A 72089-nucleotide genomic window follows, 5' to 3' on the forward strand; every position below is an offset into this window, starting at 1 on the left:
TTAACATCCTTACCACGCCTTGTTTGTAACGACCGAAACACGCTGTAAACTTTTTTTGAGGGCTCACCCAAATTGTCGCAACTTGATGCGATGTGTCCGTACTCCCTACATTTGAAGCAATTGTAGCATCGCGTCTTCCTCGCATCTCCAGATCGACCGGGTTCCTTGTTCCTCTCGGTTTCGGACAGCTTCGCCACCGGCTTTACCCTGTTACTCTTCGGCTCCTCAAATTTCGTCCTCATCTCCATATCTCTTTTTATCGCTTCGTAGCGCCTGAAACGCTCTTTTAATTGCTCGATATTCCTGGCTCCGTATAGCACAGTCTTGTTCGCGACCTCGTCGGAATGCCTTGAATAATGTAGTCTATCAAGGATTGCGTATCAACCCTTCCTTGTTTTGCAATCCCGCACATGTGATACATATATTGTTGCAGACTCTCATCTGCTTTCTTCTTTCTATGGGATAACTCGCCATGTATCTGTTGGTCGCTTACTACATTTTCAAACTCATTCCTCAACGCCTTTTTTAGCTTTGCCCAGGACTTCGCGCATCGTTTTTTGTCGTACGAAGGCCTGAGCGGAGCCTGCGAGTAATTTCTTAGCATAGGCCACCATGTGGGCGTCTGACCAACCCCACACTTCTGCCATTTCCTCGAAGTCTTCCACCCACTGATTTACCCTCAGCAGATCATCCCCGCTGAATTTCTCTAATGAGTCTTCCACGTCTTTAAGACTCAACATCGAACCGACGCATACCTTCTGCTGCTACTCATCGCGGTCCTGATACACCGCTCGCGTGCCTCTCCTGTATTCTCGCGCGCCTTGTTTATCGTCCTCGCCTTCACTTTCGTCGGAGCTCTCTTCTTCCGACGATACATCGTCTTCTTCTAGGGCCGCCTGTAGCCGCGCGCGTAGTTCGGATTTTCTTCCCGTTACCTTCAACCCCAAGCTAACGAGACGCGCTCTCAGCTCTTTCGTCCTCAGCTTCTCGAGGTCTTCCTCTCCCTCTTGACTGCGTTCGGCTCTCTGCTTGCTTCTTAGATCTCGCTGGTTTGTTGGTTCTTCGCCACGCTTCGAATCCTTAGGAGTAGATCGACCAGGTTTGCACGCTCTGTTCAACCTGGCAACCAGCACTGATCTCGCACCGGATATAGGCAGATTCATCTGTGCGAGCTTACTCCTCAGCTCCTCCAGCGTCAAATCCTCTTCACCCGACAATCGTTCGTCTTCAACGTTTGCCATTTTATTCTATTCTTTTCTACTCCCGCAGAAATAGCTCCGTTAAATCGTATCGTTTCTCTGTCTTATTCAATCCCGGACGAGCCCCCACTTGTAATATCGGAATATATTAATAATGGATTGAAAATACAGATATTAGTTAGACAGAGAAACGATGTTTGATTAACAGGAAAACTAAATGCAACGCTCGTATTTACAACAAATAACTTGACAACTATTTGGTAACTCTCTCTCTCTCTCTCTCTCTCTCTCTCTCTCACTAGCAACTCTAACACTCGACAACACTCGCAACTCAATTCTAACGACTCTATGCTTCGACGTCTCGATCAACTCTGATTCTCGCAACACGCACACTTTTCGATTCGCCTTGGATAGCGAAACCGTCCTTCTTCTAACGCGTTTTTAATACGCGATGGCGCTATCACTTTCTAAAAGCGTCGTCTTTACATTTCCGATGGCCACGGGCACATCCGACTGCCAGATATACAATGTGTTATAAGAGTATCATTACCATACTTTTCATGAAAAGAGCAATTTTTCTTGATAACTATACTCTGTAACATAGATTGAAGTCGCTGATTTGATCCCTCTGATATCGTTGTCTTATGAGAGTCTCGTCTGGTCTTGATTGGTTCTGTTGACTCTTATCGTTGTGAAAAATCGATTCGTTGTGTACCTTTTTTGTATAGAGAATTATTTTGTGGTAGAATATAATGTTGTAATATTTGTGGTCTTTACTTTACTAATTTTGTCACTGAGCCGCTCTTTGGTTAGTTGAGCGATTCATATTCCGCATATATTCCGTACTTGCTTCGCTTGGTACTTTTATAATTTTCGCAGTTACAATAAAAAATTTAATTCTTAACAGATTAAAGATTTAACCTCTTGCTTTATAGTGTACAATAATTTTTTTTTTTTTTTTTTTTGTATAGGTTATGTGATCCATAGTTTGAGTGAGTAGTACATATATATATATATATATATATATATATATATATATATATATATATATATATATTTAAGATTAATATTTTATCAGTTTCTGTTCGTAACAACATCGAAGTAGTCAATAAGTTTGAAGAGTATAATTAAGGAAGTTATGAAGCAAGAGGTTAAGAACAAATTCTGAAAGAGGTTATGTACAACTCAGTAGTACTGCTTTACATTACTTTGCGAATTACTTTTCAAGCATAAAAATAGTTTAACAGCCACTTATAGTTACTTCCTTACCATTACATTCATTAAATTCGTTTGATTTTGTAAACAAAATAACCACGCTGACCAGTCTCTTATTTAAAATAGAATTATTTTGTCATATATCCAACAGTTTACTTTCTCTTCGCTTTGTCTCGTATTACGACTTTATAACGGTGTTTCTTTAAACTTTAAACGATCGTAATAAATGTATTTACGGACGATGACTGATATCTGGTCTGTCTTAAAGTTGCAACTAATTAGTACCCCGTTACTTTGGACGTTATGAAATGTTGTATAACCAAAGACTTATCTTCTCTTTTGGTAGTTGCATAAGAGAAGACTGAGCCGTTGAAACGCTCGAATAGATTAGCTGATTCGCTTAACGTATTTTTACTTCCGACGAGCTAAACACAAGAGCAGAAAGCACATAAGGAATAATACAGAAACGTCAAACGTATACAGAAATATATTTCGTAAAAGCATTAGTACGTAACATGTCTTTATAATTCTATTTATGTATAGTAAAATGGCTTGTATCCATTTTCATGAATTATAACTGACATTTCAAAGCATTCATGTAGATATGTAACTCTCGTTAATTAATAATTTAACAATGCGTCATGAAACGTATCATTTTCGTTTCTTCCTTTGTTTCGTTATACACAGGAACGAATTTGTAAATAAAGATGTATAATCAACGATAACATATGACAGCGAGTATAATAACTGTCAGCAAAGGAAGAGGTCGGTAAAATGATTGTGGTTGATTTCAGTGTATCGGTAAATAAGCTTTGACAGACGTTGCCGGGGGACTCGGTGTCGGTGAAACCGCGTCGATGAAATGATTGTCAGTAATTTAAAGATAACCCAATTTATTGATCTGTCTCCCCTTCATGGCGTTGTACGTCTCTCTATAAAACATATTCTACCTCGGAGGGCTGAAAAATTTAACTTGGTCTCACTGGACTGGACTGTAAGTAAGAAAATTGAAATGCAAAATCCACGTGTGAGCGCAACGGTTTAGATGGAAAGTTCGATAGGACAATTATGTATATTAGCCTGAAAGAAAGCTCGTGGCTTCGCACGCAACACGTAATTTCCCTCTCTGAAATAATCCTATTACAACGATACGATTTAAAATTTTCCTTAACAGACCTCGCAATGTAATTCTTCATCTACAATTTTTTATTCGGCCTGAAACAAGAGACTTTCGAAGCCTTATAGAGTCTCGCGAATCTAAAAGTCAGGTTTCAACGTATTTTCGCGTCTTATTCTATAATACTGAAGACATTAAAGGTGTTAACGATTATTGTCTCACTATGTACGTACATCAAACGAGTACTTACGTAAGAGACGAATGGAAATGGAAACAGCCGAGAATAATTGAAGATAATTTGAATACGTTCCAGGCTATAATACAATTTCTCGTGAACCGTAATTGATTCGCAGAAGGGAATTGCTGCTTCTCACGACTAGCAAAGTGTTTCGCAAAAAAAGAAAAAAAAGAAAAATGGTATCGGAAGGATAGAAAAAAAGCGGTGGCCTACATCAAGCAATCTTCATGCCGATAATGCATTTATTATTCAGTTCGTTCATTTTCTATCGCGTAACAGACACTGGGATAACTGACAGAACGAGCGTATAAATCTTGCATCTCTCAACCTGACTTCTCCCAATTCGCATACTTCCATCCTTCGTATAAGTGACAATGAATCAGAAGAGTTTCATAGCAATATTGAACAACATACAGTCAACTACAACACCATTAGATACATCCACCATACAGTCAACTACAACACCATTAGATAACAGCAATACAATAGATTATAATTTTCTACGTGTCATTGATTCATCATCATCATTTTCCATTTTTTTAGCATATGTAAAAACGTATCTGACGTAATCTTACCTCGCTCTTTGAGTAAAAAAATCCATTCAAATGAAACAAAGGGAAAAGAAATAAGAAAACAAACACTCACATATGAATCTTCATTACATAACTGTATGTACTCCTCGAGGTATAATTACTCAGACACGTTACAGCGTACCTTTTTCGTTCCCTGATGGCTGATGTTGATCGTTGACGTTTATAGTGAAAGAATTTCGTCAACGGCGCCATCTGGATCCTTGTTGAAAAATTAAAATAGCCGCAACAGCACCATTAAGCTCATCACCCAGAGTAGCTCTTGTTGCTGAGTCGTGGAGGAATTCTTATCATCAACGACATAAACTATACCAGTTCTGGTAACGTTCTTCAGATGGTCCAGGCACTCGAACTCGCAATATCGCTCTCCAACACGGAATTTCTTGCATGTCTGTAGTAAAAAGAAATCGATCAATTGTACAGATCAATCGTCACTCGACTGCTCGAGAATTCAGATCATCCAGAGAATAGAATAGAGACGTGGAAAAATGTAGTGCGATCATCGCAGTGGGAGGAAATAGGGGGATAGGGACCAAATGAATGAACGAGATGTTAAGGACAACTGACGATAAGTTCTTCTTTTGTCGGGAATTGCATGTTTGTGAATGGTTTGTGGGTGGTTAGGTGGAGAGAATTGAAGAGTTTGGAGGTGACTGGAAGAGTGTTTTGGGCAAGGTAGATTGCAGAATGGTTGCGGTAGCATTGTGTTAATTATGGGTTTGTACATGTAATCTTTGTATGTATCACTACATACAACCTAACGTATATTTTTAATAATACATCAGAGTTTTAGTTATTTCATAGCTATGAATTTTATACTCTATAATCTTGACGTTTTATTTCACAGAAGCGTTTGAATATCCATAAAAATTAAATGAACCAATGTATTCATTATCTTATAGAGAAGATATATTATTTTTAATTATGTTCCAATTATTTATCATGATCCTGATTTCCTTATTCTGAAAATTTGAAAGGAAGTTTTGTAGTTTGATACTTTCAGCGACAAAGGGTCAATATTGCTTTAGTATATTTCGTCACATATACATGTATATCTATATGTCGGAGATGAAAGGACACCGGAACCTTTGGATAGCCCCGCAACATTGCAATCTAAAGTCTACTATAACTGTAACTAAACTATTGTAGTTATTCAATCCGATTGTAATTGTTCGAGATTAGTGACGGTGAGCTTTGGCTCGAGGTGACAGTCTGTCGCCCAACGTAGCCGCGGTCAAGGGATGAACGCTTTGCCTAACAAAGGTATGGAGTAATTCTATAGCTCTCCTTAAAAGAAATATTCGTGGCGACACGCGACAGTAAACATTCCCACGGTTTCTGTCCCGTGGCTCGCCACACGCAGACCCTATTCTTCGAGTAAGATGATTGCCAGATGTCGATGCGTCTCCGCAGTACATGTTCGGCTAGCCCGAGGGCCCGTTATAAATCTTAAGGTTTAGTTAACTAAAGTCCTTCAAACAGACAAACAGTCTTTGTCCCAACTACGGGAAGATAGGGGAGACATATTTTTCAACGAGCGACGTCTCCCACTAGCAACTTTCCCTCGAGGGCGGCTACCATCTTTTTCTAACCACCGATATGGAGATTGACCAATTAGCAGCAACGTCAATTTCCCTTACTTCCTAAACGAAGGCTTTCCTCGACGAATCCGATGATCTCGTGTCCTTAGACACACCCCATTATAGTTTTCCTCTGTGGCATCATCGGGACGGGACGGGCATTCTTTTACGCGCTCCCGTCGACCAAAGAGTAACGTCTTTACGCTCAGCAATTATTTTTACGAATCAGACTTAGATTCAGCGAGAACGCCCATCTGTCATCCCGTTGGCCGCGGATTCGTTATCGAACCGGAGACCATTGTCACTAGTGTCGCGGACGTCTCACCGCCGTGGTAGATTGTCAAACCTGTGTTATTCATACCTGTGTCAATAAATCGTATCTTCGTTACACCGCAACGATGGCTACCTTCAATGAAGACTCCTCAAACACCGACAACCCTATCCCCAATGTCATTCCGACATATATATCCACCGAAAATGCGCTCTTGTAGACAAACGCTCGATTCGCGTCATAGCTTTTAAAGCTTGTCGCATCTCAATCCGTTGGAAAAAGTTTTTCCTGTAGCATATTTTATTTTTACGAACCAACAAGGTCTTTGTTTATTTCCTTCTGCTTTTGCTCCAATTTCCCCATTGTTTTTTCAAGGATAGTATTTCAGAGCCACTAGTCAAGTTTATTGTAACAATAAACGTACGTTTCGGAAACATTTTGTGCTGTGAAACAGAATACACTAAAGTTTGAAGGTCACATCGATTTTCGAAAGTTTATAAATGGAGGTGTATGACAGTATCACCAGCTGTTGCTGTCCAAGTAACTCCAACATCGAAATACTACAACGATTCCAATCGAAAACGCTAAGAGCCTTAATAGACGCACCTTGGTATGTTACCAACGAAACCATCCATCGCGACCTCAAGATACCTACAGTCAAAGAGGAAATAGCAAAATATAGCGACAGATATAGCAAAAGAGTCAACAAACACCGAAACCCCCTAATCACTGGACTACTCGATACGACGGACCAGATTCGATTTCTTTTTACTACAGACATGCAAAAAATTTCGTCTTGTCTTACTTCCTCAACAACTTTTAGATCTGATAGAAAAAAGAAACATACGAAGTAATAAGTAATGCTTACTAATAAATTCAACAAATACAGAGGAAGATGGCTAAATCGATAAATTAACGAGACTAAAAATTAATTACATCATGGATCTCTCGCTTTTAATTTTAAGCTGTAAATTACCGATATCGGTGACTGCCATATTCTCTTGAGTTTCCAAATCGTAAAGAATCTTTCCCCAGGGATTGGTCAACTGTGTATGTCCCCATGCGACGTAACTTGCTTAAGGAACACGAGCCGGTGATATGCAGGCAACGTATAATTGATTATCATTCGCTCTGAAACGCTGAAGTAATGACCAGTGCAGTGGTCCAGTGGTCATATTGAATGCCGCTGGATATATCAGCATTTGGCAACCTAACCCAGAGAAGCAGGAAATATGAAGCCACCGAATACCAATTAACTTCGTAGTTGCACGGTTCACATTCCATCATTTCTGAATATGCGAGGACAGTCCTCTTATTGTGCTTTTAATTCTTTTATTTGTTTCATTTTCAGCAAATATACTGGTTTTTTAAATTAAGCTTCTTTTTATACAGAGTTACAGATTATATTAATTTTATATAGAATATATTTAAGAAAGATATTTAATTTTTTGCTAGTTAAGTATTGATCGATTAAGTTACTGTACCTTTGTTCCGATAAATGCGTGCCATTTCCTCGAATCTAATATCATAGCAAATGCCAATACCTATTTTGCAGCCCTTCACATCGAACGTCGTTAGGGAGTTACCAGGACTGAGTGAATCACTCTCTCGAAAAGTAATCTTATTAGGAATGTCGATGTCGAATAGATGTACCTAATAACATAAAAATGTGGTCGCTAATTCTATTGCTGCAACTTTTGTAATTTAATATCAAAGTTACCAACTCCTAAACTTTAATTATTTTTTATTTAATAACTGACAGCGTTTTTATCACTTTCTTTTGTTAAAAAATCTTATCATTTAATAATGTTTAAAAAGGAGAAAAAATAAGTATAATAATATTTTAAGTATGTGAAAAATTTATACAACAACAAACACATTACAACAAAAATGGGCGTTTCCCGTATCATAACGTATTTTATAAACCGTAAATTATAGAATTGGTTATAGTATACGTATGTACATATGTATATTCCTAAATTATTCCTAGATAGAGTCACTTTCTTCACCCCAATATTTTCAAATTCAAAGCCATAAAGGAATATATTACTTACCTTTCGGTGTTTTGCTATCAAAGTTCCATCGGGACCCCAAATAGTACAGGTATTGTACAATTTAGCGCCCTCTATTTCAGGCATCGTACCACCAACTACATAGATGTTGTTTTCTTTAGCTGCGTTCGATGAAGCAACGCTCGTTTCACCATCAGGAATACTCTCGGCGTATTTTGGAAAGTACTCTGCATTGCAATATTTCAATTAATGAAGAATAACTGTCTTTTGTTCCAACCATAAATTAAATTGAAATGTTTGTCAGTTTTTTATTTTTTAAATTATTAAAATAACTAAGTTTTATATTTCGACTTAATTAAATATGCAATTACTTAGCTAATAGTATATATAATAAATTGTTTCTACAGGTTCAAAATGAAAAATGAATATTTAGAAATATTTAATTACGACAATGCTATTTGTGTTAGCATCAGTGGCTTGTTACTCAACGACTTTGCTAGTACTTTTTGAAACATAAAGTTAGTTTTCAATTAACACTTATACTAGAGGCGGAATTATAAATGCAAAATAATTGATAATACTAATTTATAAGTACCTAATTATTAGTATCTTAAAAAATATATTTATACAAAAATCACGATAATCATGAAAATGGGGAAATCCTATATTCTCGAATCAATTCACAATTTATTTTGTATATTAATTAGATTCCGCGCTCATCAGTACGTACTCACTGGCGACATCGAGAAAATGTATCGGCAATTCCTCGTACGACCAGAGGATCGGAAATATCAAAGGATATTATGGCGCAGCGCGAGTGGAGAAACAGAAACATATGAGCTTAACACCGTAATACTCTTATCATAGAAATAGAAGCAGTCCTCAATTCATATAGATATACATGTATATGTGACGAAATATACTAAAGCAATATTGACCCTTTGTCGCTGAAAGTATCAAACTACAAAACTTCCTTTCAAATTTTCAGAATAAGGAAATCAGGATCATGATAAATAATTGGAACATAATTAAAAATAATATATCTTCTCTATAAGATAATGAATACATTGGTTCATTTAATTTTTATGGATATTCAAACGCTTCTGTGAAATAAAACGTCAAGATTATAGAGTATAAAATTCATAGCTATGAAATAACTAAAACTCTGATGTATTATTAAAAATATACGTTAGGTTGTATGTAGTGATACATACAAAGATTACATGTACAAACCCATAATTAACACAATGCTACCGCAACCATTCTGCAATCTACCTTGCCCAAAACACTCTTCCAGTCACCTCCAAACTCTTCAATTCTCTCCACCTAACCACCCACAAACCATTCACAAACATGCAATTCCCGACAAAAGAAGAACTTATCGTCAGTTGTCCTTAACATCTCGTTCATTCATTTGGTCCCTATCCCCCTATTTCCTCCCACTGCGATGATCGCACTACATTTTTCCACGTCTCTATTCTATTCTCTGGATGACCTGAATTCTCGAGCAGTCGAGTGACGATTGATCTGTACAATTGATCGATTTCTTTTTACTACAGCCATGCAGAAAATTTCGCCTTGGAAAAGAATGTTGTGATTTCGAATGTCTGGATCACCTGAAGAACGTTACCGGAACTGGTAAAGTTTATGTCGTTGATGATAATAATTCCTCCACGACTCAGCAACAAAAGCTACTCTGGGTGATGAGCTTAATGGTGCTGTTGCGGCTAGTTTAATTTTTCAACAGGGATCCAGATGGCGCCGTTGACGAAATTCTTTCACTATAAACGTCAACGATCAACATCAGCCATCAGGGAACGAAGAAGGTACGCTGTAACGTGTCTGAGTAATTATACCTCGAGGAGTACATACAGTTATGTAATGAAGATTCGTATGTGAGTGTTTGTTTTCTTATTTCTTTTCCCTTTGTTTCATTTGAATGGATTTTTGTACTCAAAGAGCGAGGTAAGATTACGTCAGATACGTTTTTACATATGCTAAAAAAATGGAAAATGATGATGATGAATCAATGACACGTAGAAAATAATAATCTATTGTATTGCTGTTATCTAATGGTGTTGTAGTTGACTGTATGGTGGATGTATCTAATGGTGCTGTAGTTGACTGTATGTTGTTCAATATTGCTATGAAGCTCTTCTGATTTATTGTCACTTATACGAAGGATGGAAGTATACGAAATTGATAAAATTATTAATAATATTTACGAAGAGAAAGTAAACTGTTGGATATATGACAAAATAATTCTATTTTAAATAAGAGGCTGGTCAGCGTGGTTATTTAGTTTACAAAATCAAACGAATTTAATGAATGTAATGGTAAGGAAGTAACTATAAGTGGCTGTTAAACTATTTTTATGCTTGAAAAGTAATTCGCAAAGTAATGTAAAGCAGTACTACTGAGTTGTACATAACCTCTTTCAGAATTTGTTCTTAACCTCTTGCTTCATAGCTTCCTTAATTATACTCCTCAAACTTATTGACTACTTCGATGTTGTTACGAACAGAAACTGATAAAATATTAATCTTAAATATAGATTGAAATGAAAGCTTGTCACGTAAATATGTGTGTGTGTGTGTGTGTGTGTGTGTGTGTGTGTGTGTGTGTGTGTGTGTGTGTGTGTGTGTGTGTGTGTGTGTGTGTACTGCTTACTCAAACTATGGATCACATAACCTATACAAAAAAAAAAAAAAAAAAAATTATTGTACACTATAAAGCAAGAGGTTAAATCTTTAATCTGTTAAGAATTAAATTTTTTATTGTAACTGCGAAAATTATAAAAGTACCAAGCGAAGCAAGTACGGAATATAGGGATATAGGAAGCGATGGGGAACAGCAAGTAACTCCAACATCGAAATACTACAACGATTCCAATCGAAAACGCTAAGAGCCTTAATAGACGCACCTTGGTATGTTACCAACGAAACCATCCATCGCGACCTCAAGATACCTACAGTCAAAGAGGAAATAGCAAAATATAGCGACAGATATAGCAAAAGAGTCAAGAAACACCGAAACCCCCTAATCACTGGACTACTCGATACGACGGACCAGATTCGCAGGCTGAAGAGGCACTACCCGCTAGACCTAAACGTTAGATTCATTTAATTATCCAAATTAAGCTAATGCACTTACTTATAATACTTATAAATTATACCTATCTATAATAAGTATTAACTTATTGTAAATAAACAGCCATGTCACTGCGCCACGCCAGAAAAATTACTGAAAATTCTCAACGCGAGAATTGATTGTAATTCCAACAAATAAATAAAAAAAAAAAAAAGCTGTTGCTGTCCCCAAGCGCCAAAATACGTTCTGACTACTATTTTATGTATCTCACAGAAGTATGTCTTCATTCATCATCTCCCATGCCATCCACCAACGTGTTCTTAACATGTTATCTCCTAGTAAAATATTGATATTGAGTCAGATATCCAACTGAATAATCTTTTCGGTGTCTACTATAAGACATTTAAAACCAAGGCTCGTACACACGTGTGCTTATACGTCAGATGTAATACTTAACACGAAACCTGCTTATATTAATATTAAATTTATGCATAGTAGGATGTTCGACCTTTGTAAAAATGAAATTATAATACATACAGTTTCACCGTGGAAAAGTGAATCTTTCTAGCATGTCCACGCAAATGCAGCGGAGGGGAGGACTGTGCATGCACCAAACAACTTTACGTTCGTAATTTTTCACACAAATGTACAACTGTAGGGAAATAATTATCTCTGATTTTTCGGATGTTAGGAATCGACAATATCGCATAACGGAATGCTGTGTTCTACGTATTCTATTTTTGTTACGAAAGTGGTACAAACGAAGTCCACGTAAGAATAGTACAACAAAATCGGTTGAGGTTAGGTTATCGTGCAGATATCGCGGCTTTTGCATTGGAAATCACGCAACTGCCAGTCTCGTCGTTCCTTGTAAACGAAAGAAAGGTATTGTAATCGGTCGGAATTAACATAAAACTCGTCGCATGCGACCATATGGCCTGAATGTTGAATAAACGAGAGTAGAGCGCGAGCTATGTGATTCTAACCGTTTAGGCGGAAACTAATGATTGTAACCAGAGCCGAGATATATGCCAATATTACTTTGCTCGACAAAGCGTATAAGATGAGGAGAGAATCGCGATAAGGTAGAACAAGAGACAGATATTCTCTACGTAAAGCAAGTCTGTCAACTAGATTGAAATCCTATAGCTATAACTACAGTGAATCCATATTCTGGCGAATTGTCTTTTCACAAATGAAGCTTCTGAAGAACGGAATTGATACAATAACTACTGTTCATTCATAACTACTGTTGTAAGAATCTATATATTTGTCTATCTATATCTATATATATCGATCTATATATATTTGTCAGAATGTCATTTTATCAAAAAACCCATCCTCTGTAATCATAGTTTAACGAAGCATAATTAATAGAAGAGGTAGAGCGTTAAGTGGAGATGATTTAATCACAGTTAAGTAGATAAATCTCTATATTAGTCTCTTTAATTAAAATGTCCTACGTTTTATTTGCGTCATTTTTTTTCTTCATCCAATTTAAAATGTTTAAATAACAATAGCCTATACAATATAATTTTATGTAAAAAAATTGATTATACCATGTTTATTACAGATATTTAACATTTTTGTGTACATACAAAATTTAGATTATACCTCGCTTGAGAACAAAAATTCTATTTGTTTTCCTAACATGTACTAATAATTATTGATCAAACTAGAAAAAGCTGGAGGAGATTACTTAGGAAGATTACTTAGCATCTTATATTCCTGGCAAGAGAAAATGAAAAATTCGTTTCTTCTCTTTGCTTCCCTGTTCCTTCTTTCCTCCTTTTTCCCTTTTTACATCGCGTTGTTTTACATCGCAATTTACATTTATTTGTAAAGTTTGAATCTTCTCGATATTGAAGATGTTGAAGCTGCAAGTATGTATTTCATTTTAATCCATTCGAGACCGAGATTTAATTGTAAGACGATACCTAGGTGTCGGTACGATCTGAATGTTTAGTTAGAATGATTCTGTGTTTTACTCTCTCCAGGGTATCCTTTTCATACTTTGATTTTAAATCGATGACAATCTTAAATAGTATGCCTCATATTTTTAAAATATAAAATTATATACTATGTTATTCTATAATGTATTATGTACAGTCATATATATATATATATAATAATTCTATATTGAAAAAAATATGAAATTAACATGATATATACATTACTACATAAGTTATATATAAAATATGTATACTATACCCTTGCCTACTGACTGATATGAATTTCTTTCGGTCTCGAATGCGTTAAAAGAGAGCGCAAAGAAGGCGAAATTACTTATTGTAATTAGTAAAACGACCTGAGAGGCAGACAGATACAAGAAAGAAGGAATATTATATTAGCGGCATTATCATGTTTTTGCTCTCTTTAAGTCTTTCATCGAGACAGACAATCTACAGGTATTAATCGACCAATTTCTCCAAGCTGATAACTTCGAATTGATGTTTATATATAAGAAGTGTTATGTGTTAATCTGTCTAAATGTTTAAAAGGTGTTATAAATTAAATGTTGTTAAACGATACGTAATTGCCTTTTGATCGTAAATTTTACTATCAAGGGGTCTTTTATGTATGCGTAATCATTGTGAATTATAACAATTTATGTGATCGATATTAAAGGTGTTTAAAAGCATGTAGTTTTTTTCTATATTACTATTCTCCTATATTATTATCCTATATTATTATAGCATTCCTATATTATTATAATATCCAATTACATGTTGATACACAAGATATACAGATTATTATTTATAACGTTTTGGTTTTCTTAATTGAGTCATTCATTTAGTACAAATGATAAGAAATTAGTAATAATTCACAAAAAAAGGATATCGTAGTAGAAATATTATAAAAAAACATTTTCTGTTTTAGTGTAGAGTTACTCCTTCTTACAGACAGTGTCGTACAAATCTGTACGTCTCTGAGAAAATGTAGGTATCTGAGCCCTTACTTCCTCAACAACTTTTAGATCTGATAGAAAAAAGAAACATACGAAGTAATAAGTAATGCTTACTAATAAATTCAACAAATACAGAGGAAGATGGCTAAATCGATAAATTAACGAGACTAAAAATTAATTACATCATGGATCTCTCGCTTTTAATTTTAAGCTGTAAATTACCGATATCGGTGACTGCCATATTCTCTTGAGTTTCCAAATCGTAAAGAATCTTTCCCCAGGGATTGGTCAACTGTGTATGTCCCCATGCGACGTAACTTGCTTAAGGAACACGAGCCGGTGATATGCAGGCAACGTATAATTGATTATCATTCGCTCTGAAACGCTGAAGTAATGACCAGTGCAGTGGTCCAGTGGTCATATTGAATGCCGCTGGATATATCAGCATTTGGCAACCTAACCCAGAGAAGCAGGAAATATGAAGCCACCGAATACCAATTAACTTCGTAGTTGCACGGTTCACATTCCATCATTTCTGAATATGCGAGGACAGTCCTCTTATTGTGCTTTTAATTCTTTTATTTGTTTCATTTTCAGCAAATATACTGGTTTTTTTAAATTAAGCTTCTTTTTATACAGAGTTACAGATTATATTAATTTTATATAGAATATATTTAAGAAAGATATTTAATTTTTTGCTAGTTAAGTATTGATCGATTAAGTTACTGTACCTTTGTTCCGATAAATGCGTGCCATTTCCTCGAATCTAATATCATAGCAAATGCCAATACCTATTTTGCAGCCCTTCACATCGAACGTCGTTAGGGAGTTACCAGGACTGAGTGAATCACTCTCTCGAAAAGTAATCTTATTAGGAATGTCGATGTCGAATAGATGTACCTAATAACATAAAAATGTAGTCGCTAATTCTATTGCTGCAACTTTTGTAATTTAATATCAAAGTTACCAACTCCTAAACTTTAATTATTTTTTATTTAATAACTGACAGCGTTTTTATCACTTTCTTTTATTAAAAAATCTTATCATTTAATAATGTTTAAAAAGGAGAAAAAATAAGTATTTTCGTATGTGAAAAATTTATATTACACATTACAACAAAAATGGGCGTTTTCCGTATCATAACGTATTTTATAAACCGTAAATTATAGAATTGGTTATAGTATACGTATGTACATATGTATATTCCTAAATTATTCCTAGATAGAGTCACTTTCTTCACCCCAATATTTTCAAATTCAAAGCCATAAAGGAATATATTACTTACCTTTCGGTGTTTTGCTATCAAAGTTCCATCGGGACCCCAAATAGTACAGGTATTGTACAATTTATCGCCCTCTATTTCAGGCATCGTACCACCAACTACATAGATGTTGTTTTCTTTAGCTGCGTTCGATGAAGCAACGCTCGTTTCACCATCAGGAATACTCTCGGCGTATTTTGGAAAGTACTCTGCATTGCAATATTTCAATTAATGAAGAATAACTGTCTTTTGTTCCAACCATAAATTAAATTGAAATGTTTGTCAGTTTTTTATTTTTTAAATTATTAAAATAACTAAGTTTTATATTTCGACTTAATTAAATATGCAATTACTTAGCTAATAGTATATATAATAAATTGTTTCTACAGGTTCAAAATGAAAAATGAATATTTAGAAATATTTAATTACGACAATGCTATTTGTGTTAGCATCAGTGGCTTGTTACTCAACGACTTTGCTAGTACTTTTTGAAACATAAAGTTAGTTTTCAATTAACACTTATACTAGAGGCGGAATTATAAATGCAAAATAATTGATAATACTAATTTATAAGTACCTAATTATTAGTATCTTAAAAAATATATTTATACAAAAATCACGATAATCATGAAAATGGGGAAATCCTATATTCTCGAATCAATTCACAATTTATTTTGTATATTAATTAGATTCCGCGCTCATCAGTACGTACTCACTGGCGACATCGAGAAAATGTATCGGCAATTCCTCGTACGACCAGAGGATCGGAAATATCAAAGGATATTATGGCGCAGCGCGAGTGGAGAAACAGAAACATATGAGCTTAACACCGTAATACTCTTATCATAGAAATAGAAGCAGTCCTCAATTCCCGCCCGCTAACTCCTATCTCCACCGATCCAAATGATCTCCTAGCCCTCACTCCCGGACATTTCCTCATTGGCGATTCATTAATGTGCTTACGTGATCGAGATTTCAGAGACATTCCATCGAACCGACTCTCCAAATGGCAGCATATCCAACAGCTTAAACAACATTTTTGGAACCGCTGGCATAAGGAGTATTTGAACGAGCTAACCAACCGCAATAAATGGAGCAAGGGTGGACACAGCATCCAAAAGGGCACAATCGTCATCCTCAGAGAGGACAACGTTCCCTCCATGCATTGGCTTCTGGGCCGAGTTATCAAGGTTCATCCAGGCGCCGATGGTGTCATCCGGACAGCTACAGTTCAGACGGCAAAGAGCATTTTGGATCGGGGCGTCAAAAGGCTTGTCCCACTGCCAATTCAACCCGATCTCGAGAAACCCGAACAACTAGCCATCGAGACGAAATAAGATGGGAACCTCAACCACACCTCGCTAGTTTGATCGGTACCCTCTCAACGGGGGGAGAATGTTACGCCATGCGGCTTACCATAGGTCATATTCTTAACTATCGATCGCGGCACTATAATGTCGCAGACGGATCGTCGCGTCTGCCCGGCAAACAAACATTGTAGTGGCAAGCGCATGGTTCATTAAGCAGGGCGACTTCCAGAAACGTCGACTCGTGGCCCGTATTTTACCTCGCTGTAAAAGAATGTGGCGTGATCCGAACGTAGTGGGGGTCGCCTTCCAGAAAAAACGAAAAAAATCGAAAGGCGTTCAGAACTTTTCGAGAAGTCGAACCGTCAACACATGTGGTATGTCGCGCATTACTTATCAACCAAAACGCAGTTACATTTTTTTTGTTCCATTTATATCTTTCTAGTTAATAAGTTGTTGAAATAAACATTAATTTATTTGTGTTAATTCTGTGGAATTTCATTGAACTACCCTTATTATCATAATCGAAATAAGGGGATCGATCAGTTCGTGGCGTCGATTATTTAATCGTAATGGGAACTTACAACTCTCGTTGACGTGCTATCTCGCGATCGCGTCTCTCCGCGAACGGTCGAAACAAAATGATTCACTAAAAACTGTCCTGAATTCCTAAGAATTTATTTACCGAAAAACTGACAAAGTGTTTATTTAAAAAATGAGGTTGAAGGTAGTCCTTTTCTTTCATTTCATTCATTTTCATTTTCTTTCTTAAGTATGGCTAACACAATATCTAATCAATTAAAATTTTATATTTTCACGTGAAAAGTTTCTTTAGATAATTATTATCAACATGATGACTCACTCTTACGGATTAATACGTGTCTGTAGGGCAATCCGGTGGACTTGATCGGCTTTTTACTTCGAAAGTTGAGTAATCGGTGTCGCTTTCTTACGCATCTTTGAACTGTATAAATGTTTTAAAATTGTTTGATCCAGAATGTACCACACCGGACAATCAAGAAGGCAGGTGCCTTGACTACAGAAAATGTAAACCTCTGCAAGAAATATGGCAGATACAGTACCGTACAGCCACCGATTTTTATAGACGATCAGTGTGCAGATACCAGGGCAATGTTACGATCGTTTGCTGTCCGAACGATCCAAACAAAGAGAAGAGAGAAATTTTAATAAAAACTGTGTATAAGTATAAGGCTTTGCGACCACCATACTGTGGTTTTAGCAACGTCTCTCATACCAGGGTGGTCGATGGTAAACCAGCTGAACTTGGTACGTTTTATGTCTTTCTTTCCGATTAATAATAAGCCATTTACTGCAAAGAATGAACTTTAAAGGCATTAAACAGCACATCAATGTACATTTCAATTAGACTAAATAATAATGCTATGATTTTATCGGTAGTAACTTTACTTATTAACTTGAATTATTTCTTTCTTTTACTTCATGTTAGGAAGAGTATCTTTTTGCTTGAAATAAAAAATTGATATAGGAGTAATAATATGGATAGAGATCAAAAACTGTTAGGGCAGAAATTACACGTTTGAACTTTATAGTTCAGTATAGTTCAAATAGAAATTATATAGAATTATTTAATAATTTGTATTCCACTGGAATAAAAATTTAATTTCTGTCTTTATCAAATCTCTATTTCAGAGTATTTGTACGTATGTACTTATCGTCTGCTGTATGATCGAATATCGAATAGGTAATAATCGTTGTTACCCGTTATGTGAGAAAAAATTATGTATATTCACAACTATGACTATTGCATTTTAGGCGCTTGGCCATGGATCGCTGCATTAGGTTTTCGTAATCCCCGAAACCCAGACAAACCACTATGGAAGTGCGGAGGTTCCCTGATATCGGCTAGGCATGTTTTGACCGCAGCACATTGTGCACATATGGATGGAATAGAAAACATACACAATCATAATATTGTCATTCTTAGATTGGTGGAGGAGGTGCCATTTTCGAGTAAGTCCTCAAATATATATATATATATATGCTATTGAGTATTACTGAAGTATCATATCCTGAAATTTCTTACTGTACACATATATTGTGTCATAAAGCGTGTATAATTCTTTCTCATACTTTTGGTCATTCGTTTCCTGCATTTTCATTTATTTTTTTATTTTTCAGGGTACGTATATCCCATTTGTACAAAAGAGCCCCTACGAAAGAGCAACTTCGTCGGCTATAACCCCCTTGTTGCTGGATGGGGAGCATTAAGATATAGTAAGTGATATCAATTTTATAATAAAATTAAATAGTTCCAGTCTTAAATATCTTTCTTATTTTCTTCGTAGGACGACCACGACGTAATGCATTAATGGAAGTACAAATGCCAGTGATTAAGAACGCCGAATGCAAAATAGCTTATTCCAAATTTCCTAATGCACCTGATATCACTGATGGTATAATATGCGCCGAACATGCTCAGGGTGGAGAGGATTCTTGTACGGTAATTAAGTTACAGAGTTACTACAAACTATACGGTATCTGAAGACACGTCGATTCGAATTAACATCAAATCGACGTCTTAAACATTAAAAATAATAGATAAACACAATTTAATAGTTTTGCCCACTTCTCACACCTCGTTATGGTATTTAATCTAATTTCCTTCTAATCTTAGTTTTGCTCAAAATACATATAACATGTACGTTATAAATTGGAGTATTTCAATACACAAATCAATAGAAGATTATTACTGTATATAAGTATAATTTCAATACAATTCGATCGATATATTTCAGTATCTTTGATTAAAAATTTAACGATCCTTTCAGGCTGACCGCGGCGGACCACTGCTGATACAACATGAATTAACCTCGTATTTAATAGGTATTGTGTCTTATGCTTATAAGTGCGGCACAGCTGGGTATCCCAGCGTTTACACTAGGGTCACATCGTACCTTGACTTCATTCTCCAAGCGATGCAATAATATGATATTACTGTTCCATAAATATCATTGTGTAAAAAACGTAAAGTTGGATTTTCTTATTGTGGAGATAAGAAACAGCTCAAATTTACATTGTTTTGTACGTTACAAATTATAGGCTTAAAATGTACGAAATGTAACTTTGAAACGACACTAATTTTTTACGCACGATAAACCTCCACGACTTAGGTATGTAAAGATGATAAACGTGTATTAATTCTATTAATTTGGTAATAATAAACCAACTTTCTGAGAAGTTCTGTAAATTTCGTTTCTGTTGTATCAAGAGAATAATGGAATATTCCACATAGATCGTATACTTCTTGTACGTACGTACAAAATTTTCCGGCTAATCTAAAACACTTCATAAGATAGAGAGCTTCTGGAAATTCGGACACAGAGAGTGCATAAAATACAAGATAAGTCTCGTGTCTTTCAAAATTATTTTTTATTCGCTAAAAACGTCCTGTGTACTCATGCAATCACATGCAACCTCGAAACTTCACTTATTTTTTATCACTTTCCAATTCAATACACAGTTTCAGCATTTTTGACTATATGTAAGAGAAATTTCCATTCAGCCAAAGGTGTACTTACAGATTATAGATTCCTATACGACTCTCAGTAAAAATTTATCCGCACTCCAGATAGTTAAAACTTCTGTCGACCGTATTGATCCATCTGCACTCTTCGTATGACGTCAATATCTGTTCAGTGCTGCTGCGCAGGTTTCTTTGTGTTACGTCAATTCGTTTGTGACCGTTGCGCGAGTAATGGCGCTTTGCAATGGTGATTTGCAGGAAAACAGTGCAGGATGCTGTGATTCGTTTCTTGTGGTCGGAGGTTATGTTTGATGCCTATATTTATCAAAGATTTAATGCACATTATGGAGAAAGTGTTTTGTCACGAAGTGTGTTTGAATGGGCACAAAAGTTCAAAGAAGATCGCACGAGTGTTATGAAAAAACAGCTGGACGCCCGTCCACATCCACGATGACAACATTGAACGTGCTCATGAACTTATGCTCTATGGAATAGACGAGTGACACTGGATAATGTGGCAAATCATTTGCAAATCAGCCACGGCTCTGCTTATGCAATAGTGCACGACAGATTTGGATTTTAAAAAGTTTGTGCGAGATGGATGCCGAAAAAGCTGATGAAAAGGTGAAGACGACGATGCATTCGTGGTTCGCAGCTCAGCCCAAAACATTTTTTAATGAGAAAATACAAAGGTCCTTCGGCAAATGGACAAAGTGTATACAGAAATCGAGTGATTATGTCAAAAAATGATGTATGTCTTTTTTGACAATTGCTTAAAATAAATTCTACACCGACAGAGCGGGTAACTTTTTACTCACCCTCGTAAGACACTTAAATTTCCAATCTATTATGATGAATAAAAGAGCTTATACTATTAAATCTAATTGTATTTTGTTGCATGAGAGTACACGTGTATGTGATGTACATTACCTTTATATCCCCTTGAACGCTTCAATATTGCGCATATATACTATATTTTGTACAGCTTCTATAAAATTTCGTATGTTTGTTTAGGCTGTTAATCTAGAGGCTGGAGTACAAAGAAGTGGCACAATGATGTGGGCTGATGACATTTATAATTATCAAGGAATCACCCCTACATTCGCTCAGGTATATATCGTTGACTATAACGTATTTAACATATATGATTGTTAGAATATTAATAATTAATTTTTAATTCTATCAGAATTTTAATGAAACTGTCCCTTGGGAAGGAAGAACTGATACCTTGATATCACGGTTTGTACATCCTATATATACGACAAATTTTAGAACATTATATAACGAAGAACCAGATCGTCGTGGCCATGTGATGTGAATAAAAGGACTTGAATTTGATGATATTTTTATAATGTTAGATAACATAACTAAGTATCTTCACAGTAAGATAGGATGACATGGTTTACATGATCTTAATGTTGTTCACTCGAGTGATGATATTATAAGGAAAAGCGTAATATCACAGGTAGGATGATTCATAATTTAGAACTACTAACTCATGTATGTATTAAAAATTAAAGAAATATATTAAATTTTATAGGATATTTATGTTTAGTAACCAGTAATTCAGAGATTGGTATTCATGGTTACTATAACGAGGCTGTAGAAACGCACCCTTTCTTCTTTGCAAATGGTCCTGTATTTATGTCTAAGCCGAAACTGGAACCTCTGAATAATTTAGATTTATTCTTGTTATTTTCTAAAATACTTATCTACAGTATACCATAAGGAATGATACCGTATCGCACCTAATCAAGTGCCTTAAGAAACATCAACAGGATATCACAGTAAGTAATCCCTTATCGACAGATATGTAAGTAAAAGTTATGTGTCATTGTTATACACAATTATGTGTTAGTGTTATACACAGTTATTTATCATTTTCTATTAATTCAGTTGTAGCCACTACAATATCTATGACACTGGTAGTAATTATAAGAACAATAATGATGTTCTATAAGAGGAAATGATGATTAGGAACAAAAACTTACAGGTAAGTCAAAGTATATGTTATTTGCCATTTGAAAAGAAAGTTACTAACTTGGAATTTTTTGATAAATAATAATTGTGCAAAATATATTGGATTTCAAATTTGTCAAAAATTGATATTTAAGAAGCATTGTAATAATATAACATTAATATTTTGATTTTTCAGAAGATATCATGCGGTGGATGGATAATATGCAAAAAATATTAAGCAGTATATGAATTTTCCTATTGCGTAGAGATAACAAAATGAATTTTAAAAAATGTCGACACGGTAATAAGAAATAGCATCATGACAAAGAATATATAAAGACAGTTTCATTTTTTATAAATAAAAATTTGTTGTTCCAGATTTTGAAATACAGTGAAACGTTTAATTAGTATCTTAATATCTTTAAATAATTATTATTTTAGAATCAATTGTAATTGTATCATACGTACTTTTGAATTCGTGCAAGAACATATGTAATTTTGAAGTAGTTATTATTAGGAAACTGTTAGACGCGAACAGTATGCGAAAAGTTAGTATGCAGTGTAATAATTATCAATCAAAACACAAGAATTAAATTCTTGAGGAAAAAATTTCCGGAATTTCTTATTTACATGATTATAAAGAAATCCATAATAAAAAGGAGCTGCTTTCTAATACTTCTCTTCCTTGTAATGCCTACGTTAACAATAACGAGGTTCGACTTTTTGTTTTTAGAGGGATACTGGAAAATTTGAAAGTACAGTACCATTGGGAAGAAAATCACGATATTGAAAACGATATTTGCAAGTAAATTTCCAAAAAATCTGTTTTCAAATTTTCGCTTTCTATTTCACATTAAAAGAAAGGGAGGGCTGCCTTCTTTTTCTGCAAGACAAAACAAACATTCTGAATCTCGTATCAATGAATGATGTCAATAAGTTATTTTTCTTTTCAGATTGAACAATATTCCAGATTTATTCATAATTTCATACTACGCGAAGAATAGACTTTCATAGGTATATAAAGGAAATATTAAGTATAGGAAAACTCTTTTTCGTTGTAGGTGACATATGCTTCACGGTTGAACACATGTATTTTTGAACACATATAAATGAAAAAGTACTCTTATGGAGAAAAAGAATTGATACCTTCGATTGACATTAGATAATGTATATAAACTTATGAACAATCACTATCACTATCAGTTTGTATTTTAGGTGCACACGCAGATTTGTTGGAGTTCTTATAAAATGTACTTCCTGTACGAACGTTTTATTCTTCCAAATTTTACGATACTATGTCTCATATGATAACTATATGGATTAAACGTAATATAAATGATCCGAAAATAGACTCGAACGACATTAATTGTCTTTCTATTTATACCAATATCGAAAATACAAGTAAAGCTGGAGCAATAGTATGCAAGAATGGACTATTTATTATTTTAAACCAAATCATAGCATATTCAGAATGCACAGTATTATCATGAAATGTAAATGAATCAGTTGTAAACGAACGATTTTACTGTAAAATCGTTGCCGCCTTTTTTTCATCTGAAATATAGCAGCAATGAGTACATTCTTTTAATATATAATAAAACGAGATATCTTTATAAAGTTACATATGTCATCACTGGTAACTGTTATCTCGTATGACGCCAAATATACCGTTAGTATGGAATGATATTTTTATGAAGATATACTTTAATGATAGATTTTATGAATGAAACGTTATATAAGAAAAATTATCTCTTGTTATTCTATGAAGTGTAGTAGCTAATGAAGATTAATTTTACGAAGTATTAGAGCAAAAGAGAATTAAAAAATTAAAAAGATCTAAATAAGATTGTTCGTGTGGCTTAATTATCTCAATTCTGGTACACCACTTGTTACATTCTAACTAATTAGCGCTAAACAATAACTTGCAAATATTAAAGATATTAACACCTAAAGGTTTTCAGGAAATTTTATAATATTTGATTATTGTATATCTAGTCATTGATTGATAAAATTTCTTGTATAAGCATAGATCGAGGTTGACGTCATACGCAGATTGCATATCATTGACAGGTATCGTTTTAATTTATTTTATGGCTAGAATCGTTTGAATATTATACGAATAATTATTTCCATTCGAACGATTAATAAATCACGTACCTATAAAAGATATATTACGAAAAAGAGGTGACGAAACAAAAAAATATTGGAAATTCCGTTGTCATTAGATCAATTACTTTTGCAATGATTTTTATTTCCATGTAATTACATATGAAATGGGTAATTCATTAACATCTCCTCGAATCGAATATAATTCGTTACACTTCACAACGATTCAAATAATGGACGGGAAATATATAATAACTTTCCTGTCCTTGCGTTAAAATAGTACTGTACAAATCAGATGATACAACCTAACCCCAACCTAACCCCAAAAAACCCAATTACATCCACATTGCATGACAGCACACTTGCAATGGATTTTTGTGATTTCAATGTCACAGACAATGACACAACTAATCAGAACACGTTCGAGGCTATAGACATTGAAATTACCGCGTGTTTAATACGTTTAAAGCATAAATCTAAATTTCACGCGATTATTTCTTTGTACATTGTGAAACTCTTAAATTATCTTAATCGAATAAATAATCCTAATGTAATAAAACATCTTGAAATAGACCTAGATATCTGAAACAGAAACTCGAAGGATAAGAAATCCTAAAAGGTACTAATCCTAAAATAACAAACTCCTAAATAATAAACAAGTGATAAAACCTGTTATAAATAATAAACCTTACCTGGAATAATCAAATCCTAACTAATCGAAAATAAAATAAGGCAAGCAATTCTTAATCTTTCAAGTAATTTTTCCGAAAACACAGAAAGATAGAGAAATTAAAAAGACGCAGCACAAATTGCAGCACAATGAAAGTTTCGGAGCGATGAATACGATCGTATTAAACTAAATAATTTTCAAAAGTGAAATTACACTGAAACGTATATCGATGATATTTGTCATTTCTACGATCTGTTTCGCTTGATCGTGCTTCTTTTCTGATGTAAATTCAATTTATAATACGAACTAAGTTTCCTTTATTATTATTAGTCCTGCGTCTTTTTAATTCGTCACTTCTTTTATTTCAGAACAATGACGGGCTCCAAGATGCTGTTCGGATGTTTGGCGTTAATTGCTTTTCTGCATCCATTAGTTCACGTTTGTACTTCGAGTAGTACAGCTCAAGGTTTGTACTTCGAGTTGTCTTTTTCCATGCACTTCAAATTCCAATACGATCTGGTCACGTGGCCTTCGTACAATTTCGAAATTTTACCTGTTTGGTAATCGTCAATGAAAAAAGAAGTTATGCGTGACCTCAACACATTGAAACAATTTTTATGATTTTTTATTTGCCGGTTGGTCAGCAAGTTAATGGAAAAATTTCACTTAACTATTCGCGTTAATCTCTTCGGTTTAACTTTTGGGAAATGCTTCGTTAGCTTCGGGAATATTCCAACGATTCGTTTTACGTACAAAATAAGCATGATAAATATTACATCACGGTAATGTAATATCGGAATATATTAAAGGTGTAATTTTGTTCGATTAATTATAATTTATTAATAATGGATTGAAAATACAGATATTAGTTAGACAGAGAAACGATGTTTGATTAACAGGAAAACTAAATGCAACGCTCGTATTTACAACAAATAACTTGACAACTATTTGGTAACTCTCTCTCTCTCTCTCTCTCTCTCTCTCTCTCTCTCTCTCTCTCTCACTAGCAACTCTAACACTCGACAACACTCGCAACTCAATTCTAACGACTCTATGCTTCGACGTCTCGATCAACTCTGATTCTCGCAACACGCACACTTTTCGATTCGCCTTGAATAGCGAAACCGTCCTTCTTCTAACGTTGTCTATTGTTTCCCTCATACCTATGTAAGAACTACCAACTACGTGCCTTTAGTCACGTAGGCACTCTTAAATGTAAACGAACCACAGAAACACGACGTACACGGTTTTTCTATTTTCAGCCGATCTCCAATCAAAGCTATTCTACGATATTACAATCGGCCTTTCCTGACAATCACATCTGCCCTCAGATGTGCTCATCATCGCCGCTCGCACTTACATCACTATCGTCAGCATTCCACCATTTCATGTGATCGGCTGCCGTGGAAGTTGTACGTGGCCCTTCGTGCTCCCCCTCTCGCTGCACTATGCATCGGTCATTTCGCAGGACTTTTATCACCCGATACGGTCCAAGAAACTTCGGATGCAGCTTTAGCCCGGGACCCCTCTGCATCCTCTCGATTGCCACTAGATCTCCCGTCCTGTATGCTGTCGCCTTCTTGCGTCTCCTGTTATACGCCCGCTTGTTTCGGATTTGGATCTCCTCAATCCGTCTCTTTGCGTCCGCACGCAGCTGATCTCGTTCCTCTTGGAACACCGCGGCCTGTTCGTCCTCGATGCTACTGCTCCTCTTTCGCTCTTCCTCTATCTTCCTCTCCGTTGTTTGTTTACCCATTTCACTCTTGTCAGGGGCTTTGATCGTCGTGGCAGCATCGTGACATTTTCGTAGGCTCGGTTCGTACATGGAAGACGTTAACAACTTACCATCTACCGAGACTATGATCTCTTCTTTTTCGAAGGTCTTCACGTTCATCGTGTCCTCGACAATCCCATCGTCGTCCTCGTCATCCACATCCTCTGTATATCGATATTATTGGAGGGATTCCGCACGTGCGACTTCCCTTGTCTTTTCGTTCGCCTTGCATTCACTCTCTTCGAGTCTATCCGAAAACTTGAAACAACCCTCACATCCGCAACGCTATCCTTCTCAGTAAATTCGCAAATATCATCAACAACATCCTGTTGCTGTTGTTTAGCCAGATTCTTCCTCCTCGTGATGTTCGCTAAGTCCTCCTGCTGGCCGCAAGAATCCGACGAGGACACCATCTCGTGGTCCACTTTACCAATCACCACGTGTCTTGCCACTATTCTCCGTTCCTCCGACACTTGCTGCACAGCTGCCCGATACTTCTTCAAAACTTCTGCTAACTCTTCTTTATTTTCTTCCAATTGCGACAGTAGCTCAGTTCGTTCGCGACTAGCTACATTAACACGATCTTCTGCTTCGGAACGTTGCCGCAGTACTTCCTGCAACGAAGCCTGCGTCTCATTCGGTTCTTGCTCCAGTGCCTGTTTCGCTTTAACTGCAACTGCTCTAGCGCATTCTGCATCTTCTAACTGGTTCTTCAGCTGTCGTAAAGCTGCTTTACCCGTCGAGTCACCTTTCGATCTCTCCAGCATCGTTTGAGCGTCTCTTAGCAATGCTTTGGTTCTCTTCAAATCTCTTTTTAGCCTATGTTGCATGTCCTTAACGTGTGACAAATCTATCTCACTCGCCTGTGTCTCTACATCTATCTTGAGGACTTCCGGACACTCATCGGGATTTTCGTCCTTTATTCTACTAATAAAAGATTCTCCCCCTTTTATACTTATTTCAACAGTGTCCAAAAAGTCTGCGCCAATAATAAGCGAATGTTGCATCACTGTGTCTGGAACTACGTGTATGGTTATACAGTACGACTCATTGTCTATAATAATGTTCGTGGAAAATTTCCCGAGCGTAAAATTCCTTCCGGAACCGACACCGCCAAATCCAACGATTTCCCGACTTAATCTGGGCGCTCCGATTTTCACATGCTGATCTGCTCGCATTAGAGTCAGCTCACTACCGGTGTCTATCAACGCGCTCAATTTGAAATTTTCCATCTTAACATCCTTACCACGCCTTGTTTGTAACGACCGAAACACGCTGTAAACTTTTTTTGAGGGCTCACCCAAATTGTCGCAACTTGATGCGATGTGTCCGTACTCCCTACATTTGAAGCAATTGTAGCATCGCGTCTTCCTCGCATCTCCAGATCGACCGGGTTCCTTGTTCCTCTCGGTTTCGGACAGCTTCGCCACCGGCTTTACCCTGTTACTCTTCGGCTCCTCAAATTTCGTCCTCATCTCCATATCTCTTTTTATCGCTTCGTAGCGCCTGAAACGCTCTTTTAATTGCTCGATATTCCTGGCTCCGTATAGCACAGTCTTGTTCGCGACCTCGTCGGGAATGCCTTGAATAATGTAGTCTATCAAGGATTGCGTATCAACCCTTCCTTGTTTTGCAATCCCGCACATGTGATACATATATTGTTGCAGACTCTCATCTGCTTTCTTCTTTCTATGGGATAACTCGCCATGTATCTGTTGGTCGCTTACTACATTTTCAAACTCATTCCTCAACGCCTTTTTTAGCTTTGCCCAGGACTTCGCGCATCGTTTTTGTCGTACGAAGGCCTGAGCGGAGCCTGCGAGTAATTTCTTAGCATAGGCCACCATGTGGGCGTCTGACCAACCCCACACTTCTGCCATTTCCTCGAAGTCTTCCACCCACTGATTTACCCTCAGCAGATCATCCCCGCTGAATTTCTCTAATGAGTCTTCCACGTCTTTAAGACTCAACATCGAACCGACGCATACCTTCTGCTGCTACTCATCGCGGTCCTGATACACCGCTCGCGTGCCTCTCCTGTATTCTCGCGCGCCTTGTTTATCGTCCTCGCCTTCACTTTCGTCGGAGCTCTCTTCTTCCGACGATACATCGTCTTCTTCTAGGGCCGCCTGTAGCCGCGCGCGTAGTTCGGATTTTCTTCCCGTTACCTTCAACCCCAAGCTAACGAGACGCGCTCTCAGCTCTTTCGTCCTCAGCTTCTCGAGGTCTTCCTCTCCCTCTTGACTGCGTTCGGCTCTCTGCTTGCTTCTTAGATCTCGCTGGTTTGTTGGTTCTTCGCCACGCTTCGAATCCTTAGGAGTAGATCGACCAGGTTTGCACGCTCTGTTCAACCTGGCAACCAGCACTGATCTCGCACCGGATATAGGCAGATTCATCTGTGCGAGCTTACTCCTCAGCTCCTCCAGCGTCAAATCCTCTTCACCCGACAATCGTTCGTCTTCAACGTTTGCCATTTTATTCTATTCTTTTCTACTCCCGCAGAAATAGCTCCGTTAAATCGTATCGTTTCTCTGTCTTATTCAATCCCGGACGAGCCCCCACTTGTAATATCGGAATATATTAATAATGGATTGAAAATACAGATATTAGTTAGACAGAGAAACGATGTTTGATTAACAGGAAAACTAAATGCAACGCTCGTATTTACAACAAATAACTTGACAACTATTTGGTAACTCTCTCTCTCTCTCTCTCTCTCTCTCTCTCTCTCTCTCTCACTAGCAACTCTAACACTCGACAACACTCGCAACTCAATTCTAACGACTCTATGCTTCGACGTCTCGATCAACTCTGATTCTCGCAACACGCACACTTTTCGATTCGCCTTGGATAGCGAAACCGTCCTTCTTCTAACGCGTTTTTAATACGCGATGGCGCTATCACTTTCTAAAAGCGTCGTCTTTACATTTCCGATGGCCACGGGCACATCCGACTGCCAGATATACAATGTGTTATAAGAGTATCATTACCATACTTTTCATGAAAAGAGCAATTTTTCTTGATAACTATACTCTGTAACATAGATTGAAGTCGCTGATTTGATCCCTCTGATATCGTTGTCTTATGAGAGTCTCGTCTGGTCTTGATTGGTTCTGTTGACTCTTATCGTTGTGAAAAATCGATTCGTTGTGTACCTTTTTTGTATAGAGAATTATTTTGTGGTAGAATATAATGTTGTAATATTTGTGGTCTTTACTTTACTAATTTTGTCACTGAGCCGCTCTTTGGTTAGTTGAGCGATTCATATTCCGCATATATTCCGTACTTGCTTCGCTTGGTACTTTTATAATTTTCGCAGTTACAATAAAAAATTTAATTCTTAACAGATTAAAGATTTAACCTCTTGCTTTATAGTGTACAATAATTTTTTTTTTTTTTTTTTTTTGTATAGGTTATGTGATCCATAGTTTGAGTGAGTAGTACATATATATATATATATATATATATATATATATATATATATATATATATATATATATTTAAGATTAATATTTTATCAGTTTCTGTTCGTAACAACATCGAAGTAGTCAATAAGTTTGAAGAGTATAATTAAGGAAGTTATGAAGCAAGAGGTTAAGAACAAATTCTGAAAGAGGTTATGTACAACTCAGTAGTACTGCTTTACATTACTTTGCGAATTACTTTTCAAGCATAAAAATAGTTTAACAGCCACTTATAGTTACTTCCTTACCATTACATTCATTAAATTCGTTTGATTTTGTAAACAAAATAACCACGCTGACCAGTCTCTTATTTAAAATAGAATTATTTTGTCATATATCCAACAGTTTACTTTCTCTTCGCTTTGTCTCGTATTACGACTTTATAACGGTGTTTCTTTAAACTTTAAACGATCGTAATAAATGTATTTACGGACGATGACTGATATCTGGTCTGTCTTAAAGTTGCAACTAATTAGTACCCCGTTACTTTGGACGTTATGAAATGTTGTATAACCAAAGACTTATCTTCTCTTTTGGTAGTTGCATAAGAGAAGACTGAGCCGTTGAAACGCTCGAATAGATTAGCTGATTCGCTTAACGTATTTTTACTTCCGACGAGCTAAACACAAGAGCAGAAAGCACATAAGGAATAATACAGAAACGTCAAACGTATACAGAAATATATTTCGTAAAAGCATTAGTACGTAACATGTCTTTATAATTCTATTTATGTATAGTAAAATGGCTTGTATCCATTTTCATGAATTATAACTGACATTTCAAAGCATTCATGTAGATATGTAACTCTCGTTAATTAATAATTTAACAATGCGTCATGAAACGTATCATTTTCGTTTCTTCCTTTGTTTCGTTATACACAGGAACGAATTTGTAAATAAAGATGTATAATCAACGATAACATATGACAGCGAGTATAATAACTGTCAGCAAAGGAAGAGGTCGGTAAAATGATTGTGGTTGATTTCAGTGTATCGGTAAATAAGCTTTGACAGACGTTGCCGGGGGACTCGGTGTCGGTGAAACCGCGTCGATGAAATGATTGTCAGTAATTTAAAGATAACCCAATTTATTGATCTGTCTCCCCTTCATGGCGTTGTACGTCTCTCTATAAAACATATTCTACCTCGGAGGGCTGAAAAATTTAACTTGGTCTCACTGGACTGGACTGTAAGTAAGAAAATTGAAATGCAAAATCCACGTGTGAGCGCAACGGTTTAGATGGAAAGTTCGATAGGACAATTATGTATATTAGCCTGAAAGAAAGCTCGTGGCTTCGCACGCAACACGTAATTTCCCTCTCTGAAATAATCCTATTACAACGATACGATTTAAAATTTTCCTTAACAGACCTCGCAATGTAATTCTTCATCTACAATTTTTTATTCGGCCTGAAACAAGAGACTTTCGAAGCCTTATAGAGTCTCGCGAATCTAAAAGTCAGGTTTCAACGTATTTTCGCGTCTTATTCTATAATACTGAAGACATTAAAGGTGTTAACGATTATTGTCTCACTATGTACGTACATCAAACGAGTACTTACGTAAGAGACGAATGGAAATGGAAACAGCCGAGAATAATTGAAGATAATTTGAATACGTTCCAGGCTATAATACAATTTCTCGTGAACCGTAATTGATTCGCAGAAGGGAATTGCTGCTTCTCACGACTAGCAAAGTGTTTCGCAAAAAAAGAAAAAAAAGAAAAATGGTATCGGAAGGATAGAAAAAAAGCGGTGGCCTACATCAAGCAATCTTCATGCCGATAATGCATTTATTATTCAGTTCGTTCATTTTCTATCGCGTAACAGACACTGGGATAACTGACAGAACGAGCGTATAAATCTTGCATCTCTCAACCTGACTTCTCCCAATTCGCATACTTCCATCCTTCGTATAAGTGACAATGAATCAGAAGAGTTTCATAGCAATATTGAACAACATACAGTCAACTACAACACCATTAGATACATCCACCATACAGTCAACTACAACACCATTAGATAACAGCAATACAATAGATTATAATTTTCTACGTGTCATTGATTCATCATCATCATTTTCCATTTTTTTAGCATATGTAAAAACGTATCTGACGTAATCTTACCTCGCTCTTTGAGTAAAAAAATCCATTCAAATGAAACAAAGGGAAAAGAAATAAGAAAACAAACACTCACATATGAATCTTCATTACATAACTGTATGTACTCCTCGAGGTATAATTACTCAGACACGTTACAGCGTACCTTTTTCGTTCCCTGATGGCTGATGTTGATCGTTGACGTTTATAGTGAAAGAATTTCGTCAACGGCGCCATCTGGATCCTTGTTGAAAAATTAAAATAGCCGCAACAGCACCATTAAGCTCATCACCCAGAGTAGCTCTTGTTGCTGAGTCGTGGAGGAATTCTTATCATCAACGACATAAACTATACCAGTTCTGGTAACGTTCTTCAGATGGTCCAGGCACTCGAACTCGCAATATCGCTCTCCAACACGGAATTTCTTGCATGTCTGTAGTAAAAAGAAATCGATCAATTGTACAGATCAATCGTCACTCGACTGCTCGAGAATTCAGATCATCCAGAGAATAGAATAGAGACGTGGAAAAATGTAGTGCGATCATCGCAGTGGGAGGAAATAGGGGGATAGGGACCAAATGAATGAACGAGATGTTAAGGACAACTGACGATAAGTTCTTCTTTTGTCGGGAATTGCATGTTTGTGAATGGTTTGTGGGTGGTTAGGTGGAGAGAATTGAAGAGTTTGGAGGTGACTGGAAGAGTGTTTTGGGCAAGGTAGATTGCAGAATGGTTGCGGTAGCATTGTGTTAATTATGGGTTTGTACATGTAATCTTTGTATGTATCACTACATACAACCTAACGTATATTTTTAATAATACATCAGAGTTTTAGTTATTTCATAGCTATGAATTTTATACTCTATAATCTTGACGTTTTATTTCACAGAAGCGTTTGAATATCCATAAAAATTAAATGAACCAATGTATTCATTATCTTATAGAGAAGATATATTATTTTTAATTATGTTCCAATTATTTATCATGATCCTGATTTCCTTATTCTGAAAATTTGAAAGGAAGTTTTGTAGTTTGATACTTTCAGCGACAAAGGGTCAATATTGCTTTAGTATATTTCGTCACATATACATGTATATCTATATGTCGGAGATGAAAGGACACCGGAACCTTTGGATAGCCCCGCAACATTGCAATCTAAAGTCTACTATAACTGTAACTAAACTATTGTAGTTATTCAATCCGATTGTAATTGTTCGAGATTAGTGACGGTGAGCTTTGGCTCGAGGTGACAGTCTGTCGCCCAACGTAGCCGCGGTCAAGGGATGAACGCTTTGCCTAACAAAGGTATGGAGTAATTCTATAGCTCTCCTTAAAAGAAATATTCGTGGCGACACGCGACAGTAAACATTCCCACGGTTTCTGTCCCGTGGCTCGCCACACGCAGACCCTATTCTTCGAGTAAGATGATTGCCAGATGTCGATGCGTCTCCGCAGTACATGTTCGGCTAGCCCGAGGGCCCGTTATAAATCTTAAGGTTTAGTTAACTAAAGTCCTTCAAACAGACAAACAGTCTTTGTCCCAACTACGGGAAGATAGGGGAGACATATTTTTCAACGAGCGACGTCTCCCACTAGCAACTTTCCCTCGAGGGCGGCTACCATCTTTTTCTAACCACCGATATGGAGATTGACCAATTAGCAGCAACGTCAATTTCCCTTACTTCCTAAACGAAGGCTTTCCTCGACGAATCCGATGATCTCGTGTCCTTAGACACACCCCATTATAGTTTTCCTCTGTGGCATCATCGGGACGGGACGGGCATTCTTTTACGCGCTCCCGTCGACCAAAGAGTAACGTCTTTACGCTCAGCAATTATTTTTACGAATCAGACTTAGATTCAGCGAGAACGCCCATCTGTCATCCCGTTGGCCGCGGATTCGTTATCGAACCGGAGACCATTGTCACTAGTGTCGCGGACGTCTCACCGCCGTGGTAGATTGTCAAACCTGTGTTATTCATACCTGTGTCAATAAATCGTATCTTCGTTACACCGCAACGATGGCTACCTTCAATGAAGACTCCTCAAACACCGACAACCCTATCCCCAATGTCATTCCGACATATATATCCACCGAAAATGCGCTCTTGTAGACAAACGCTCGATTCGCGTCATAGCTTTTAAAGCTTGTCGCATCTCAATCCGTTGGAAAAAGTTTTTCCTGTAGCATATTTTATTTTTACGAACCAACAAGGTCTTTGTTTATTTCCTTCTGCTTTTGCTCCAATTTCCCCATTGTTTTTTCAAGGATAGTATTTCAGAGCCACTAGTCAAGTTTATTGTAACAATAAACGTACGTTTCGGAAACATTTTGTGCTGTGAAACAGAATACACTAAAGTTTGAAGGTCACATCGATTTTCGAAAGTTTATAAATGGAGGTGTATGACAGTATCACCAGCTGTTGCTGTCCAAGTAACTCCAACATCGAAATACTACAACGATTCCAATCGAAAACGCTAAGAGCCTTAATAGACGCACCTTGGTATGTTACCAACGAAACCATCCATCGCGACCTCAAGATACCTACAGTCAAAGAGGAAATAGCAAAATATAGCGACAGATATAGCAAAAGAGTCAACAAACACCGAAACCCCCTAATCACTGGACTACTCGATACGACGGACCAGATTCGATTTCTTTTTACTACAGACATGCAAAAAATTTCGTCTTGTCTTACTTCCTCAACAACTTTTAGATCTGATAGAAAAAAGAAACATACGAAGTAATAAGTAATGCTTACTAATAAATTCAACAAATACAGAGGAAGATGGCTAAATCGATAAATTAACGAGACTAAAAATTAATTACATCATGGATCTCTCGCTTTTAATTTTAAGCTGTAAATTACCGATATCGGTGACTGCCATATTCTCTTGAGTTTCCAAATCGTAAAGAATCTTTCCCCAGGGATTGGTCAACTGTGTATGTCCCCATGCGACGTAACTTGCTTAAGGAACACGAGCCGGTGATATGCAGGCAACGTATAATTGATTATCATTCGCTCTGAAACGCTGAAGTAATGACCAGTGCAGTGGTCCAGTGGTCATATTGAATGCCGCTGGATATATCAGCATTTGGCAACCTAACCCAGAGAAGCAGGAAATATGAAGCCACCGAATACCAATTAACTTCGTAGTTGCACGGTTCACATTCCATCATTTCTGAATATGCGAGGACAGTCCTCTTATTGTGCTTTTAATTCTTTTATTTGTTTCATTTTCAGCAAATATACTGGTTTTTTAAATTAAGCTTCTTTTTATACAGAGTTACAGATTATATTAATTTTATATAGAATATATTTAAGAAAGATATTTAATTTTTTGCTAGTTAAGTATTGATCGATTAAGTTACTGTACCTTTGTTCCGATAAATGCGTGCCATTTCCTCGAATCTAATATCATAGCAAATGCCAATACCTATTTTGCAGCCCTTCACATCGAACGTCGTTAGGGAGTTACCAGGACTGAGTGAATCACTCTCTCGAAAAGTAATCTTATTAGGAATGTCGATGTCGAATAGATGTACCTAATAACATAAAAATGTGGTCGCTAATTCTATTGCTGCAACTTTTGTAATTTAATATCAAAGTTACCAACTCCTAAACTTTAATTATTTTTTATTTAATAACTGACAGCGTTTTTATCACTTTCTTTTGTTAAAAAATCTTATCATTTAATAATGTTTAAAAAGGAGAAAAAATAAGTATAATAATATTTTAAGTATGTGAAAAATTTATACAACAACAAACACATTACAACAAAAATGGGCGTTTCCCGTATCATAACGTATTTTATAAACCGTAAATTATAGAATTGGTTATAGTATACGTATGTACATATGTATATTCCTAAATTATTCCTAGATAGAGTCACTTTCTTCACCCCAATATTTTCAAATTCAAAGCCATAAAGGAATATATTACTTACCTTTCGGTGTTTTGCTATCAAAGTTCCATCGGGACCCCAAATAGTACAGGTATTGTACAATTTAGCGCCCTCTATTTCAGGCATCGTACCACCAACTACATAGATGTTGTTTTCTTTAGCTGCGTTCGATGAAGCAACGCTCGTTTCACCATCAGGAATACTCTCGGCGTATTTTGGAAAGTACTCTGCATTGCAATATTTCAATTAATGAAGAATAACTGTCTTTTGTTCCAACCATAAATTAAATTGAAATGTTTGTCAGTTTTTTATTTTTTAAATTATTAAAATAACTAAGTTTTATATTTCGACTTAATTAAATATGCAATTACTTAGCTAATAGTATATATAATAAATTGTTTCTACAGGTTCAAAATGAAAAATGAATATTTAGAAATATTTAATTACGACAATGCTATTTGTGTTAGCATCAGTGGCTTGTTACTCAACGACTTTGCTAGTACTTTTTGAAACATAAAGTTAGTTTTCAATTAACACTTATACTAGAGGCGGAATTATAAATGCAAAATAATTGATAATACTAATTTATAAGTACCTAATTATTAGTATCTTAAAAAATATATTTATACAAAAATCACGATAATCATGAAAATGGGGAAATCCTATATTCTCGAATCAATTCACAATTTATTTTGTATATTAATTAGATTCCGCGCTCATCAGTACGTACTCACTGGCGACATCGAGAAAATGTATCGGCAATTCCTCGTACGACCAGAGGATCGGAAATATCAAAGGATATTATGGCGCAGCGCGAGTGGAGAAACAGAAACATATGAGCTTAACACCGTAATACTCTTATCATAGAAATAGAAGCAGTCCTCAATTCATATAGATATACATGTATATGTGACGAAATATACTAAAGCAATATTGACCCTTTGTCGCTGAAAGTATCAAACTACAAAACTTCCTTTCAAATTTTCAGAATAAGGAAATCAGGATCATGATAAATAATTGGAACATAATTAAAAATAATATATCTTCTCTATAAGATAATGAATACATTGGTTCATTTAATTTTTATGGATATTCAAACGCTTCTGTGAAATAAAACGTCAAGATTATAGAGTATAAAATTCATAGCTATGAAATAACTAAAACTCTGATGTATTATTAAAAATATACGTTAGGTTGTATGTAGTGATACATACAAAGATTACATGTACAAACCCATAATTAACACAATGCTACCGCAACCATTCTGCAATCTACCTTGCCCAAAACACTCTTCCAGTCACCTCCAAACTCTTCAATTCTCTCCACCTAACCACCCACAAACCATTCACAAACATGCAATTCCCGACAAAAGAAGAACTTATCGTCAGTTGTCCTTAACATCTCGTTCATTCATTTGGTCCCTATCCCCCTATTTCCTCCCACTGCGATGATCGCACTACATTTTTCCACGTCTCTATTCTATTCTCTGGATGACCTGAATTCTCGAGCAGTCGAGTGACGATTGATCTGTACAATTGATCGATTTCTTTTTACTACAGCCATGCAGAAAATTTCGCCTTGGAAAAGAATGTTGTGATTTCGAATGTCTGGATCACCTGAAGAACGTTACCGGAACTGGTAAAGTTTATGTCGTTGATGATAATAATTCCTCCACGACTCAGCAACAAAAGCTACTCTGGGTGATGAGCTTAATGGTGCTGTTGCGGCTAGTTTAATTTTTCAACAGGGATCCAGATGGCGCCGTTGACGAAATTCTTTCACTATAAACGTCAACGATCAACATCAGCCATCAGGGAACGAAGAAGGTACGCTGTAACGTGTCTGAGTAATTATACCTCGAGGAGTACATACAGTTATGTAATGAAGATTCGTATGTGAGTGTTTGTTTTCTTATTTCTTTTCCCTTTGTTTCATTTGAATGGATTTTTGTACTCAAAGAGCGAGGTAAGATTACGTCAGATACGTTTTTACATATGCTAAAAAAATGGAAAATGATGATGATGAATCAATGACACGTAGAAAATAATAATCTATTGTATTGCTGTTATCTAATGGTGTTGTAGTTGACTGTATGGTGGATGTATCTAATGGTGCTGTAGTTGACTGTATGTTGTTCAATATTGCTATGAAGCTCTTCTGATTTATTGTCACTTATACGAAGGATGGAAGTATACGAAATTGATAAAATTATTAATAATATTTACGAAGAGAAAGTAAACTGTTGGATATATGACAAAATAATTCTATTTTAAATAAGAGGCTGGTCAGCGTGGTTATTTAGTTTACAAAATCAAACGAATTTAATGAATGTAATGGTAAGGAAGTAACTATAAGTGGCTGTTAAACTATTTTTATGCTTGAAAAGTAATTCGCAAAGTAATGTAAAGCAGTACTACTGAGTTGTACATAACCTCTTTCAGAATTTGTTCTTAACCTCTTGCTTCATAGCTTCCTTAATTATACTCCTCAAACTTATTGACTACTTCGATGTTGTTACGAACAGAAACTGATAAAATATTAATCTTAAATATAGATTGAAATGAAAGCTTGTCACGTAAATATGTGTGTGTGTGTGTGTGTGTGTGTGTGTGTGTGTGTGTGTGTGTGTGTGTGTGTGTGTGTGTGTGTGTGTGTGTGTGTGTGCACTGCTTACTCAAACTATGGATCACATAACCTATACAAAAAAAAAAAAAAAAAAAATTATTGTACACTATAAAGCAAGAGGTTAAATCTTTAATCTGTTAAGAATTAAATTTTTTATTGTAACTGCGAAAATTATAAAAGTACCAAGCGAAGCAAGTACGGAATATAGGGATATAGGAAGCGATGGGGAACAGCAAGTAACTCCAACATCGAAATACTACAACGATTCCAATCGAAAACGCTAAGAGCCTTAATAGACGCACCTTGGTATGTTACCAACGAAACCATCCATCGCGACCTCAAGATACCTACAGTCAAAGAGGAAATAGCAAAATATAGCGACAGATATAGCAAAAGAGTCAAGAAACACCGAAACCCCCTAATCACTGGACTACTCGATACGACGGACCAGATTCGCAGGCTGAAGAGGCACTACCCGCTAGACCTAAACGTTAGATTCATTTAATTATCCAAATTAAGCTAATGCACTTACTTATAATACTTATAAATTATACCTATCTATAATAAGTATTAACTTATTGTAAATAAACAGCCATGTCACTGCGCCACGCCAGAAAAATTACTGAAAATTCTCAACGCGAGAATTGATTGTAATTCCAACAAATAAATAAAAAAAAAAAAAGCTGTTGCTGTCCCCAAGCGCCAAAATACGTTCTGACTACTATTTTATGTATCTCACAGAAGTATGTCTTCATTCATCATCTCCCATGCCATCCACCAACGTGTTCTTAACATGTTATCTCCTAGTAAAATATTGATATTGAGTCAGATATCCAACTGAATAATCTTTTCGGTGTCTACTATAAGACATTTAAAACCAAGGCTCGTACACACGTGTGCTTATACGTCAGATGTAATACTTAACACGAAACCTGCTTATATTAATATTAAATTTATGCATAGTAGGATGTTCGACCTTTGTAAAAATGAAATTATAATACATACAGTTTCACCGTGGAAAAGTGAATCTTTCTAGCATGTCCACGCAAATGCAGCGGAGGGGAGGACTGTGCATGCACCAAACAACTTTACGTTCGTAATTTTTCACACAAATGTACAACTGTAGGGAAATAATTATCTCTGATTTTTCGGATGTTAGGAATCGACAATATCGCATAACGGAATGCTGTGTTCTACGTATTCTATTTTTGTTACGAAAGTGGTACAAACGAAGTCCACGTAAGAATAGTACAACAAAATCGGTTGAGGTTAGGTTATCGTGCAGATATCGCGGCTTTTGCATTGGAAATCACGCAACTGCCAGTCTCGTCGTTCCTTGTAAACGAAAGAAAGGTATTGTAATCGGTCGGAATTAACATAAAACTCGTCGCATGCGACCATATGGCCTGAATGTTGAATAAACGAGAGTAGAGCGCGAGCTATGTGATTCTAACCGTTTAGGCGGAAACTAATGATTGTAACCAGAGCCGAGATATATGCCAATATTACTTTGCTCGACAAAGCGTATAAGATGAGGAGAGAATCGCGATAAGGTAGAACAAGAGACAGATATTCTCTACGTAAAGCAAGTCTGTCAACTAGATTGAAATCCTATAGCTATAACTACAGTGAATCCATATTCTGGCGAATTGTCTTTTCACAAATGAAGCTTCTGAAGAACGGAATTGATACAATAACTACTGTTCATTCATAACTACTGTTGTAAGAATCTATATATTTGTCTATCTATATCTATATATATCGATCTATATATATTTGTCAGAATGTCATTTTATCAAAAAACCCATCCTCTGTAATCATAGTTTAACGAAGCATAATTAATAGAAGAGGTAGAGCGTTAAGTGGAGATGATTTAATCACAGTTAAGTAGATAAATCTCTATATTAGTCTCTTTAATTAAAATGTCCTACGTTTTATTTGCGTCATTTTTTTTCTTCATCCAATTTAAAATGTTTAAATAACAATAGCCTATACAATATAATTTTATGTAAAAAAATTGATTATACCATGTTTATTACAGATATTTAACATTTTTGTGTACATACAAAATTTAGATTATACCTCGCTTGAGAACAAAAATTCTATTTGTTTTCCTAACATGTACTAATAATTATTGATCAAACTAGAAAAAGCTGGAGGAGATTACTTAGGAAGATTACTTAGCATCTTATATTCCTGGCAAGAGAAAATGAAAAATTCGTTTCTTCTCTTTGCTTCCCTGTTCCTTCTTTCCTCCTTTTTCCCTTTTTACATCGCGTTGTTTTACATCGCAATTTACATTTATTTGTAAAGTTTGAATCTTCTCGATATTGAAGATGTTGAAGCTGCAAGTATGTATTTCATTTTAATCCATTCGAGACCGAGATTTAATTGTAAGACGATACCTAGGTGTCGGTACGATCTGAATGTTTAGTTAGAATGATTCTGTGTTTTACTCTCTCCAGGGTATCCTTTTCATACTTTGATTTTAAATCGATGACAATCTTAAATAGTATGCCTCATATTTTTAAAATATAAAATTATATACTATGTTATTCTATAATGTATTATGTACAGTCATATATATATATATATAATAATTCTATATTGAAAAAAATATGAAATTAACATGATATATACATTACTACATAAGTTATATATAAAATATGTATACTATACCCTTGCCTACTGACTGATATGAATTTCTTTCGGTCTCGAATGCGTTAAAAGAGAGCGCAAAGAAGGCGAAATTACTTATTGTAATTAGTAAAACGACCTGAGAGGCAGACAGATACAAGAAAGAAGGAATATTATATTAGCGGCATTATCATGTTTTTGCTCTCTTTAAGTCTTTCATCGAGACAGACAATCTACAGGTATTAATCGACCAATTTCTCCAAGCTGATAACTTCGAATTGATGTTTATATATAAGAAGTGTTATGTGTTAATCTGTCTAAATGTTTAAAAGGTGTTATAAATTAAATGTTGTTAAACGATACGTAATTGCCTTTTGATCGTAAATTTTACTATCAAGGGGTCTTTTATGTATGCGTAATCATTGTGAATTATAACAATTTATGTGATCGATATTAAAGGTGTTTAAAAGCATGTAGTTTTTTTCTATATTACTATTCTCCTATATTATTATCCTATATTATTATAGCATTCCTATATTATTATAATATCCAATTACATGTTGATACACAAGATATACAGATTATTATTTATAACGTTTTGGTTTTCTTAATTGAGTCATTCATTTAGTACAAATGATAAGAAATTAGTAATAATTCACAAAAAAAGGATATCGTAGTAGAAATATTATAAAAAAACATTTTCTGTTTTAGTGTAGAGTTACTCCTTCTTACAGACAGTGTCGTACAAATCTGTACGTCTCTGAGAAAATGTAGGTATCTGAGCCCTTACTTCCTCAACAACTTTTAGATCTGATAGAAAAAAGAAACATACGAAGTAATAAGTAATGCTTACTAATAAATTCAACAAATACAGAGGAAGATGGCTAAATCGATAAATTAACGAGACTAAAAATTAATTACATCATGGATCTCTCGCTTTTAATTTTAAGCTGTAAATTACCGATATCGGTGACTGCCATATTCTCTTGAGTTTCCAAATCGTAAAGAATCTTTCCCCAGGGATTGGTCAACTGTGTATGTCCCCATGCGACGTAACTTGCTTAAGGAACACGAGCCGGTGATATGCAGGCAACGTATAATTGATTATCATTCGCTCTGAAACGCTGAAGTAATGACCAGTGCAGTGGTCCAGTGGTCATATTGAATGCCGCTGGATATATCAGCATTTGGCAACCTAACCCAGAGAAGCAGGAAATATGAAGCCACCGAATACCAATTAACTTCGTAGTTGCACGGTTCACATTCCATCATTTCTGAATATGCGAGGACAGTCCTCTTATTGTGCTTTTAATTCTTTTATTTGTTTCATTTTCAGCAAATATACTGGTTTTTTAAATTAAGCTTCTTTTTATACAGAGTTACAGATTATATTAATTTTATATAGAATATATTTAAGAAAGATATTTAATTTTTTGCTAGTTAAGTATTGATCGATTAAGTTACTGTACCTTTGTTCCGATAAATGCGTGCCATTTCCTCGAATCTAATATCATAGCAAATGCCAATACCTATTTTGCAGCCCTTCACATCGAACGTCGTTAGGGAGTTACCAGGACTGAGTGAATCACTCTCTCGAAAAGTAATCTTATTAGGAATGTCGATGTCGAATAGATGTACCTAATAACATAAAAATGTGGTCGCTAATTCTATTGCTGCAACTTTTGTAATTTAATATCAAAGTTACCAACTCCTAAACTTTAATTATTTTTTATTTAATAACTGACAGCGTTTTTATCACTTTCTTTTGTTAAAAAATCTTATCATTTAATAATGTTTAAAAAGGAGAAAAAATAAGTATAATAATATTTTAAGTATGTGAAAAATTTATACAACAACAAACACATTACAACAAAAATGGGCGTTTCCCGTATCATAACGTATTTTATAAACCGTAAATTATAGAATTGGTTATAGTATACGTATGTACATATGTATATTCCTAAATTATTCCTAGATAGAGTCACTTTCTTCACCCCAATATTTTCAAATTCAAAGCCATAAAGGAATATATTACTTACCTTTCGGTGTTTTGCTATCAAAGTTCCATCGGGACCCCAAATAGTACAGGTATTGTACAATTTAGCGCCCTCTATTTCAGGCATCGTACCACCAACTACATAGATGTTGTTTTCTTTAGCTGCGTTCGATGAAGCAACGCTCGTTTCACCATCAGGAATACTCTCGGCGTATTTTGGAAAGTACTCTGCATTGCAATATTTCAATTAATGAAGAATAACTGTCTTTTGTTCCAACCATAAATTAAATTGAAATGTTTGTCAGTTTTTTATTTTTTAAATTATTAAAATAACTAAGTTTTATATTTCGACTTAATTAAATATGCAATTACTTAGCTAATAGTATATATAATAAATTGTTTCTACAGGTTCAAAATGAAAAATGAATATTTAGAAATATTTAATTACGACAATGCTATTTGTGTTAGCATCAGTGGCTTGTTACTCAACGACTTTGCTAGTACTTTTTGAAACATAAAGTTAGTTTTCAATTAACACTTATACTAGAGGCGGAATTATAAATGCAAAATAATTGATAATACTAATTTATAAGTACCTAATTATTAGTATCTTAAAAAATATATTTATACAAAAATCACGATAATCATGAAAATGGGGAAATCCTATATTCTCGAATCAATTCACAATTTATTTTGTATATTAATTAGATTCCGCGCTCATCAGTACGTACTCACTGGCGACATCGAGAAAATGTATCGGCAATTCCTCGTACGACCAGAGGATCGGAAATATCAAAGGATATTATGGCGCAGCGCGAGTGGAGAAACAGAAACATATGAGCTTAACACCGTAATACTCTTATCATAGAAATAGAAGCAGTCCTCAATTCCCGCCCTCTAACTTCTATCTCCACCGATCCAAATGATCTCCTAGCCCTCACTCCCGGACATTTCCTCATTGGCGATTCATTAATGTGCTTACGTGATCGAGATTTCAGGGACATTCCATCGAACCGACTCTCCAAATGGCAGCATATCCAACAGCTTAAACAACATTTTTGGAACCGCTGGCATAAGGAGTATTTGAACGAGCTAACCAACCGCAATAAATGGAGCAAGGGTGGACACAGCATCCAAAAGGGCACAATCGTCATCCTCAGAGAGGACAACGTTCCCTCCATGCATTGGCCTCTGGGCCGAGTTATCAAGATTCATCCAGGCGCCGATGGTGTCATCCGGACAGCTACAGTTCAGACGGCAAAGAGCATTTTGGATCGGGGCGTCAAAAGGCTTGTCCCACTGCCAATTCAACCCGATCTCGAGAAACCCGAACAACTAGCCACCGAGACGAAATAAGATGGGAACTTCAACCACACCTCCCTAGTTTGATCGGTACCCTCTCAACGGGGGGAGAATGTTACGCCATGCGGCTTACCATAGGTCATATTCTTAACTATCGATCGCGGCACTATAATGTCGCAGACGGATCGTCGTGTCTGCCCGGCAAACAAACATTGTAGTGGCAAGCGCATGGTTCATTAAGCAGGGCGACTTCCAGAAACGTCGACTCGTGGCCCGTATTTTACCTCGCGTAAAAGAATGTGGCGTGATCCGAACGTAGTGGGGGTCGCCTTCCAGAAAAAACGAAAAAAATCGAAAGGCGTTCAGAACTTTTCGAGATGTCGAACCGTCAACACATGTGGTATGTCGCGCATTACTTATCAACCAAAACGCAGTTACATTTTTTTTGTTCCATTTATATCTTTCTAGTTAATAAGTTGTTGAAATAAACATTAATTTATTTGTGTTAATTCTGTGGAATTTCGTTGAACTACCCTTATTATCATAATCGAAATAAGGGGATCGATCAGTTCGTGGCGTCGATTATTTAATCGTAACGGGAACTTACAACTCTCGTTGACGTGCTATCTCGCGATCGCGTCTCTCCGCGAACGGTCGAAACAAAATGATTCACTAAAAACTGTCCTGAATTCCTAAGAATTTATTTACCGCAAAACTGACAAAGTGTTTATTTAAAACATGAGGTTGAAGGTAGTCCTTTTCTTTCATTTCATTCATTTTCATTTTCTTTCTTAAGTATGGCTAACACAATATCTAATCAATTAAAATTTTATATTTTCACGTGAAAAGTTTCTTTAGATAATTATTATCAACATGATGACTAACTCTTACGGATTAATACGTGTCTGTAGGGCAATCCGGTGGACTTGATCGGCCTTTTACTTCGAAAGTTGAGTAATCGGTGTCGCTTTCTTACGCATCTTTGAACTGTATAAATGTTTTAAAATTGTTTGATCCAGAATGTACCACACCGGACAATCAAGAAGGCAGGTGCCTTGACTACAGAAAATGTAAACCTCTGCAAGAAATATGGCAGATACAGTACCGTACAGCCACCGATTTTTATAGACGATCAGTGTGCAGATACCAGGGCAATGTTACGATCGTTTGCTGTCCGAACGATCCAAACAAAGAGAAGAGAGAAATTTTAATAAAAACTGTGTATAAGTATAAGGCTTTGCGACCACCATACTGTGGTTTTAGCAACGTCTCTCATACCAGGGTGGTCGATGGTAAACCAGCTGAACTTGGTACGTTTTATGTCTTTCTTTCCGATTAATAATAAGCCATTTACTGCAAAGAATGAACTTTAAAGGCATTAAACAGCACATCAATGTACATTTCAATTAGACTAAATAATAATGCTATGATTTTATCGGTAGTAACTTTACTTATTAACTTGAATTATTTCTTTCTTTTACTTCATGTTAGGAAGAGTATCTTTTTGCTTGAAATAAAAAATTGATATAGGAGTAATAATATGGATAGAGATCAAAAACTGTTAGGGCAGAAATTACACGTTTGAACTTTATAGTTCAGTATAGTTCAAATAGAAATTATATAGAATTATTTAATAATTTGTATTCCACTGGAATAAAAATTTAATTTCTGTCTTTATCAAATCTCTATTTCAGAGTATTTGTACGTATGTACTTATCGTCTGCTGTATGATCGAATATCGAATAGGTAATAATCGTTGTTACCCGTTATGTGAGAAAAAATTATGTATATTCACAACTATGACTATTGCATTTTAGGCGCTTGGCCATGGATCGCTGCATTAGGTTTTCGTAATCCCCGAAACCCAGACAAACCACTATGGAAGTGCGGAGGTTCCCTGATATCGGCTAGGCATGTTTTGACCGCAGCACATTGTGCACATATGGATGGAATAGAAAACATACACAATCATAATATTGTCATTCTTAGATTGGTGGAGGAGGTGCCATTTTCGAGTAAGTCCTCAAATATATATATATATATATATATATGCTATTGAGTATTACTGAAGTATCATATCCTGAAATTTCTTACTGTACACATATATTGTGTCATAAAGCGTGTATAATTCTTTCTCATACTTTTGGTCATTCGTTTCCTGCATTTTCATTTATTTTTTTATTTTTCAGGGTACGTATATCCCATTTGTACGAAAGAGCCCCTACGAAAGAGCAACTTCGTCGGCTATAACCCCCTTGTTGCTGGATCGGGAGCATTAAGATATAGTAAGTGATATCAATTTTATAATAAAATTAAATAGTTCCAGTCTTAAATATCTTTCTTATTTTCTTCGTAGGACGACCACGACGTAATGCATTAATGGAAGTACAAATGCCAGTGATTAAGAACGCCGAATGCAAAATAGCTTATTCCAAATTTCCTAATGCACCTGATATCACTGATGGTATAATATGCGCCGAACATGCTCAGGGTGGAGAGGATTCTTGTACGGTAATTAAGTTACAGAGTTACTACAAACTATACGGTATCTGAAGACACGTCGATTCGAATTAACATCAAATCGACGTCTTAAACATTAAAAATAATAGATAAACACAATTTAATAGTTTTGCCCACTTCTCACACCTCGTTATGGTATTTAATCTAATTTCCTTCTAATCTTAGTTTTGCTCAAAATACATATAACATGTACGTTATAAATTGGAGTATTTCAATACACAAATCAATAGAAGATTATTACTGTATATAAGTATAATTTCAATACAATTCGATCGATATATTTCAGTATCTTTGATTAAAAATTTAACGATCCTTTCAGGCTGACCGCGGCGGACCACTGCTGATACAACATGAATTAACCTCGTATTTAATAGGTATTGTGTCTTATGCTTATAAGTGCGGCACAGCTGGGTATCCCAGCGTTTACACTAGGGTCACATCGTACCTTGACTTCATTCTCCAAGCGATGCAATAATATGATATTACTGTTCCATAAATATCATTGTGTAAAAAACGTAAAGTTGGATTTTCTTATTGTGTTTTCGTATTTTATAAACCGTAAATTATAGAATTGGTTATAGTATACGTATGTACATATGTATATTCCTAAATTATTCCTAGATAGAGTCACTTTCTTCACCCCAATATTTTCAAATTCAAAGCCATAAAGGAATATATTACTTACCTTTCGGTGTTTTGCTATCAAAGTTCCATCGGGACCCCAAATAGTACAGGTATTGTACAATTTAGCGCCCTCTATTTCAGGCATCGTACCACCAACTACATAGATGTTGTTTTCTTTAGCTGCGTTCGATGAAGCAACGCTCGTTTCACCATCAGGAATACTCTCGGCGTATTTTGGAAAGTACTCTGCATTGCAATATTTCAATTAATGAAGAATAACTGTCTTTTGTTCCAACCATAAATTAAATTGAAATGTTTGTCAGTTTTTTATTTTTTAAATTATTAAAATAACTAAGTTTTATATTTCGACTTAATTAAATATGCAATTACTTAGCTAATAGTATATATAATAAATTGTTTCTACAGGTTCAAAATGAAAAATGAATATTTAGAAATATTTAATTACGACAATGCTATTTGTGTTAGCATCAGTGGCTTGTTACTCAACGACTTTGCTAGTACTTTTTGAAACATAAAGTTAGTTTTCAATTAACACTTATACTAGAGGCGGAATTATAAATGCAAAATAATTGATAATACTAATTTATAAGTACCTAATTATTAGTATCTTAAAAAATATATTTATACAAAAATCACGATAATCATGAAAATGGGGAAATCCTATATTCTCGAATCAATTCACAATTTATTTTGTATATTAATTAGATAAAAAACGTAAAGTTGGATTTTCTTATTGTGGAGATAAGAAACAGCTCAAATTTACATTGTTTTGTACGTTACAAATTATAGGCTTAAAATGTACGAAATGTAACTTTGAAACGACACTAATTTTTTACGCACGATAAACCTCCACGACTTAGGTATGTAAAGATGATAAACGTATATTAATTCTATAAATTTGGTAATAATAAACCAACTTTCTGAGAAGTTCTGTAAATTTCGTTTCTGTTGTATCAAGAGAATAATGGAATATTCCACTTAGATCGTATACTTCTTGTACGTACGTACAAAATTTTCCGGCTAATCTAAAACACTTCATAAGATAGAGAGCTTCTGGAAATTCGGACACAGAGAGTGCATAAAATACAAGATAAGTCTCGTGTCTTTCAAAATTATTTTTTATTCGCTAAAAACGTCCTGTGTACTCATGCAATCACATGCAACCTCGAAACTTCACTTATTTTTTATCACTTTCCAATTCAATACACAGTTTCAGCATTTTTGACTATATGTAAGAGAAATTTCCATTCAGCCAAAGGTGTACTTACAGATTATAGATTCCTATACGACTCTCAGTAAAAATTTATCCGCACTCCAGATAGTTAAAACTTCTGTCGACCGTATTGATCCATCTGCACTCTTCGTATGACGTCAATATCTGTTCAGTGCTGCTGCGCAGGTTTCTTTGTGTTACGTCAATTCGTTTGTGACCGTTGCGCGAGTAATGGCGCTTTGCAATGGTGATTTGCAGGAAAACAGTGCAGGATGCTGTGATTCGTTTCTTGTGGTCGGAGGTTATGTTTGATGCCTATATTTATCAAAGATTTAATGCACATTATGGAGAAAGTGTTTTGTCACGAAGTGTGTTTGAATGGGCACAAAAGTTCAAAGAAGATCGCACGAGTGTTATGAAAAAACAGCTGGACGCCCGTCCACATCCACGATGACAACATTGAACGTGCTCATGAACTTATGCTCTATGGAATAGACGAGTGACACTGGATAATGTGGCAAATCATTTGCAAATCAGCCACGGCTCTGCTTATGCAATAGTGCACGACAGATTTGGATTTTAAAAAGTTTGTGCGAGATGGATGCCGAAAAAGCTGATGAAAAGGTGAAGACGACGATGCATTCGTGGTTCGCAGCTCAGCCCAAAACATTTTTTAATGAGAAAATACAAAGGTCCTTCGGCAAATGGACAAAGTGTATACAGAAATCGAGTGATTATGTCAAAAAATGATGTATGTCTTTTTTGACAATTGCTTAAAATAAATTCTACACCGACAGAGCGGGTAACTTTTTACTCACCCTCGTAAGACACTTAAATTTCCAATCTATTATGATGAATAAAAGAGCTTATACTATTAAATCTAATTGTATTTTGTTGCATGAGAGTACACGTGTATGTGATGTACATTACCTTTATATCCCCTTGAACGCTTCAATATTGCGCATATATACTATATTTTGTACAGCTTCTATAAAATTTCGTATGTTTGTTTAGGCTGTTAATCTAGAGGCTGGAGTACAAAGAAGTGGCACAATGATGTGGGCTGATGACATTTATAATTATCAAGGAATCACCCCTACATTCGCTCAGGTATATATCGTTGACTATAACGTATTTAACATATATGATTGTTAGAATATTAATAATTAATTTTTAATTCTATCAGAATTTTAATGAAACTGTCCCTTGGGAAGGAAGAACTGATACCTTGATATCACGGTTTGTACATCCTATATATACGACAAATTTTAGAACATTATATAACGAAGAACCAGATCGTCGTGGCCATGTGATGTGAATAAAAGGACTTGAATTTGATGATATTTTTATAATGTTAGATAACATAACTAAGTATCTTCACAGTAAGATAGGATGACATGGTTTACATGATCTTAATGTTGTTCACTCGAGTGATGATATTATAAGGAAAAGCGTAATATCACAGGTAGGATGATTCATAATTTAGAACTACTAACTCATGTATGTATTAAAAATTAAAGAAATATATTAAATTTTATAGGATATTTATGTTTAGTAACCAGTAATTCAGAGATTGGTATTCATGGTTACTATAACGAGGCTGTAGAAACGCACCCTTTCTTCTTTGCAAATGGTCCTGTATTTATGTCTAAGCCGAAACTGGAACCTCTGAATAATTTAGATTTATTCTTGTTATTTTCTAAAATACTTATCTACAGTATACCATAAGGAATGATACCGTATCGCACCTAATCAAGTGCCTTAAGAAACATCAACAGGATATCACAGTAAGTAATCCCTTATCGACAGATATGTAAGTAAAAGTTATGTGTCATTGTTATACACAATTATGTGTTAGTGTTATACACAGTTATTTATCATTTTCTATTAATTCAGTTGTAGCCACTACAATATCTATGACACTGGTAGTAATTATAAGAACAATAATGATGTTCTATAAGAGGAAATGATGATTAGGAACAAAAACTTACAGGTAAGTCAAAGTATATGTTATTTGCCATTTGAAAAGAAAGTTACTAACTTGGAATTTTTTGATAAATAATAATTGTGCAAAATATATTGGATTTCAAATTTGTCAAAAATTGATATTTAAGAAGCATTGTAATAATATAACATTAATATTTTGATTTTTCAGAAGATATCATGCGGTGGATGGATAATATGCAAAAAATATTAAGCAGTATATGAATTTTCCTATTGCGTAGAGATAACAAAATGAATTTTAAAAAATGTCGACACGGTAATAAGAAATAGCATCATGACAAAGAATATATAAAGACAGTTTCATTTTTTATAAATAAAAATTTGTTGTTCCAGATTTTGAAATACAGTGAAACGTTTAATTAGTATCTTAATATCTTTAAATAATTATTATTTTAGAATCAATTGTAATTGTATCATACGTACTTTTGAATTCGTGCAAGAACATATGTAATTTTGAAGTAGTTATTATTAGGAAACTGTTAGACGCGAACAGTATGCGAAAAGTTAGTATGCAGTGTAATAATTATCAATCAAAACACAAGAATTAAATTCTTGAGGAAAAAATTTCCGGAATTTCTTATTTACATGATTATAGAGAAATCCATAATAAAAAGGAGCTGCTTTCTAATACTTCGCTTCCTTGTAATGCCTACGTTAACAATAACGAGGTTCGACTTTTTGTTTTTAGAGGGATACTGGAAAATTTGAAAGTACAGTACCATTGGGAAGAAAATCACGATATTGAAAACGATATTTGCAAGTAAATTTCCAAAAAATCTGTTTTCAAATTTTCGCTTTCTATTTCACATTAAAAGAAAGGGAGGGCTGCCTTCTTTTTCTGCAAGACAAAACAAACATTCTGAATCTCGTATCAATGAATGATGTCAATAAGTTATTTTTCTTTTCAGATTGAACAATATTCCAGATTTATTCATAATTTCATACTACGCGAAGAATAGACTTTCATAGGTATATAAAGGAAATATTAAGTATAGGAAAACTCTTTTTCGTTGTAGGTGACATATGCTTCACGGTTGAACACATGTATTTTTGAACACATATAAATGAAAAAGTACTCTTATGGAGAAAAAGAATTGATACCTTCGATTGACATTAGATAATGTATATAAACTTATGAACAATCACTATCACTATCAGTTTGTATTTTAGGTGCACACGCAGATTTGTTGGAGTTCTTATAAAATGTACTTCCTGTACGAACGTTTTATTCTTCCAAATTTTACGATACTATGTCTCATATGATAACTATATGGATTAAACGTAATATAAATGATCCGAAAATAGACTCGAACGACATTAATTGTCTTTCTATTTATACCAATATCGAAAATACAAGTAAAGCTGGAGCAATAGTATGCAAGAATGGACTATTTATTATTTTAAACCAAATCATAGCATATTCAGAATGCACAGTATTATCATGAAATGTAAATGAATCAGTTGTAAACGAACGATTTTACTGTAAAATCGTTGCCGCCTTTTTTTCATCTGAAATATAGCAGCAATGAGTACATTCTTTTAATATATAATAAAACGAGATATCTTTATAAAGTTACATATGTCATCACTGGTAACTGTTATCTCGTATGACACCAAATATACCGTTAGTATGGAATGATATTTTTATGAAGATATACTTTAATGATAGATTTTATGAATGAAACGTTATATAAGAAAAATTATCTCTTGTTATTCTATGAAGTGTAGTAGCTAATGAAGATTAATTTTACGAAGTATTAGAGCAAAAGAGAATTAAAAAATTAAAAAGATCTAAATAAGATTGTTCGTGTGGCTTAATTATCTCAATTCTGGTACACCACTTGTTACATTCTAACTAATTAGCGCTAAACAATAACTTGCAAATATTAAAGATATTAACACCTAAAGGTTTTCAGGAAATTTTATAATATTTGATTATTGTATATCTAGTCATTGATTGATAAAATTTCTTGTATAAGCATAGATCGAGGTTGACGTCATACGCAGATTGCATATCATTGACAGGTATCGTTTTAATTTATTTTATGGCTAGAATCGTTTGAATATTATACGAATAATTATTTCCATTCGAACGATTAATAAATCACGTACCTATAAAAGATATATTACGAAAAAGAGGTGACGAAACAAAAAAATATTGGAAATTCCGTTGTCATTAGATCAATTACTTTTGCAATGATTTTTATTTCCATGTAATTACATATGAAATGGCTAATTCATTAACATCTCCTCGAATCGAATATAATTCGTTACACTTCACAACGATTCAAATAATGGACGGGAAATATATAATAACTTTCCTGTCCTTGCGTTAAAATAGTACTGTACAAATCAGATGATACAACCTAACCCCAACCTAACCCCAAAAAACCCAATTACATCCACATTGCATGACAGCACACTTGCAATGGATTTTTGTGATTTCAATGTCACAGACAATGACACAACTAATCAGAACACGTTCGAGGCTATAGACATTGAAATTACCGCGTGTTTAATACGTTTAAAGCATAAATCTAAATTTCACGCGATTATTTCTTTGTACATTGTGAAACTCTTAAATTATCTTAATCGAATAAATAATCCTAATGTAATAAAACATCTTGAAATAGACCTAGATATCTGAAACAGAAACTCGAAGGATAAGAAATCCTAAAAGGTACTAATCCTAAAATAACAAACTCCTAAATAATAAACAAGTGATAAAACCTGTTATAAATAATAAACCTTACCTGGAATAATCAAATCCTAACTAATCGAAAATAAAATAAGGCAAGCAATTCTTAATCTTTCAAGTAATTTTTCCGAAAACACAGAAAGATAGAGAAATTAAAAAGACGCAGCACAAATTGCAGCACAATGAAAGTTTCGGAGCGATGAATACGATCGTATTAAACTAAATAATTTTCAAAAGTGAAATTACACTGAAACGTATATCGATGATATTTGTCATTTCTACGATCTGTTTCGCTTGATCGTGCTTCTTTTCTGATGTAAATTCAATTTATAATACGAACTAAGTTTCCTTTATTATTATTAGTCCTGCGTCTTTTTAATTCGTCACTTCTTTTATTTCAGAAAACAATGACGGGCTCCAAGATGCTGTTCGGATGTTTGGCGTTAATTGCTTTTCTGCATCCATTAGTTCACGTTTGTACTTCGAGTAGTACAGCTCAAGGTTTGTACTTCGAGTTGTCTTTTTCCATGCACTTCAAATTCCAATACGATCTGGTCACGTGGCCTTCGTACAATTTCGAAATTTTACCTGTTTGGTAATCGTCAATGAAAAAAGAAGTTATGCGTGACCTCAACACATTGAAACAATTTTTATGATTTTTTATTTGCCGGTTGGTCAGCAAGTTAATGGAAAAATTTCACTTAACTATTCGCGTTAATCTCTTCGGTTTAACTTTTGGGAAATGCTTCGTTAGCTTCGGGAATATTCCAACGATTCGTTTTACGTACAAAATAAGCATGATAAATATTACATCACGGTAATGTAATATCGGAATATATTAAAGGTGTAATTTTGTTCGATTAATTATAATTTATTAATAATGGATTGAAAATACAGATATTAGTTAGACAGAGAAACGATGTTTGATTAACAGGAAAACTAAATGCAACGCTCGTATTTACAACAAATAACTTGACAACTATTTGGTAACTCTCTCTCTCTCTCTCTCTCTCTCTCTCTCTCTCTCTCTCTCTCTCACTAGCAACTCTAACACTCGACAACACTCGCAACTCAATTCTAACGACTCTATGCTTCGACGTCTCGATCAACTCTGATTCTCGCAACACGCACACTTTTCGATTCGCCTTGAATAGCGAAACCGTCCTTCTTCTAACGTTGTCTATTGTTTCCCTCATACCTATGTAAGAACTACCAACTACGTGCCTTTAGTCACGTAGGCACTCTTAAATGTAAACGAACCACAGAAACACGACGTACACGGTTTTTCTATTTTCAGCCGATCTCCAATCAAAGCTATTCTACGATATTACAATCGGCCTTTCCTGACAATCACATCTGCCCTCAGATGTGCTCATCATCGCCGCTCGCACTTACATCACTATCGTCAGCATTCCACCATTTCATGTGATCGGCTGCCGTGGAAGTTGTACGTGGCCCTTCGTGCTCCCCCTCTCGCTGCACTATGCATCGGTCATTTCGCAGGACTTTTATCACCCGATACGGTCCAAGAAACTTCGGATGCAGCTTTAGCCCGGGACCCCTCTGCATCCTCTCGATTGCCACTAGATCTCCCGTCCTGTATGCTGTCGCCTTCTTGCGTCTCCTGTTATACGCCCGCTTGTTTCGGATTTGGATCTCCTCAATCCGTCTCTTTGCGTCCGCACGCAGCTGATCTCGTTCCTCTTGGAACACCGCGGCCTGTTCGTCCTCGATGCTACTGCTCCTCTTTCGCTCTTCCTCTATCTTCCTCTCCGTTGTTTGTTTACCCATTTCACTCTTGTCAGGGGCTTTGATCGTCGTGGCAGCATCGTGACATTTTCGTAGGCTCGGTTCGTACATGGAAGACGTTAACAACTTACCATCTACCGAGACTATGATCTCTTCTTTTTCGAAGGTCTTCACGTTCATCGTGTCCTCGACAATCCCATCGTCGTCCTCGTCATCCACATCCTCTGTATATCGATATTATTGGAGGGATTCCGCACGTGCGACTTCCCTTGTCTTTTCGTTCGCCTTGCATTCACTCTCTTCGAGTCTATCCGAAAACTTGAAACAACCCTCACATCCGCAACGCTATCCTTCTCAGTAAATTCGCAAATATCATCAACAATATCCTGTTGCTGTTGTTTAGCCAGATTCTTCCTCCTCGTGATGTTCGCTAAGTCCTCCTGCTGGCCGCAAGAATCCGACGAGGACACCATCTCGTGGTCCACTTTACCAATCACCACGTGTCTTGCCACTATTCTCCGTTCCTCCGACACTTGCTGCACAGCTGCCCGATACTTCTTCAAAACTTCTGCTAACTCTTCTTTATTTTCTTCCAATTGCGACAGTAGCTCAGTTCGTTCGCGACTAGCTACATTAACACGATCTTCTGCTTCGGAACGTTGCCGCAGTACTTCCTGCAACGAAGCCAGCGTCTCATTCGGTTCTTGCTCCAGTGCCTGTTTCGCTTTAACTGCAACTGCTCTAGCGCATTCTGCATCTTGTAACTGGTTCTTCAGCTGTCGTAAAGCTGCTTTACCCGTCGAGTCACCTTTCGATCTCTCCAGCATCGTTTGAGCGTCTCTTAGCAATGCTTTGGTTCTCTTCAAATCTCTTTTTAGCCTATGTTGCATGTCCTTAACGTGTGACAAATCTATCTCACTCGCCTGTGTCTCTACATCTATCTTGAGGACTTCCGGACACTCATCGGGATTTTCGTCCTTTATTCTACTAATAAAAGATTCTCCCCCTTTTATACTTATTTCAACAGTGTCCAAAAAGTCTGCGCCAATAATAAGCGAATGTTGCATCACTGTGTCTGGAACTACGTGTATGGTTATACAGTACGACTCATTGTCTATAATAATGTTCGTGGAAAATTTCCCGAGCGTAAAATTCCTTCCGGAACCGACACCGCCAAATCCAACGATTTCCCGACTTAATCTGGGCGCTCCGATTTTCACATGCTGATCTGCTCGCATTAGAGTCAGCTCACTACCGGTGTCTATCAACGCGCTCAATTTGAAATTTTCCATCTTAACATCCTTACCACGCCTTGTTTGTAACGACCGAAACACGCTGTAAACTTTTTTTGAGGGCTCACCCAAATTGTCGCAACTTGATGCGATGTGTCCGTACTCCCTACATTTGAAGCAATTGTAGCATCGCGTCTTCCTCGCATCTCCAGATCGACCGGGTTCCTTGTTCCTCTCGGTTTCGGACAGCTTCGCCACCGGCTTTACCCTGTTACTCTTCGGCTCCTCAAATTTCGTCCTCATCTCCATATCTCTTTTTATCGCTTCGTAGCGCCTGAAACGCTCTTTTAATTGCTCGATATTCCTGGCTCCGTATAGCACAGTCTTGTTCGCGACCTCGTCGGGAATGCCTTGAATAATGTAGTCTATCAAGGATTGCGTATCAACCCTTCCTTGTTTTGCAATCCCGCACATGTGATACATATATTGTTGCAGACTCTCATCTGCTTTCTTCTTTCTATGGGATAACTCGCCATGTATCTGTTGGTCGCTTACTACATTTTCAAACTCATTCCTCAACGCCTTTTTTAGCTTTGCCCAGGACTTCGCGCATCGTTTTTGTCGTACGAAGGCCTGAGCGGAGCCTGCGAGTAATTTCTTAGCATAGGCCACCATGTGGGCGTCTGACCAACCCCACACTTCTGCCATTTCCTCGAAGTCTTCCACCCACTGATTTACCCTCAGCAGATCATCCCCGCTGAATTTCTCTAATGAGTCTTCTACGTCTTTAAGACTCAACATCGAACCGACGCATACCTTCTGCTGCTACTCATCGCGGTCCTGATACACCGCTCGCGTGCCTCTCCTGTATTCTCGCGCGCCTTGTTTATCGTCCTCGCCTTCACTTTCGTCGGAGCTCTCTTCTTCCGACGATACATCGTCTCCTTCTAGGGCCGCCTGTAGCCGCGCGCGTAGTTCGGATTTTCTTCCCGTTACCTTCAACCCCAAGCTAACGAGACGCGCTCTCAGCTCTTTCGTCCTCAGCTTCTCGAGGTCTTCCTCTCCCTCTTGACTGCGTTCGGCTCTCTGCTTGCTTCTTAGATCTCGCTGGTTTGTTGGTTCTTCGCCACGCTTCGAATCCTTAGGAGTAGATCGACCAGGTTTGCACGCTCTGTTCAACCTGGCAACCAGCACTGATCTCGCACCGGATATAGGCAGATTCATCTGTGCGAGCTTACTCCTCAGCTCCTCCAGCGTCAAATCCTCTTCACCCGACAATCGTTCGTCTTCAACGTTTGCCATTTTATTCTATTCTTTTCTACTCCCGCAGAAATAGCTCCGTTAAATCGTATCGTTTCTCTGTCTTATTCAATCCCGGACGAGCCCCCACTTGTAATATCGGAATATATTAATAATGGATTGAAAATACAGATATTAGTTAGACAGAGAAACGATGTTTGATTAACAGGAAAACTAAATGCAACGCTCGTATTTACAACAAATAACTTGACAACTATTTGGTAACTCTCTCTCTCTCTCTCTCTCTCTCTCTCTCTCTCACTAGCAACTCTAACACTCGACAACACTCGCAACTCAATTCTAACGGCTCTATGCTTCGACGTCTCGATCAACTCTGATTCTCGCAACACGCACACTTTTCGATTCGCCTTGGATAGCGAAACCGACCTTCTTCTAACGCGTTTTTAAAACGCGATGGCGCTATCACTTTCTAAAAGCGTCGTCTTTACATTTCCGATGGCCACGGGCACACCCGACTGCCAGATATACAATGTATTATAAGAGTATCATTACCATACTTTTCATGAAAAGAGCAATTTTTCTTGATAACTATACTCTGTAACATAGATTGAAGTCGCTGATTTGATCCCTCTGATATCGTTGTCTTATGAGAGTCTCGCCTGGTCTTGATTGGTTCTGTTGACTCTTATCGTTGTGAAAAATCGATTCGTTGTGTACCTTTTTTGTATAGAGAATTATTTTGTGGTAGAATATAATGTTGTAATATTTGTGGTCTTTACTTTACTAATTTTGTCACTGAGCCGCTCTTTGGTTCGTTGAGCGATTCATATTCCGCATATATTCCGTACTTGCTTCGCTTGGTACTTTTATAATTTTCGCAGTTACAATAAAAAATTTAATTCTTAACAGATTAAAGATTTAACCTCTTGCTTTATAGTGTACAATAATTTTTTTTTTTTTTTTTTTTTTTTTTTTATAGGTTATGTGATCCATAGTTTGAGTAAGTAGTACATATATATATATATTTACGTGACAAGCTTTCATTTCAATCTATATTTAAGATTAATATTTTATCAGTTTCTGTTCGTAACAACATCGAAGTAGTCAATAAGTTTGAAGAGTATAATTAAGGAAGTTATGAAGCAAGAGGTTAAGAACAAATTCTGAAAGAGGTTATGTACAACTCAGTAGTACTGCTTTACATTACTTTGCGAATTACTTTTCAAGCATAAAAATAGTTTAACAGCCATTTATAGTTACTTCCTTACCATTACATTCATTAAATTCGTTTGATTTTGTAAACAAAATAACCACGCTGACCAGTCTCTTATTTAAAATAGAATTATTTTGTCATATATCCAACAGTTTACTTTCTCTTCGTAAATATTATTAATAATTTTATCAATTTCGTATACTTCCATACTTCGTATAAGTGACAATGAATCAGAAGAGTTTCATGGCAATATTGAACAACATACAGTCAACTACAACACCATTAGATACATCCACCATACAGTCAATTACAACACCATTAGATAACAGCAATACAATAGATTATAATTTTCTACGTGTCATTGATTCATCATCATCATTTTCCATTTTTTTAGCATATGTAAAAACCATCCAATTTAAAGTGTTTAAATAACAATAGCCTATACAATATAATTTTATGTAAAAGAATTGATTATACCGTGCTTTAAAACCGTGCTTTAAAATCGATATACGCTGAAACAATACATCCCTCTGCGCTTCCAATTTGTTTTCGCACGAAGAATCAGTCCACTCATTCAAGGACTACGAAAGTTCTACTGGGATGAATGAAAACTTTTGTCTGACCCGGTGTGTATACACAAGATGCGCGAATCTCGAGTACAGCTTGCATTAATTAAAGTAATTGGTTGGTTTGGCTCTATATATATTCTTACTCTATATATACTTATATGTACTCTATATATATTCTCTATCTTATATATACCATAAAATATTTCGTGAAATCGCGTATTCGTGTCTAATGTCAGGGATTCTCTTTCCATAAGTCTGCGTTTTCTATATTATCTTTCTTCCTTATCAGTAGGCATTCTCACAATTTGTGATTAATACTGCTCGTACAGGAATGTTAGGTTTTTGACGTTGTAAAATTTCACGTGAAATAATAATGCCTATATATTGACTAATTTATCAATTAATTAAATCCGTGTATATCAAGTTTTCTATAATTTAGTACTTTCGTGTAACTACAGAAATTTGATGCAATATAAAACTTGATTAAAACAGCGATTCATTGGGAAACGAGAATAATGATGCAAATATCTTTGTATAGTTTTTATATAGGATTTCGATCGCATAATTAATCAGTATCTACTTACCAATCTTTAACTGAAGAATGTGAAGAAGGGCTGGCGGTATATAGACCGCAATTACGATCGTTTTCATGTAAATTGCCAAGCTGCTGTACATGTTTGTTATTCGTAAAAAGTTGCTATGACAAGCGGAAAGAAATAGACAATCCAGAAGTATCTGCAATAGAAATCAGAATACACTCGTTTTCGCATGGTTGGATCAATTTCGCGTGGGACTAACCTGATTGAACCTAACGCGGGATAATTGTGTTAGGGAAGTGATACATTTACACTGTACATGAGAGTGTGTGTGTAAGGGCCAGAGGGCGTCAAGGTCTTAGTGGAGACAAAAGACTGTTGCCAGATGTTAGAAGAATCTAGGATAGTCGGTTGGCGACAAGCGTGCGTGCAAGACGTTCTTCAGAGTGTAATATAGATGTATAACTGTTGCGTGGGAAATATAGTCAATTATTTGTATTCCCAAATCCTCGAATTTCCTTAACATGGTAGCAGAGCGTGGTTACTAGTTTTGCAAGATATTTAGTGCGTGGTTACGATCTTGCGAGTGAGTTTTCAGTAAAGAAAAAAAAACTTTCAGAGGAACAAAATATACTTCGAGCACGTAGGAACGCTTGAGTAAGAAAAGAAAAAAAAAGAAGAATCAATTAAAATGGAGAGATCGGAAATCATGATACCTATATTCGATGGTGAGGATTATGGAATGTGGAAGCAAAGAATCACGATGTTTCTCAAATATAAGGAATGCGAGGTTGTTACAACTAGAATGAAGAACGAAAGAGACGATGAAGACTGGGACAAAAAGGATTTGAAGGCGATAAATATAATTTATAGTGCAATATCGAACAGACAATTGGAGTATGTTAGGGAAGGAAAAACGGCGTATGATATAATAAAAAGGTTCGATGAAATGTACTTGAAAGAGTCGACGGCACTGCAGATCGTATGCAGAAGGAGATTGGAAAACATAAGACTGGAGAACTACACTGATTCAGCATCATTCTTTAACGATTTCGAAAAATTAATAAATGAATTAAAAAGTGCGGGCGCACAAGTAAGTGAGAGGGAAAAGCTGAATTACATGCTGAATACGTTACCCGAAGAATACAGCTACATAGCGGACATAATAGACGCATTGAAAGAAGAGAATCAAACGGTAGCGTATGTGAAAAATAAAATAGAAATAGCAGAGAAGAAAAATAAATCCAATCGAGGAGAAAGGCAAACCAACGCCTTTTCTGCAAAAAAGGAAGGATGCTTCAGATGTGGAAGATTAGGACACTTTGCGAGAGAGTGTCAAAATGGCGTCCAAGCGGGAAGCAGTAACGGCTATTGGCATGGGCCAACACGTGGTCGAAACAGAGGAAGAGAGAACAAAGGCAATACGAGCAGAGGACGTGGAAACTTTCATCGTCAATCAAGAACCGGCACGGGCGAGCATGGAAACTCAAGAGCAGGCATATGGACAGCAACGGCGCACGCAGCAAACAGCAGTGAGACGAATGAAATAAGTAAGAACGAAATAGTGTGGCTATTAGATAGCGGTTGTACCGATCACATAATTAATAATATAAATTATTTCGATAAATCTATCGACCTAAAAGAACCGGTAAATATATATTTAGGCGATAATAGACCGATAAAAGCGACAAAAGTTGGGAATGTTATAAGTTATTTTGAAGCATTCGGAAAACAAAATAAAATAAATATGAGGAAAGTATTTTACGCGAAAGAAATGTCCGCAAATTTGATTAGTTTAGGTAAACTAACAGACAATAAGAATACGGTTATTTCCAAACGAAATATTGCGAAAGTAATAGATGAGGATAATATACTTACAGCTGTAGCGTTCAAAGAGAATGGGACATATAGAATAAAAAGTATATTGAAAGGGAAGAAGCACTTAGTAAACAGCGCCGAACGTAGTGGTATGAGTAAAAAGGAAAGATGGCATAGGATGCTAGGACACGTAAATTTTAAATATTTAGAGATTTTGGGTAAAGAGCAGCTAGTGACTGGCATACCGAATGAATTTGAAAAGGAACTTTTGAAATGTAGGGTGTGTATAGAAAGCAAAATGCATAACTTACCTTTCAAAAATAATCGAACTAAGGCTAGGGAAATAATGGAAATTATTCATACGGACGTATGTGGTCCCTTTAAGACTACCGGATTCAATGGAGAAAAATATTTCATTTCATTTATCGATGATTATAGTAAAATAGCTAGGATCTATTGTATAAAATCAAAAGATGAGGTCTTTGATTCTTTCGTACAGTTCGTAAATGAAGCCGAAAATTTAACGGGCAAGAGGTTAAAAATATTAAGATGCGATAATGGTAAAGAATATTTAAATAATCGAATTTATAAATTTGCTAGGGATAAAGGTATAAGAATAAATAATTGCCCAACATACGTACATGAATTAAACGGGACAGCGGAAAGGTATAATAGAACAGTGATGGACATGGCGCGTTGCTTGTTAGCGGAAGCGAAAGTACATAAAAGGTACTGGCCGGAAATAGTTTGTACAGCGGAATAACACCAGCTCAGATAAATGACCCTCTAACTTACCTTTGTCCTCGTCGACGTCAGTGATTTTAAAGCTAGTTATAAAGTGCACTTCTCAGCCAGCGTCCACGGCAGTCAATATTATTTAACGGGTCTTAACGCGATGTAAAAAGGGAAAAAGGAGGAAAGAAGGAACAGGGAAGCAAAGAGGAAAAACGAATTTTTCATTTTCTCGAAACTGGATCAAGTTTCAGGCTGCTCGCCAAAGAGTCTGTAGCTAACGAGACAAGATTAGACAAACCACGCTTTAAAATCCCCACAGAACTATAATAATCCTCGAAATCAATACGATTCGTCGATCCATCGCCTGATTAAAAAATGAGATAGGATGAAGCTCACTAGTCGGCCTTTGAACTTTCAATAGTGATTCTCTGTAAATGCTTGAAATTGACGCTTGGATTCTTTCCAGATTAACTAGCTTTGCCCCTCCCTCCCTTTATCTATTTTCTTAGATCGACTTAGACTGCCACAACATATTATCTTTCTTCTTTTCTTTTCTTTTCTTTTCTTTTCTTTTCTTTTCTTTTCTTTTCTTTTCTTTTTAGTGGTTAGAGATAAATTTTTCATGTCCTGACTGATAGTTATTTAAAAATACGATATCGCGATTGCTCGTCAAATTTTAAGCCAAGATCTTGACGTAATATTACACAAACTAGCCTCGCTATGTGTAAAACAAAAATAATTCATGCCCGTAATAAAACCGCTGAAAACGAGATCGATGTCAATGAAGTTGACAATGAGGTACGTGGTAGTGATAAAAGTCGATTAATCTTTCTTTTCGAAAATTCAGAGATTCATCCGTTACGGGTTCCCTACGTACTCGTACAAAAAAAATACAGGACAGTTAGAAGTACAATTAATTGATCCTAACATCGCCGTACAAGGAGTCCTAATAGACTTCGCGAGCGCAGAGTAGTACGTGATAGAACAAGCGACTTAATTACAGCCAAAAATCATAAAGCCTAGTAATTCACCGTTCGCGAGCCCCGTGTTACTCGTGAAGACGAACAATGGTTCAGATAGATGATAGGTAGATTTTCGAGAACTAAATAAATATACGGTCGCGGATCGGTATCCTTTACCCCTCACTGCGGATCAAGTCGCGAGATTGCAAAAGCGAGATATTTTATTATTCTGGACATGGCCGGTGGGTTTCTCCAAATCCCTATTCATCCTAATTCTAGGAAGTATACAGCATTGATTACCCTCGATGAACAATTTGGATAATAAGTTGTTGTTTTCTTCGAATTCTTTTGTGCCTTTGTTCGATCCATTCTAAGTTGATCTAAAAAAATAGATAAAGGGAGGGAGGGGCAAAGCTAGTTAATCTGGAAAGAATCCAAGCGTCAATTTCAAGCATTTACAGAGAATCAAGCGGGCTGGTTAAGGTCGTGAGTTGAGCAATTATCCCGCGTTAGGTTCAATCAGGTTAGTCCCACGCGAAATTGATCCAACCATGCGAAAACGTGTATTCTGAGTGTATTCTGATTTCTGTTGCAGATACTTTTGGATTGTTTATTTCTTTCCGCTTGTCATCGCAACTTTTTACGAATAACAAACATGTACAGCAGCTTGGCAATTTACATGAAAACGATCATAATTGCGGTCTATATACCGCCAGCCCTTCTTCACATTCTTCAGTTAAAGATTGGTAAGTTGATACTGATTAATTATGCAATCGAAATCCTATATAATGGCTACAAAAAATATTTGCATCATTATTCTCGTTTCCTAATGAATCGCTGTTTTAATCAAGTTTTATATTGCATCAAATTTCTGTAGTTACACGAAAGTACTAAATTATAGAAAACTTGATATACACGGATTTAATTAATTGATAAATTAGTCAATATATAGGCATTATTATTTCACGTGAAATTTTACAACGTCAAAAACCTAACATTCCTGTACGAGCAGTATTAATCACAAATTGTGAGAATGCCTACTGATAAGGAAGAAAGATAATATAGAAAACGCAGACTTATGGAAAGAGAATCCCTGACATTAGACACGAATACGCGATTTCACGAAATATTTTATGGTATATATAAGATAGAGAATATACATAGAGTACATATAAGTATATATAGAGTAAGAATATATATAGAGTATATATAAGTACCAAAAATACATCCTAAGACGTGTATGCGATCTACGCTGTATGGGACGTGTTATAAATGGTTTCCGCTACTCAACCGCATTTGAATTTGTGAACACGATCGAACAATTGACACGAATTATTAATTCCCGTCTCTACTCTAGTAACGATTTGCTTTGGAACGAGGTCGAATCGTTCTGATTCCGCGCATGATTAACAAATAAGTACAGAGGACATCAATTACTTGGATGGCCTTCCTGAAACTTGATCCAGTTTCGAGAAAATGAAAAATTCGTTTCTTCTCTTTGCTTCCCTGTTCCTTCTTTCCTCCTTTTCCCTTTTTACATCGCTTTGTTTTACATCGCAATTTACATTTATTTGTAAAGTTTGAATCTCCTCGATATTGAAGATGTTGAAGCTGCAAGTATGTATTTCATTTTAATCCATTCGAGACCGAGATTTAATTGTAAGACGATACCTAGGTGTCGCTACGATTTGAATGTTTAGTTAGAATGATTCTGTGTTTTACTCTCTCCAGGGTATCCTTTTCATACTTTGATTTTAAATCGATGACAATCTTAAATAGTATGCCTCATATTTTTAAAATATAAAATTATATACTATGTTATTCTATAATGTATTATGTACAGTTAAATATATATATATAATAATTCTATATTGAAAAAAATATGAAATTAACATGATATATACATTACTACGTAAGTTATATATAAAATATGTATATTATACCCTTGCCTACTGACTGATATGAATTTCTTTCGGTCTCGAATGCGTTAAAAGAGAGCGCAAAGAAGGCGAAATTACTTATTGTAATTAGTAAAACGACCTGAGAGGCAGACAGATACAAGAAAGAAGGAATATTATATTAGCGGCATTATCATGTTTTTGCTCTCTTTAAGTCTTTCATCGAGACAGACAATCTACAGGTATTAATCGACCAATTTCTCCAAGCTGATAACTTCGAATTGATGTTTCTATATAAGAAGTGTTATGTGTTAATCTGTCTAAATGTTTAAAAGGTGTTATAAATTAAATGTTGTTAAACGATACGTAATTGCCTTTTGATCGTAAATTTTACTATCAAGGGGTCTTTTATGTATGCGTAATCATTGTGAATTATAACAATTTATGTGATCGATATTAAAGGTGTTTAAAAGCATGTAGTTTTTTTCTATATTACTATTCTCCTATATTATTATCCTATATTATTATAGCATTCCTATATTATTATAATATCCAATTACATGTTGATACACAAGATATACAGATTATTATTTATAACGTTTTGGTTTTCTTAATTGAGTCATTCATTTAGTACAAATGATAAGAAATTAGTAATAATTCACAAAAAAAGGATATCGTAGTAGAAATATTATAAAAAAACATTTTCTGTTTTAGTGTAGAGTTACTCCTTCTTACAGACAGTGTCGTACAAATCTGTACGTCTCTGAGAAAATGTAGGTATCTGAGCCCTTACTTCCTCAACAACTTTTAGATCTGATAGAAAAAAGAAACATACGAAGTAATAAGTAATGCTTACTAATAAATTCAACAAATACAGAGGAAGATGGCTAAATCGATAAATTAACGAGACTAAAAATTAATTACATCATGGATCTCTCGCTTTTAATTTTAAGCTGTAAATTACCGATATCGGTGACTGCCATATTCTCTTGAGTTTCCAAATCGTAAAGAATCTTTCCCCAGGGATTGGTCAACTGTGTATGTCCCCATGCGACGTAACTTGCTTAAGGAACACGAGCCGGTGATATGCAGGCAACGTATAATTGATTATCATTCGCTCTGAAACGCTGAAGTAATGACCAGTGCAGTGGTCCAGTGGTCATATTGAATGCCGCTGGATATATCAGCATTTGGCAACCTAACCCAGAGAAGCAGGAAATATGAAGCCACCGAATACCAATTAACTTCGTAGTTGCACGGTTCACATTCCATCATTTCTGAATATGCGAGGACAGTCCTCTTATTGTGCTTTTAATTCTTTTATTTGTTTCATTTTCAGCAAATATACTGGTTTTTTAAATTAAGCTTCTTTTTATACAGAGTTACAGATTATATTAATTTTATATAGAATATATTTAAGAAAGATATTTAATTTTTTGCTAGTTAAGTATTGATCGATTAAGTTACTGTACCTTTGTTCCGATAAATGCGTGCCATTTCCTCGAATCTAATATCATAGCAAATGCCAATACCTATTTTGCAGCCCTTCACATCGAACGTCGTTAGGGAGTTACCAGGACTGAGTGAATCACTCTCTCGAAAAGTAATCTTATTAGGAATGTCGATGTCGAATAGATGTACCTAATAACATAAAAATGTAGTCGCTAATTCTATTGCTGCAACTTTTGTAATTTAATATCAAAGTTACCAACTCCTAAACTTTAATTATTTTTTATTTAATAACTGACAGCGTTTTTATCACTTTCTTTTATTAAAAAATCCTATCATTTAATAATGTTTAAAAAGGAGAAAAAATAAGTATAATAATATTTTAAGTATGTGAAAAATTTATACAACACAAACACATTACAACAAAAATGGGCGTTTCCCGTATCATAACGTATTTTATAAACCGTAAATTATAGAATTGGTTATAGTATACGTATGTACATATGTATATTCCTAAATTATTCCTAGATAGAGTCACTTTCTTCGCCCCAATATTTTCAAATTCAAAGCCATAAAGGAATATATTACTTACCTTTCGGTGTTTTGCTATCAAAGTTCCATCGGGACCCCAAATAGTACAGGTATTGTACAATTTATCGCCCCCTATTTCAGGCATCGTACCACCAACTACATAGATGTTGTTTTCTTTAGCTGCGTTCGATGAAGCAACGCTCGTTTCACCATCAGGAATACTCTCGGCGTATTTTGGAAAGTACTCTGCATTGCAATATTTCAATTAATGAAAAATAACTGTCTTTTGTTCCAACCATAAATTAAATTGAAATGTTTGTCAGTTTTTTATTTTTTAAATTATTAAAATAACTAAGTTTTATATTTCGACTTAATTAAATATGCAATTACTTAGCTAATAGTATATATAATAAATTGTTTCTACAGGTTCAAAATGAAAAATGAATATTTAGAAATATTTAATTACGACAATGCTATTTGTGTTAGCATCAGTGGCTTGTTACTCAACGACTTTGCTAGTACTTTTTCAAACATAAAGTTAGTTTTCAATTAACACTTATACTAGAGGCGGAATTATAAATGCAAAATAATTGATAATACTAATTTATAAGTACCTAATTATTAGTATCTTAAAAAATATATTTATACAAAAATCACGATAATCATGAAAATGGGGAAATCCTATATTCTCGAATCAATTCACAATTTATTTTGCATATTAATTAGATTCCGCGCTCATCAGTACGTACTCACTGGCGACATCGAGAAAATGTATCGGCAATTCCTCGTACGACCAGAGGATCGGAAATATCAAAGGATATTATGGCGCAGCGCGAGTGGAGAAACAGAAACATATGAGCTTAACACCGTAATACTCTTATCATAGAAATAGAAGCAGTCCTCAATTCCCGCCCTCTAACTTCTATCTCCACCGATCCAAATGATCTCCTAGCCCTCACTCCCGGACATTTCCTCATTGGCGATTCATTAATGTGCTTACGTGATCGAGATTTCAGGGACATTCCATCGAACCGACTCTCCAAATGGCAGCATATCCAACAGCTTAAACAACATTTTTGGAACCGCTGGCATAAGGAGTATTTGAACGAGCTAACCAACCGCAATAAATGGAGCAAGGGTGGACACAGCATCCAAAAGGGCACAATCGTCATCCTCAGAGAGGACAACGTTCCCTCCATGCATTGGCCTCTGGGCCGAGTTATCAAGATTCATCCAGGCGCCGATGGTGTCATCCGGACAGCTACAGTTCAGACGGCAAAGAGCATTTTGGATCGGGGCGTCAAAAGGCTTGTCCCACTGCCAATTCAACCCGATCTCGAGAAACCCGAACAACTAGCCACCGAGACGAAATAAGATGGGAACTTCAACCACACCTCCCTAGTTTGATCGGTACCCTCTCAACGGGGGGAGAATGTTACGCCATGCGGCTTACCATAGGTCATATTCTTAACTATCGATCGCGGCACTATAATGTCGCAGACGGATCGTCGTGTCTGCCCGGCAAACAAACATTGTAGTGGCAAGCGCATGGTTCATTAAGCAGGGCGACTTCCAGAAACGTCGACTCGTGGCCCGTATTTTACCTCGCAGTAAAAGAATGTGGCGTGATCCGAACGTAGTGGGGGTCGCCTTCCAGAAAAAACGAAAAAAATCGAAAGGCGTTCAGAACTTTTCGAGAAGTCGAACCGTCAACACATGTGGTATGTCGCGCATTACTTATCAACCAAAACGCAGTTACATTTTTTTTGTTCCATTTATATCTTTCTAGTTAATAAGTTGTTGAAATAAACATTAATTTATTTGTGTTAATTCTGTGGAATTTCATTGAACTACCCTTATTATCATAATCGAAATAAGGGGATCGATCAGTTCGTGGCGTCGATTATTTAATCGTAATGGGAACTTACAACTCTCGTTGACGTGCTATCTCGCGATCGCGTCTCTCCGCGAACGGTCGAAACAAAATGATTCACTAAAAACTGTCCTGAATTCCTAAGAATTTATTTACCGAAAAACTGACAAAGTGTTTATTTAAAAAATGAGGTTGAAGGTAGTCCTTTTCTTTCATTTCATTCATTTTCATTTTCTTTCTTAAGTATGGCTAACACAATATCTAATCAATTAAAATTTTATATTTTCACGTGAAAAGTTTCTTTAGATAATTATTATCAACATGATGACTAACTCTTACGGATTAATACGTGTCTGTAGGGCAATCCGGTGGACTTGATCGGCCTTTTACTTCGAAAGTTGAGTAATCGGTGTCGCTTTCTTACGCATCTTTGAACTGTATAAATGTTTTAAAATTGTTTGATCCAGAATGTACCACACCGGACAATCAAGAAGGCAGGTGCCTTGACTACAGAAAATGTAAACCTCTGCAAGAAATATGGCAGATACAGTACCGTACAGCCACCGATTTTTATAGACGATCAGTGTGCAGATACCAGGGCAATGTTACGATCGTTTGCTGTCCGAACGATCCAAACAAAGAGAAGAGAGAAATTTTAATAAAAACTGTGTATAAGTATAAGGCTTTGCGACCACCATACTGTGGTTTTAGCAACGTCTCTCATACCAGGGTGGTCGATGGTAAACCAGCTGAACTTGGTACGTTTTATGTCTTTCTTTCCGATTAATAATAAGCCATTTACTGCAAAGAATGAACTTTAAAGGCATTAAACAGCACATCAATGTACATTTCAATTAGACTAAATAATAATGCTATGATTTTATCGGTAGTAACTTTACTTATTAACTTGAATTATTTCTTTCTTTTACTTCATGTTAGGAAGAGTATCTTTTTGCTTGAAATAAAAAATTGATATAGGAGTAATAATATGGATAGAGATCAAAAACTGTCAGGGCAGAAATTACACGTTTGAACTTTATAGTTCAGTATAGTTCAAATAGAAATTATATAGAATTATTTAATAATTTGTATTCCACTGGAATAAAAATTTAATTTCTGTCTTTATCAAATCTCTATTTCAGAGTATTTGTACGTATGTACTTATCGTCTGCTGTATGATCGAATATCGAATAGGTAATAATCGTTGTTACCCGTTATGTGAGAACAAATTATGTATATTCACAACTATGACTATTGCATTTTAGGCGCTTGGCCATGGATCGCTGCATTAGGTTTTCGTAATCCCCGAAACCCAGACAAACCACTATGGAAGTGCGGAGGTTCCCTGATATCGGCTAGGCATGTTTTGACCGCAGCACATTGTGCACATATGGATGGAATAGAAAACATACACAATCATAATATTGTCATTCTTAGATTGGTGGAGGAGGTGCCATTTTCGAGTAAGTCCTCAAATATATATATATATATATGCTATTGAGTATTACTGAAGTATCATATCCTGAAATTTCTTACTGTACACATATATTGTGTCATAAAGCGTGTATAATTCTTTCTCATACTTTTGGTCATTCGTTTCCTGCATTTTCATTTATTTTTTTATTTTTCAGGGTACGTATATCCCATTTGTACGAAAGAGCCCCTACGAAAGATCAACTTCGTCGGCTATAACCCCCTTGTTGCTGGATGGGGAGCATTAAGATATAGTAAGTGATATCAATTTTATAATAAAATTAAATAGTTCCAGTCTTAAATATCTTTCTTATTTTCTTCGTAGGACGACCACGACGTAATGCATTAATGGAAGTACAAATGCCAGTGATTAAGAACGCCGAATGCAAAATAGCTTATTCCAAATTTCCTAATGCACCTGATATCACTGATGGTATAATATGCGCCGAACATGCTCAGGGTGGAGAGGATTCTTGTACGGTAATTAAGTTACAGAGTTACTACAAACTATACGGTATCTGAAGACACGTCGATTCGAATTAACATCAAATCGACGTCTTAAACATTAAAAATAATAGATAAACACAATTTAATAGTTTTGCCCACTTCTCACACCTCGTTATGGTATTTAATCTAATTTCCTTCTAATCTTAGTTTTGCTCAAAATACATATAACATGTACGTTATAAATTGGAGTATTTCAATACACAAATCAATAGAAGATTATTACTGTATATAAGTATAATTTCAATACAATTCGATCGATATATTTCAGTATCTTTGATTAAAAATTTAACGATCCTTTCAGGCTGACCGCGGCGGACCACTGCTGATACAACATGAATTAACCTCGTATTTAATAGGTATTGTGTCTTATGCTTAT

The 72089-nt window shown here is 35.7% G+C and overlaps 2 protein-coding genes and 3 long non-coding RNA genes across 10 annotated transcripts in view; 4 read left to right on the forward strand and 1 right to left on the reverse strand.

Annotated features, from left to right (window-relative positions):
* The first annotated feature begins 16155 nt into the window (after window positions 1-16155).
* On the forward strand, window positions 16156-20155 carry LOC126877001 (venom serine protease Bi-VSP-like). 2 transcript variants are annotated; one of them, XM_050639864.1, is made up of 6 exons: window positions 17090-17165; window positions 18257-18511; window positions 18583-18780; window positions 18949-19044; window positions 19116-19270; window positions 19599-20144. In XM_050639864.1, exons 2-6 carry the CDS (start codon window positions 18493-18495, stop codon window positions 19752-19754), a joined length of 624 nt encoding a protein of 207 aa, XP_050495821.1. In that variant the 5' UTR covers window positions 17090-17165; window positions 18257-18492; the 3' UTR covers window positions 19755-20144. The 2 variants fall into 2 exon arrangements, with proteins under 2 accessions (XP_050495820.1, XP_050495821.1); XM_050639863.1 differs by lacking the exon at window positions 18257-18511 and having other exon boundaries at window positions 16156-17165; window positions 19599-20155.
* Window positions 20156-20958: 803 nt separating this feature from the next.
* On the forward strand, window positions 20959-21698 carry LOC126877016 (uncharacterized). The gene is made up of 3 exons (XR_007694684.1): window positions 20959-21095; window positions 21308-21403; window positions 21480-21698. It is a non-coding gene; the product is annotated as an uncharacterized LOC126877016 (long non-coding RNA).
* A 23339-nt stretch (window positions 21699-45037) lies between these two features.
* LOC126877002 (venom serine protease Bi-VSP-like) overlaps window positions 45038-72089 on the forward strand; it is a 164793-nt gene continuing 137741 nt past the window's right edge. Inside the window, exons 1-5 of one of the 5 annotated variants that reach the window (XM_050639866.1) lie at window positions 69477-69581; window positions 70999-71196; window positions 71365-71460; window positions 71532-71686; window positions 72015-72089. The exon at window positions 72015-72089 is cut by the window's right edge and continues 109 nt beyond it. In XM_050639866.1, coding sequence (XP_050495823.1) covers window positions 69479-69581; window positions 70999-71196; window positions 71365-71460; window positions 71532-71686; window positions 72015-72089 — 627 coding nt within the window. In that variant the 5' untranslated portion in view covers window positions 69477-69478. Of the gene's footprint in view, window positions 45229-69476; window positions 69582-70184; window positions 70492-70795; window positions 70928-70998; window positions 71197-71364; window positions 71461-71531; window positions 71687-72014 lie in introns of those variants that run through there. The other 4 variants (XM_050639867.1, XR_007694673.1, XR_007694672.1 and 1 more) reach the window with 4 other exon arrangements.
* On the forward strand, window positions 49872-50611 carry LOC126877017 (uncharacterized). Its single transcript, XR_007694685.1, has 3 exons — window positions 49872-50008; window positions 50221-50316; window positions 50393-50611. It is a non-coding gene; the product is annotated as an uncharacterized LOC126877017 (long non-coding RNA).
* Window positions 65170-66993, reverse strand: LOC126877019 (uncharacterized). The gene is made up of 2 exons (XR_007694687.1): window positions 66845-66993; window positions 65170-66693 (listed from the first exon to the last, which is right to left on the reverse strand). It is a non-coding gene; the product is annotated as an uncharacterized LOC126877019 (long non-coding RNA).

Source organism: Bombus huntii, unplaced genomic scaffold (genome assembly GCF_024542735.1).
Source record: "Bombus huntii isolate Logan2020A unplaced genomic scaffold, iyBomHunt1.1 ctg00000110.1, whole genome shotgun sequence".
In the NCBI taxonomy this organism is placed as follows: Eukaryota; Metazoa; Arthropoda; class Insecta; order Hymenoptera; family Apidae; genus Bombus; species Bombus huntii.

Excerpts from the sequence above, each read along its gene's own strand:
- LOC126877001 (XM_050639863.1), top strand. The coding sequence starts at position 17,063 with ATGTGGCGTGATCCGAACGTAGTGGGGGTCGCCTTCCAGAAAAAACGA. Across the intron at positions 19,045-19,115 it reads ATGGGGAGCATTAAGATATA|GACGACCACGACGTAATGCA; the intron begins GTAAGTGATATC and ends TTTTCTTCGTAG. Across the intron at positions 19,271-19,598 it reads GTGGAGAGGATTCTTGTACG|GCTGACCGCGGCGGACCACT; the intron begins GTAATTAAGTTA and ends CGATCCTTTCAG.